Source organism: Furipterus horrens, unplaced genomic scaffold, assembly GCF_987537825.1.
Source record: "Furipterus horrens unplaced genomic scaffold, mFurHor1.1.pri manual_scaffold_8, whole genome shotgun sequence".
In the NCBI taxonomy this organism is placed as follows: Eukaryota; Metazoa; Chordata; class Mammalia; order Chiroptera; family Furipteridae; genus Furipterus; species Furipterus horrens.
The window spans coordinates 88,558,997-88,618,410 of record NW_028327178.1 but is presented as its reverse complement, the minus strand read 5'-3'; the positions used below and the strand labels follow the sequence as shown (position 1 = coordinate 88,618,410).

Below are 59,414 nucleotides of genomic sequence, written 5' to 3'. Positions count from 1 at the left end.
GTGATATAGTGAGGAGTGACTCCCTGCCAGCAAATACGCTCTGGGTCTCACTCAACCATCCAACAACTCGTTGACAGCATTTGAATGTCCACTGTGTGCCGGAGACCCTGGGCCAGTTTCAGCCATGCTGGTGCCTCTGCTTGGCACACACTTTCTCTACCTGGTGCTCTTTCAAGGCTCAGCTCGTGCTACTTCTCTGCTGTTTTTTCAGGTCATGGGAGCCTCTGCTAGTGGGCTGCGTCTTCTTTTATTCCTAACCCTGACTTGTACTGCCTCTATTGTCAAGCTATTTATCATAGTATATGATTGATATCTGGGTATTTTCTCATAAGAGACCCAGCCTCAGAAGGGCGAAGGGTTTGTCCCGTTCACCACCCTATGCCTCCCCACCAGCAGGTACAGTAAATGCTGGAAAAATCATCTGACTGAATAAATCAGTGGTTTTCCACAGACCAGAGTGGAAAGTTGCGTGGGCATTTCGGGATGTCACGAGACTGAGGGGACACTACTGGCCTTTAGGAAGCAGGGGGCAGAGATCTGGACCTCTTGTAATGCACAGAATAATTCACCACAACAAATTGTCCTCTGTCCTGCAGAACACCTGTTTATAATCTGCTTTACATACAAATACAATGAATTTCCCCAGCTTTAATATGGAATTTATCATCCAGAAATGCATATACCAGGTTAATCGAGAGAAGTTATGGTTTGATTTTTCACTATATCAGAGAGTCAAGTCAATCCTTCTCACCATAGGTTAGTCACCAGAACACATGTGTCTGCATTTATAGCTGTCACAGTGATTACATGCTGTTATACAAATGCATTTAGCCTTCGACTTAAGATGTCAGACAGAAACTTGGCAAGATTCATCTGAATATTGTGTTTTATTAAATCCAAACTTAATCAGTTGAAGTTAGATACAAGCATGATCGGGTGTAATCCAGGCTGAGCTTTTACATAGTGAAATGTATAGTCTCTAATTGTGAATCACTTTCACTGCCCTCATTTCCCTTTTGTCATTGTCATCTCATTAGATAGGACATCACATTGATTTTTTTTTTACCCAGAGGAAAAAGGCCGCTAAGGACGAACCCGCTGCCACCCTCAGCCTCAATTTCCGCTCTGTCGAATGTGAGCAGCCAAGCACAAACTCCATGCACTGGGGCACCAGAGAAAGCCCCAACCGTCCCTAGGGTCTGTTCTCCCCCTAGGCCTTAGTTTCCCAATTTGTCAAACCGTTCAATGATCTCCAGCAACTCGGACTCCCATCCACCCTTGAACCCCAACACCGCACGACGCCACCTCTCCCGGTTGCTACGGACTACGGCAGCTGCGCAGAGGCTCCGCCAGGCCGCTAGGGTGCGCTGCGGTGTCACAAGCGCATGCGTCTCGCCCCTGGCCCGCGCACGGCTACAGGCGACTCCCAGAATGCTCTGCGGTTGCGGGGTGGAAAAGCGGTGTTTTCTGACTGATTGGGTGTTTTACGTGGTGGGTTACTAGAATCCCCTTGAGCTCTCGTTTTCTTCAGGCGCCCGAAGTTGGCGCTGGCATCCACAAAAAGAGATCAGGTAAAGCAGCAGATTAAGGGACAGGAAGACTCGGCCAGGCTCCGCGTCCACTTTACCGGACTGGAGGCTACGCGAGTCAAATCGCGCTTTAAAGGGGCTAATGCCCCTTGGAGGGCTATTTATGGCTTCCGAAATAGGAGGGTGAAGTTGAGCCGCTCACTGCTGACGAGATTCTGTACTCAGGCAGCCGTGCGAGAGGAGGAGGGCAAAGTCGGCACGCCTGCATTCTACGCTGCCCGTTGCTCGAACTAAAAAGGAATCCTCCCCCTCGCTCCCTAGATTCTGAAGTGCCTTCGATCGACTATTTCCTACCCGTTGTGACGTCACTGGCCCTCCCACTCTCACGGGTTTCTTGCCTGGTCCTGGCTCCTGCAGCGGTGCCCCGCCGCGCTCCACACTGATTCACGCTGCAGGCTCAGCCGGGCGGCTGAGTGACGTGAGCCCCTGCTGCCAGGGTAGCGGACTTGCGCTTGGCCGCCCCATTGGAAAATTGGACCCACTGCTCATTCTAAGGGATTTAGGCCGTTGGGTCTATGGGGATGGGGCGCAGAAGGAAAGGCTAGGACAACAAGGAAAGCCTCTTGGAAGAAGTAAGGAGACCCTGAGAAGACTGAAGTACGGAGGATTCAGAGGGATGGCAGTGAAGTATCCTATTCCAGGGATAGGGAGGCCCAGGCCCTTAGACCAGCTAGCTGCCTTCCAGATCTTTACTATATCCTAAACTCATTTTCCCCCAGCTTTGCCGCCCGTGTACAGCAGCCCCATTAAATCCAACCCATGGTCTAAGCCGGAAATCGGGGTTATCCTCAGCTCCTGCTCTTGAAGCCATCCATACCCAGCTCTTACCCTTATGATAAATCTCACTTCAACCTTGTATTCAGATTTCCATGATCTGACTCCTGGTGCAGCTCCAGTCTCACCTCACTCTTCCCCACTAATCCTACATGTCAGACTGCCGATCCTAAAACACCCTGCTTGTCGTTCATGACTTGGTACTTTGTGGCTACTCTTCGCTTGGTCATGAGTGCCATTCACAGCTTCTCCCTTCCCCTTGTTCATCTGGGACCTCGCCAATTCTAAGTTTTCCTCAAAATGTCCACACCCATGGCCTCCCTTCTCTAGACCACAGAATCTCATATTCAGCTATTCATTAATTTGACTAATATTGGATACACACTGTTCTGTACTTGTTTGCCTGTCTTCCTCTCTAGCTCAAGAATGATGCTCATTTCTGAATCCTTTCAGCAGACGTCCAGTTCCCATTTCTTAAAGAAGTAGAAAAGCAGACACAGAGGGAAAAGAAAGCCCAAAAAACTCCTTTGAAGAAAAACCCTGGGCCTGGAAAGGGAGAAGAATCTGCCTAATGAGGCAGCTTGAAAGTCTGGCTCCTACATTGATCATGGAAGAATTTACTTAGTTCGGTACAGATGGGGTCCTGCAATTAATTAACCCCTCTGAAAGGAAAAGAGCCCATCTTGCCCATAGGAATTTTCTTTTCCCACTGCACTTTCCAGAATTTCCATCTAGAACTTCTTGATATGAGCAATAACAACACCCACAACAAATCAGCAGCCAGGTCCTCAGAGTTCCACAGGGCTGAAAAGGGGTCATCAGCCCCCATCTTTAGACTTGGAGTGACAACATTCCTCTGGAACACTTGGTTCCGAAATGCTGAAACTAGGGGCCTCCCACTTGTTCTGTGGACAACTCATCCATCCTTCAGAAGACAGCGTGCAGGAGGAAAGCGTGGGTTAGAGTGTCAGAGGGAGAGCTCTTGGGAGGCCAAATTAGCCCCGGGGTATTGTGAGTCGGAAAGGAAGAGGCTGTTGCTAGGCCACCAGCACACACCCCGCCCCCTCCTCCTCTCAAGGTATACACTGCCTGCCGGAGAGAAGCTGGGGGCTTCTTCAAAGAAGGCCTGTGCTCCCTAAACCAGGCCCAGGAGAGGCAGGGCAGGTACAAGGACCTTGGAGGCAGGCAGTACTGAGTTCAGATGGCTGCTTCTGTTTTGTAAGAACAAGAATGGACAAGTCCTCTTTGAATGGCTTCTTTTGTAATATGGATAACAATACTTGCGTCACCGAGTTATTGTGGAGATTAAAATTTTTCTTAAAAAGAGATAAGCTATATATGCAAAGCACTTAGCACAATGTCTAGCGCATAAAGGGTTCACAGTAATGGTTTGCTGTTGTTCGTTCCATACATTTACTGAGCACCTAAGTGCCAGTACTGTTCTAGGTACCGGTAACAAGGCAGTGAACAAAAGACGTCCGACCTTGAGGAGTGTTAACTTTCTAGCTGGGGATCATTAAGCACAGCACATACTCTGTTAGGTGGTGACATGGTCCCACTTTTATTTTAATAGGCCCCCTCTGGCTGATGTTTAGAGACTAGACTAGAGGAATAGGAGGACACAGAGAGCCCAGGTGAGAAATGATGGTGGTGTAAGAAGTGTTATTTGGGCCACTGTATGGAAAGCAGCCTTCAGCCTCGTTTTAAACCCATTTTCATTTTCTGTGTGGAGGGCACATACTGGCCTCTTAGGTCCGTAATCTCATTCACTTCTCTTGACTCTGTGGGAACATTTTGAGTCTCCAAATAAGGAAACCAGTTGTTAAGAGAGGTCAAGCCACTGGCCCAAGATGTTCCCTGCCGTGCTAGGGAGGTTGTTGACAGAACAGCTTCGGGCAGAGAAGTAAGGGACAAACTGATGCCTGCACTCTCAGCTCCTTGTGGAAATTGGCTTCCTTTGGTCTGGGCTTCCAAGGTCCCACTTCAAGGAACAGAATAGTCTCATCTCGAGCACCCCCATAGGCAGGCAGAGAACCCTGGCCCTCATCTACATAAAGAAGATCTCATAGCCCTGAAACCTGGCCTGGAGCTGGGGTCAGAAGAGCAAACCCTGTTTACACTTAGCTCCCAGAGTGAAGCCCCTTGAAAGAAAACTGCCTGGGAAAACCCAGAAGACTCAGGACAGGGTTAGAACAAATCTTATCTCAATCCCAGTCTATAGGGTGTGTGGGGTGGGAGGGTGCAGATCTTACCTGCAGGCCAGGAGCTGCTGCACGTCCTCCAGCCACTGCTGAGAATGTATCCTTCCCCTGGAGGGTGGTGGCCCTTGTCCTGGCTGGGTTCCTGCTCCTGGGAGGGCGGTGCCCACCCCCTGGTCAGCTGACTCACCCGGCCTGGGACTGGCCCAGGTAGTTCTTTGTAGCTGGGTAAACAAAAACGTCACCAGGCCCAGAGGAGGGCTTTGGCCTTAGTCTATATGTTGAGGAGGGGTTAGGGAAATACTCAGCTGCTACTTTTGAAAAGGGTTTGAACAAAGACTTCTTGGCCTTGAGGAATCAGATTTGGGTTGGACACCAATCCTGCTGAACGTGAGGGCAGTTTGATGGGTATCCAGGGTCTTAAAAACTTGTAACCCAGCATTTCCTCTTCTAGCAATTTGTTCAAAGTAAATAAATAAACAAGTAGGACCCATTGCCATGTTGCTTATCACAGGGAAATCTAGAAATCTCAAACGCCCATCACTGGGGTCTGGTTAAATAAGTCAGCGTCTATGGAAGATCACGCAAAGTCATTTAAGGAAGAAACCATGAGGAAATGGTCCTGAGGTACTGGAAAGATACTGAAAAATCAGTATTGTCATACTCCTCTTGTAATTTGTTTTTGTTTTTTTAAAAGCGGATATGCATTGAAAACAGTCTGGGAGGACGTATACTAAAATGCTGAAAATCTGGGTGGTGGGTGGGATTTCTGGTTTGTACTTTTGTGTGTATTCCAAGGTGGTCAGGTTTTGTTTTGTTTTGTTTTGAAGTTAGTTTTTGCTTTGAATGCTTATGATTTTTGCAAGGAAGAAGCAACTTAAATTTGTTTTAAAAAGGAATTTAGATTCATTGTCTCCAGGAAGGAGAACTAAGGGGCTGTGTGCTGGGGTAGGAGACGATTTTTTTATAGCACATTTTTTGTTGCCTTTTAAATTTTGAAACACTTTAATGTATTACATATCCCAACAATAATCATATAAAATTAAACAGGAAAGGGGGATGGATTTCATTTAGTTCCTGGTGGGTTCAGTTGTACAGAGGTGCCTGTCACACTTGATACCTGGGGAGGGACCAGAGACCTGTGTGGGGGGCAGTCCCCTATGTATGACGCAGGGCACCCACACAGGGTGGGGTGAGTATCAGGGCTGCTCATCAGGCCGGACAGGCCTACATCACAGTCCGCATGACAAGCCTGGGTGGAGCTGCACTGGCCTTGGGTGTCAGATCCTGACCAGGGGCCCAGCTGGTATTCGGCCCCAGGGAGGAGGCGACTGTTCCCATCTGAAGAGCTTATAGTCGGAGTCCCACACAGGAAACATGACAGGAACAACAGCAAGAAAAGCCATTGCAGCCCTGGCTGCTGTGGCTCAGTGGATTGAGCGTCGGCCTGCGAACCAAGTGTCACTGGTTCGATTCCCAGTCAGGGTACATAATTAGATTGCACGTCAGGTCCCCAGTTGGGGAGGCATGAGAGGCAATCACACAGTAAAAATAAATAAATAAATAAATAAAAATAAAAAAGAAAAGCCATTGCTATAGAGCACTGGGGACGAAAAAGGGGCCACATACTAAAACTGACAGGCTCAGGGGAGGCCTGCGTGGTGGGCCTCACAAACTCAGAGACCGAAGGTAACAGCATAAGATGGTCTGAACATAAAAATTTCTAGTAGTAGGTCTTGGAGGGATAGTCACATCCTAGGCCTGTAGATTCCTTGACAAAGGTCAATCTTTACCTTAAGTGAACCTGTCTGTTGCCTTTCTGCATTTAAGATAACAATATTTTTGAAATGTCAGCGTAATCTCCCTTTTCAGACCTTGACACCCACCACACGAGAGCGGAGACCACAGAACCCCCCTTGTTATCTTACTCCCTGAACACCATCTCTGTGTGCTATGAATGTTAATTATTAACTATCCTGCACCCACCAGTGTAAAAGAGGTATATGCCTCTTTGTTTTACTTTTTATCCAGTCCCAGAGACTTCTTCCATTTGCTTTCTCCCACCCCCTCAAACTACCCCAATGAGTTCCGTGTAACCGTCCCTATGTCTTCTCCTTTGATTCTAATGTATAAAGTGAGTTGCAAAACTGCCATTCTCTGGAGCATTTTCTTATTTTGTTCAGGTTTTGCTTCTCCTCAGTAATTGTCAGTTTGGTTCAAATAAACTCATAAAAATTCTCAACAGGTTGGGACGTCCCTTATGTCCTGCATGCAGAGGAGGAGATGCAGGCCAGGTGCTTGAAAGGCCTCATCTCAGCAGCTCCTTGCATCCCTGCAAAGCAGGTGTGAGAGGCCCAGACCCTTTCCAAGTTACACATCTGGAAAGTGGCTCCAAGGTCTCGTTTTCTCTTCTGCAAGAAAAGTGCTGCTTGAAGCTGAAGTGTGGACACACCCCAGGCTGTGCCACATGGTCATGAAGCGTGAAGTAAGCCATGAGTGATGGGCGTACCTGAGGCCAGGTCTTGAAGGCCAAAGAAAAGAAGGAAATAAAGATCCTGACCAAACCAAATGACAATCCCCCTACCCCTGGGCCACAACACGCACCTCATGATCTGAAAGGGCTTTAAGAGAAGATGGAGGAAAACCAGCCCAGAAGGGTAAGGGATTGCCTGTGGTCACATAACACCTCAGCATAGATTTAGGACTAGGACCTAGGTCCCCTAACCCCCACTTACACCTTGGGCCTGTCTTTTCTTTCCATGGTGTTCTAGCCATCTCCCATCTCTGACTTATCCCTATTCCAGCCACCAAGAAGTATCTTTCATTGGGCATGACCTTGATCAAAACCTCCAGTAGCCTCCTACTGAAGGGTCCAAGGAGGGTGGGTTACACTCAGGCCTAAACTCCCAGAGCTGACACTGAGGCTGCCATGGTCCGTCCTTCAACCCTATTACCTTTTCAACCTTGCCCCCTCAACACCTCTACCCCAGCCAGGCTGGAATCCTCTTCCATCCCTGCTTCAGACCTCTGTACCTTTGCCTGTGCTGCTGCTTCTGGAAGGCCTTCCCCTCCCCCGACTCCATGTGGCCAGATCCACTGAGCTCCTCTTCTGGGAAGCTTCCCTGATCACCCTCATCATGTGGCCTGTCCTACTCTGAGAGCTGGATCAGACTTTCCAGTTCATTTTTTGATAGTAATCATCTTCTATTCTTCCTCTGTGCTGTAGGCTACCAACCAGATCCTAAGTTCCTTGAGGGCAGGGCCTAGTTATTAGATCTACAATGGCTATTTTCAAAATAAAAATTGGAACATGTGCTCTGACCAGCTTTCTTATAACATTTGTATGCGCAACCTACAAAAGTAAAATGAGCATCTAATATACAGCATATGCTCAGAGACTCCCTAACGGCACCCTTGGCAGACCTGAGTAATTCCTGCTGAGCCCAGAATTGGCTTAGCATCCTCTCACAACAACGTCGCAGGCAGCTACTGCCACCTGGATTTGGTCCATGGGATGAAACCTCTGTGCCGCCTGACGGGTGCTCCGTGAGGGCAGGGCTGAGCACCTGCCAGGCAGAGTGGGCTCTCAGCCACTATTTATTGAATGAATAAAGGCCCCTTCTAGAAAAGTCAATCACAGTTATCAACTTAATGGCTCACTTACTTAAAAGATGGGATGATGCAGGGCTACATCATCAAATCTGAGTCCCAGAACTGTGACGTTGTCCAAGTGACTAACCCTCTCTGAGTTACAGTTTCCACATCTACGAATGGGAATATCGGACCTGCTTTACAGGCTTGTCTTGAAGATTAGTCATAGACAGTATCTAGGACCCAGCTGGCACTCAGTAAATGCCAGCGTCTAATTTCCTCATGGAATCGGTCTGGCTATAAGCTATAGAAATACAAGTTTTCAGGTTCAAGTAACAATGCTCTCACCTGAAGAGGGGGGACTGGTTGGTTGCTGGGCAGAGAGAAGTATTAGCTGTGCCCTCCTGCCCGCTGGGTGGTGCCGCAAAACCCTGATTATGTCACCATGGAATGATGGTAACAGGAAGAGGCCCGTTTGTTGGGTTCCTCCATGCTGGGTGCTCTGCTGGCCTGGGGCATAGCCTGACCTCCACTATTGTTCACAGCAGCCCCAGATGCAGAGAGTGAAGCACCTTGTCCAGGGCCACACAGCCCAAGTGGAAAGGCCAGGCCTTGACTGTGAACTGAATGGAGCTGCCTGGAGGGATGAGTTGAGCTGTTGAACCCAGATCTGTCAGACATCTGACCAAGGCTCCTGACCACCAAGACATATGTCATTGCTCTTCACTTCCTGTGACTGGGAGTACCCATTCAGCCAGACTGCGCACTGGCCTTTTCCTTCCTCCTGCAGCCTCTTCGCTCAGAGCAGGATGGCCCCTCGGCACCCCTGGGAGGGAGGCAGAGCTAGTATCATTGCCTCATTTTATAAATGGGGAACCTGTGTATGGGTTGGGGTGTGGGTTGTAATCTGGCTCACAGAGCAGTCAGTGCTGGGCTCGGGTCTCTCCCACTGGACTTGCCTTACTCTCTGCCCCACATCTTGGGGAGTCCTGGCTGCCCTCCTGAAGGCTTCTGGGAGAGCCACACAGGAAAACTCTCGCTCTTCCTACCTTTGCCTTGGTCACACTGCAGGAGGCTGTGGGTGGGGTGGGGAAGACTGTGGGGTGGGGGTGCACGGGCTCTGGGGAGACAGGCAGGAGAAGGAAGGCGAAGAGAACTCTAGAAATCTATGTTCAAAATCCTGTTTCTCCAGCTGTCTGAGTTGCTTTGCCCAAGAGTCACCCTGCTCCATGGCTGGGAAAATGTCCCCGGCCCCCTCAGCCCACCCAGACATCTCTCTTCTGAGCCGCTTCTGTGACTGACTTGGCACAGCAGGACTTCTCTAGCTGGGCGTCCTCCCCGAGAGTCCATTTTAGAGGAGGTTTTATGAAGCATTCATTATGTACTGAAACATCTCCCCAACCGTCACAGTTTTCACACTCGCTATGCACTATCTGCACCACCCAGTCTGGCTGCCGGGGCTGCAGACATGACAACTAACAACTACGTTCCAGGTAGCAGGAAGGAGGAAGAATAAAAAGTTCACCTCCCACTGAGTCGGCCTCCTCTAAGATGTCCACAAGGAAGTCCAGGGAGACTTCAACTTACATAGTCAGGTGGCATTAGCTGTGGGTACTGGAATACCAGCTAGTTAAGAACTACAAAGGGAACTATTTCCATTAAAGATCATTTAACAACCAATAATTAAAAAAAAAAAAAAAAAAAAGAACAGGTCCTGCATGCCATCTCTCAGCTCCCACGTTGGTTTCGCTTTCTGGAGATCTGGACTCGTCAAGGTAGGCTGGGTCATGCTGCAGAACAAACAACCCCAAATCTCAGTGGCCTCTAACAGGAAGTCATTTGTTACACACACCAGGTATCATTGGCAGGCTGGCAGGATTCTTCACAGCTTTTCACTCCAGGGCCCAGGGTGCTGTAGCAGCCACCATCTGTCTCAAAGCCCCCGTAGTGGGAGAGCCTCCGCTTGGCAATAAAACGCTCCAGGCCAAGGGGACAAATGTCACTTCTCTTACTTCCTTGGCCAGGGCTAGTCACATGACTCTACCCAACCACAAGGTCTCAGGGAACTACCATCCCACCCTATGACTGAGGGCAGAGCATGGGAAATAATATGGAGGATGATGTTGCTGACGACCTCAGGCCTCTGATCAGGGTGTCTGCCAGGTGGCTGTGATCACCTGTGCAGGGGCAGGGGGAGCAGCTGTGTCCTGGTGGTGGTGGTGGGGGGGTTGGGCCACAATGGAGCCCAGCTGGGACCTACCAGGGGCGTGAGAGTGCTGAAGGGAAGAAAAGACAGCTGACATTCCAGAGCCTGGGCAGGAGTGTCAGGTTCCGCTGCAGTGAAATCAGGACAGTATTTCCTGACCTGTGGAATTTGAGTGACAAGTCATTGAAATAGATGAGTAACATAGGGAAACCTGCCTTTATACTCCAAGCAGCCTTCCATAGAAGGCAGTACTTTGCGGTGGAAAAGCCTTGCCCTGCTGAGTCCGGTGATGAATTTGGGGGGCAAATTCAAAAGCAGGAGCCAGGCAAAGAGGGGCTTGGAAAATGCAGGCTGGAGGGGGCTTATACCAAGACCGTATGTGTTCACAGAGGCACAGTATATTGCTTTGGGGGCGACTTTATTTGGAATGGCTTTGAGGAAGTTGATGGAGATTATGGGAGCATTCAAGCCTCCCACACTTGCCCCCACCAAAACTGGGAACAGGTAAGACTGGGGAGCTATAAAGAGGGAAACGGGAAGGAGGGAAGCGTGATGGAGAGAGGCCTGCAGGTACGGTAACCTTCCCGGGGAAAGGCTCCTCCTGGGAGGGGTTCTGAGAGCAGGGTTAAGCTTTGAAGCTGTGATGTGAGGGAGAAGCCCCAGCTCCTCCTTCTGAAATCTTGAGGGAATTTGCTCTGTTGAGAGGAGGTCAGCTCCTGCACCGTGGGCACTCAACGTGCTGCCCTGTGTCGTCTGCGTCATGTCAAAGGCAGCCCGTGGACACACAGGTGCCCTCTGCTTCCTGAGGCTGGGGTGGGGAGATGGCACCTCAAACGCACGGGCCTGGGCCTGCCCAGCGCAGGAAGACATGCTGCTGAGGCTCGGATCTACTCTCCAGAAGCCTCAAGTGGTCTAATTCCTCTCCTGAGGTGAGAAATGGGGTAGAGGGCAACAGAAAGACAGGAGGAACATCTGGAGGTCAGGAGGAATCTTATTAACCTACGTGGGCATCCCATTTTGCAGGTGAAACAAACTGAGCCCTGGAGGGGTCAGCTTACCCATGGTAACCCAGCCAGTCAGTGACACAGCCGGGGGAGGAGTCACACCCGCCTTCCGAAGCCAGTGGAGGAAGGAAGCTGGGGCACAGAGCCGGAAGGCCATGCCCACAGTCACACAGCAATTCCGTAGCAGAGCCAGGATGCAAGGACTCCAGATCCTGTCTCTTCTGGCAGCCAGCCTGGAAAAGCTGCCCAGCCCTTTCACCTACTTGTTGTCTGGTGCTGGGGGAGGGGGGTTACAGGGAGAGGCAGCAGGATTTTCCAAGAAATCTATTTAGGCCCAGACACTAGGGAATGCCCCAGCTGGGAGCTGCATTCTGAGAGCTGATCTGAGACAACTCCTCTGAGGACAGAGGTGCTCACGGTGGAAAGCCAGGCATGATGCTCCGCCTCCTGCATGTGCGGTCTCATCAAGCCCTTATGTGTCCCTGTGAGTTGGGCATCTCTGCTGTTTTCTTTTCTCTTTTTTTAGAGAGGAAACTACGGTCCCAGGACTCACAGTCCAGTGCTCACACTCCCCAGGTGGGCACCGACGGCAGGAGGACCCTGGCTGACTGCCCATGAAGGAGGGAGAGGGGCTCCCAGCGTCTGGATGCTTTTCCTGCCTGGGCTGGAGCTGCTCCCGCAGGATTCTTGGAGCAGCCAGAGCAGGAAGGCAGGAACAATGGGCAGCCGGCAGCAGTGGGGTGCTTGGTTCCGGAGCCGGGCTGGAGGAGGCTGTGGGAATGAGGACCCTGCCCGGGAGACTAACAAGATTAACCACTAATATTGTGTGAGCACTCACTGTATTCCAGGACCTGAGTTAAACACCTTAGATGGATTATCTCAGGGAATCCTCACCTTATCCCTATTTTTAGCCCTATTTTACAGACAAAAATATTGAGACAAAGTTTAAGTAAAATGTCCAAGGTAAGTAAGAGGTGAAAGCCAGATATGAATCTAAGCAATCTGGCTCCAGATCCTAGGCTCTTAACCACTGTAAATTTTACACACACACACACACACACACTCTCTCTCTCTCTCTCTCTCTCTCTCATGCTATATATACCTTCTCACAATTTCCCTTTTTCATTTATCTGATTGACAGCTTTCTAAGTCATAAATATTGTCCTCAGTTATCATCCTTGTTGTTTTGAGAGAGGGGAAGGGAGGGAGAGAGGGAGAGAAACATCAATGTGTGGTTGCCTCTCACACACTCCTCAACCTGGCCTGCAACCCAGGCATGTGCCCTGACTGGGAATTGAACCGATGACCCTTTGGTTTGCAGGCCAGTGCTCAATCCACTGAGCCACACCAGCCAGGGCTGGGAAGCTCCTGTCCATGTATCATGGGAAAGGGACTGGGCTCTGAGCAGATCTGCCTCAGGCCAGCCTGTAATGTATGCGTTCTTTACTTCAGGCAGGAAGATGTCATGAGTCCCGGTGATTTTAAGAATACATTTATTAAAGCTGGGGACAATGAGATAAAGGAAGAGCTTAGGATAGAGAAACAACAGGCAAGAGCCTATGCGGTGCTCTGCATTGACTCTCCAGAAATGTTATAGGAAAGGCGTGAGCCAAGGCAGGGCTGTTGTTAGCTCACTGAAGTCAGAGAAAAGGGGGCCTTGGAGACAGGTCAGGGGGTCAGCCTGGGATGAGCTGCTGCTGCCCACTGCTCCCCTGGTTACAAGTCCAATAGGCACCCTTAGAGTTTAGGAGAAAGTTCCCATGCCCAAGAAAGAGGGAAGAAAGGTGTGGGCATATTCCAGAGAGAGCCCGCACTAACTTCCTCTTCCTTTTCTTTTCTTAATGCCAGTGGAGAGTGTGAATGCTGTCCCCCCATACAACAAATTATGCAGTCAAGTTTCCCACATTTGGGGAAATCACAGGGGTCAGCATATCCAGATTGCAAATCTGTTTTCTAAAGGTAGAGAATTTTAGGGGAGGTTGCAGGGGAGGATCTCAACAGACTAGCCATCAGCTTTCCAGGTGTGTTCTTTCAGGGTCATGGCGTCCACTGATTGTTCGGCACTAGGGTTGGTGTCCTGGGTAATTGCCTCAGGTCCTGGTGTCAGCCATGGCATCACTCCATCTGGTTTTGCTGCTTTTCTGGGCCTGGAGCTAAACACAACTGGGGCCTAAATGTTACCTCTAGTTTGACCAAAATTCTGTCTCCATGGTCAACAGACCACAGGCTTTGTTCCTATGATGATGTGATGCAGGTAAGAACTTCATTGTCCTGAGGGCCCAATGCTTGAGAGTGGTTGTGCAAGGGCTTGTATGGGAGTCCTGTGAGGCTCTTCTGTAGCCCCTTGTTCCTCCTCCAAAGGGGCCTAAAACCATATGAGTAATGATATGCTGGGGAGGAAAAGAAGGTAAGGGGAGGGTCTGAACTGCAGGGCCAGTGATATGAAAAACCAGGGGCTCCAAACCCCATGACCAGCGATATTCTAGGGGAAGAAAGGCCACCCCAGGGACAAGGTCCATGTTTTTCCAGTTTTGCCCATTGCTAGGCACCCAGGACTTTTTGCCCTGGTGATCTTCTCTACCTGGCCCATCATTCTTGTTCTGCTTATGTCTAACTATCACACATGCACGCCCACCCCCAACCCATCCATTTTTCCCACCAACTGAGGGGCCTGGATTTCTACCACTGGTGCTCTGTCACTGAATTAAGATATATATGTATGTATGTATGTATTTATGTGCTGCTTTATTTCTGTAAGGACACCTTGAAACATTAGATGACAATAGCTAACAACAAAATGCAGAAATGAGGCATCAGCTTCTCTAACCACTGCTACAATGCTACTACGTATTGTTATTACATGTTCACTTTTGATATCATGTCAATCTCCTATGTAATATAATAATGTAGCTAAAATACAGTAAGTCGGTTGTCCTGCATCTCAGGAAGCACTACAGGGAAATCCAGTTCTGTCTGTGAGGATGGCGGCCTTCCCAGTCCCCTAGAGATCCTGCTGAGCTCTTGAGGAACAGTCCTAAGGATCACAAGAGAAGGAATGGCATGGGTCTCTTGAACATGGACAAAAAGCAGACAACTACCATGTTACAAGGGACTCAACTCATCTCTGGAAATGTCACCTCCGTGTGACAGTCCTGGTGCCTGGTCAGCTACCCCTCTAGAGTTTTATGGTTACTCCCTGTGGGATGATTTCCAAATTGCAGAAACATTTGAAAGTAAAATAGTTTCATACAAGTTTCCAAACCCATACACTATGTTGCTATTAATTTAACTAACATTTTATTAATTAAAAGAAGAACAGCTGGGTCAGTTTTGTTAAGCTGCCAGAAGTATTCACTGTGACGATGTTCCTCTGAAACAGGCTCGTTCTCGCATCTGCCTGCATTTTCTAAACCACCTGCGTGGGCCATGCTTGAAAGTCCATAAAACACGGCACATGGGGAAGTCAATTATTAGTACAGAGAAAAGGTCAGTTTCGAATCACAGCTAAGTTTGAATGTTAGTTCTCTGGAGATCTGTATTAGTCCTTTGAAGGCACGAAAGAAGAGAAGGTTTTGGTGAGGAAGTGAAGTCATGCAATTTGATAGAGGCTCTTTCTGCTCACAGAAGAAGGTGAGCAGCGAGTTGGAGCGGCTGATGCAACCTGTGTGTTGTGTGAAGACATGATGGGTCCCGGCTGAGCCACGAAGGACATCTCAGTGGCGGCTTTATTCCCTCGGCTTCTTGCTTACATCGCTAAGCAGCTAAATGGTTAGCACTTTTCTGCTCTATGATAGCCATGCAGAAGAGTCCATCTAAGTGTTCACTTTTTAACTGCAGCCATTGCCTTTGCTGTGGAGTTGCTTTTTGCTAAATCCTAAAATGATCACTGTGTACCTTTATCTGAGTTAATACTGTAAAATGGGAGAAAAGACAGAGAGAACAACTTTGAAGAGGAGAAAGGGTGCTCTTTCCCTATGGATAGTTTCATGGCAGAGGGCGAGGACACAAAGAACAAGACTCAATTCCATTTTACAGGACAGGAGCCCCTGTCATTTTACAGCTTTTTGGCAGTCTGGACAACACACTTGTTCCTGAAGGAAAACAAAGTACTTGTTGGCCAGATTCACGGAACCCTTTTTGCAATGGAAGCAGCTGTGGTGCCAGGATTGCCCTGCACAGGACACCACACTGAAGCCTTGACCAACTCCTTGCTGCACTTCACGCAATGCTTGGCAAAGGCGGCCACATGGCAAGTCATGCAGTACAAGTGTTCCCCCTTACGGAAGAAGCTTCCAGTCCCAGTGACTTACATGCATCTTTGCGTCACAGTCTCCCTTTCCTCCACGTTCTAATCTTCTGTCACAATTGGGTTGAAGCAGCCCTCGCACTTGGAGAAGTCCTCCCTTGTGGCGCATTTGTTGCACCGGATCTTGTCCTTGGCCACAAAGGTCTCACCGGCCAAGGGGTGCAGGCAGCTGGCACAGTGGAAGCAGGTGTTGCACCAGGGCTGTTCTTACCGTGCACCTCCTCGGCGTCCTGACGGGCTTGTGGCATTCCATACAGCGGCTGGCGCACAGTCTCTCAGAGCACTCCAGGCAGGAGTGGTGGCCACCCCCACCCCCCACTTCTTCCTCTGTGGGGGATCCCTGTAGTAGAGGCAAATTTCTGAGCCATTGTGCCCACCTTGCACCTGGAGAGACCGCACACTTTGTATGGAGAATGGGAGGTATGATGCCTTCTATGGCATCATCAATTATAAGATGTTTTTGAAAGGAAAAAATATTTTACCTATTTAATAACTTGAGGATGAAAAAAGCATATCAGGGGAACCCCTTTAAAAAACAACACTGGACATTAGGGTGTTTTTCATTTATGAAGTTGTATATCAGAGTCTCCTTCGGTGATTTGATCAAAATTCTCCACAGTTAAGAGTCTAAACTTTCTTTGGCTGAATTTGGCAATTTCACTTCTAATTACATTGTCTGGCCAGTGATAGCCTTTTGTACACTTGATAACCTTTTATTTTGTCATCATTTTAGAAGACATTTTAAGTGAAACTTGGAATCTGGTAAAATTCCATCAGCTTTGATCACAGCCAGCCATCCAGGCAATTGGACAGCAGACAATGACTAAGTCACCCTTGGCCTGCTGGTTGGCATGTTCTTTCCGCATCAATTGTGGGGAATATCGTCATTCCAGAAACGTTAAGGTGTAGGGGAGGAGCTGGTGTGTCAGAACTAGTCATAATCATAGTTCCTTTTCCTGTGAGTCAAGCACTGAGCTAAACAGAACAGAGGTAAGGCATGGGGCAAGTAACATCACCACTCTGGGTCTCAACTGTCATATTTATAAATGACAGTAACAGCTTCATTGAGTTAGTTGTTGAGAAGATTTAATGAGAACTCTTATTCTCACAATTACCCTTTGAGGTCAATATGATGACCCTACTCTATGGTTTAGGATGCTGAGATTAAGGACAAGAAGTGGTATGTCCAAGGTCACTCATTTGGGAAGGAGGTGGTGGATCTGGGACTCCAAACCAGGTTTACATTTTTAACTATAATGCCATCTGGACTTCCAGCCAGGAGCTGGGCTCCTCCTTAGGGGTGCAGGGTGGGGTGAGCCAGGGGAACTTGGGGGTCCAGTTCTTAAGACAAAGGGCAGGGAAAATTCATCATCACCAGCCAAGGTCACTGCCCAGACCACTGTCTTAGCCTTATCTGTGGAATCTTGGACCTTTGAAAACTTCAGAGAGGGAACTCCATGGCCATATAGCCAGAAATGACAGGGCTCGAGCTGGAACCCCATTCCCTGACTCCTGACATGGTCCTCACGCTTCACTTCCTTCCCCTGTAGACACCCCTCCCAGAACCCCATTCCCCAAGAAGCCCTCCCTGACACCCTGGGTCCACGTCCCTGTGACTTGCTCAGGCTGGTTTTCAACACTTGCTGACATTTCAGACATACCCTTTGGAGTCAGGCTGACCTTGGGTTTGACTCCTCCTGCCACTTAATTGTGTAATCCTGGATTCATCCCTGCCCCTCACTGAGTCTTGGTTTCCTCACTTGTAAAATAGGTTACAAAAGCCCATCTCATGAGGTTGATATAAAGTTTTGGGTGAGGTCTGCCACACAGGGAGTTAGCCTTCAGGCGTCAGCTGCCTTCTGTCCCTCCCTATGCAACATAATCATTCTCATTAATAATAGCAAAATAAGTAATAATGGTCAGAAAAAAAGCAAATAGTGAAAAATTTCTTTTACTGGACTTCACATACATATAATTGTGGCAGTGAAAAATAATGAACTAAACAAATACAATTTTATAGAACAAAAAGGAAAATTGTAATGAATACTTTGTCATATTAGTATCTTTTTTTGCAAAAAGGAAAAATGACACATTAAGAAGCACTTGCAAAAGAGGGAGTCCACGAGGTTCAGAATGTGACCTGCATACGGAATGGCAGCCTGAGATCACTGGAGCTCTGCTTCTGCCTCTCACATCCGCAGGGCTGCACTGCTTACTTCACATCTGCTCTTTAAATGCAGGGCTGTGTGGAACCCACCACCTGTCTCTGAGGTGGAGTTGAACTGCTCCAAATTGTTACCAAACTTGAAACAAATGCCTGTAGTTGCCAGGAGCCAAGGGTATAAAGAAATTCTCTGGATTAACTGGAACGCAGTGTTTATTACAAGAAAAGTAGTTTTAAAATGTGCTGATATCATATTCTTAACAGTAACCCTAATAATTACTTAAATATATTTATTGATTTTGGAGAGAGAGGAAGGGAAAGAGAGAGAAACATCAATCGGTTGCCTCCCATATATGTCCTTACCAGGAATCGAACCCACAAACTTTTGATGTATGAAACCAAGCTTCAACTGAGCCCCACTGGCCAGGGCCCCAGTGATTGTTTAGAACTTACGACTGACAAAAGATTTCTATCTGGAGGAGTAATTACCTGCCTGGAACTTCTGCTCTTGTCACACTTTTATTTTTATTTTTATTTTTAAAGATTTTATTTGTTTTTAGAAGGGAAGAGAGGGAGAAAGTGAGGGAGAGAAACATCAATCGGTTGCCTCTTGCATGCCCCCAGTCAAGGACCTGGCCTGAAACCCAGGCAGGTGCCCTGACCAGGAATCAAAATGGTAACCTTTTGGTTTGCAGGATGACACCCACTCCACTGAGCCACACCAGTCAGGATTCTCTTCTCACTTTTAATCAAATGGCTGTGGGACCCACGGCAGGACTGTGGGGACACCAGATTGCCAAATGGAAACAGTTTCACATTGATTTAGCCAAGGGTACAGATCTAATGGAAGCAACGTGGCAACAGGGCAAGAGCAGATGCAGCAGGTTGTGGCCTGGCTTCTCCTTTCCCCCCAGGTTCCCTCTGGGACCTCCCAGTTGCTACTTTCTCTGAGCATGCAAGATCCTTCCAGAGCAGAGAAAAAGGCTGAGTTATTGCTATGACACAGTCTTTATTTATTTTAAAATTGAGATATAATTGGTATATATTTAAAAAGTTGTCTTTATAGTTAAAGTGGGTTTCGTGCAGACAACATACAGTTGAGTCTTGTATTTTTAAGTATTTTTATCCAGTCTGACATTAAGTGCACAACATAACGATTCAATATTGTGAAATGATCACCCCTAGTTAACATCTATCACAATACTTACAATTTTTTTTTACTGTGACGAGAACTTTTAAGATCTAGTAACTTTCAAATATACAATATAGCATTATAAACTATAGTCACCATGCTGTACATTGCAGCCCAGGACTTATTTTATAGCTGAAAGCTGATCATTTTTAACCTTCTTCATCCACTTAGCATCCCCCTCCCCTCCGCCTACCACCAATCTGTTCTCTGTATCTGTAAGCTTGGTTTTTGTTTTTAAGAGTCCACATATGTGAGATCATATATCTGCCTTTCTCTTTTATTTCACTTAGCATAATGTTATCAAGGTCCATTTATTATGCTGTCACAAATGAAAAGATTTCATTCTTTTTTTATGGCTGAATAATATTTGTGTTTCTATCATATTTTCTTTATCCATTTTTCATTGATGGACACTTAAGTTGCTGCCATATCTTAGTTATTCTAAGTAATGCTGCAACGAACACGAGGATGCATGTACCTTTTCAAATTAGTGTTTTTGTTTTCTTCAGATAAATACCCAGAAGTGGAATTGCTGGACCATATGTAAACCTACTTTTAATTTTTTGAGGCACCTCCATACTATTCTCCATAGCGACTATATCAATTTACATTCCCACCACCCCTGTACAAGGGTTTCCTTTTCTCAGCATCCTCTGCAAACACTTGTTATTTCTTGTCTTTTTGATGACAGCCAATTCTAACAGGTGTGAGATGATACCACATTGTGGTTTTGATTTGCATTTCCCTGATGATTAGAGGTATTGAGTATCTTTTCATGTACCTGTTGGCCATCTGTATGTCTTCTCGGGAAAAATGTTCCTTCAGATCCTCTGCCCACTTTTTAATCTGATTGTTTGGTTACTTTGCTATGAGCTTTGTAAGTTCTTTATGTATTTCAGACATTAACTCCTTATCTGATAAATGATTTGCAAATATTTTCTCACATTTGGTAGGTTGCCTTTTCATTTTGCTAATGGTTTCCTTTGTGCAGAAGCTTTTTAGTTCAATACAGTCCCACTTGTTTACTTTTGCTTTTGTTGTCAAATTTAAAAAAAATCATCACCAAGACCAATGGCAAGCATCTTACTGCTGTATTTTCTTCTGGGAGTTTTATGGTTTCAGGTCTTATGTTCAAATCTTTAATCAATTTTAAGTTAATTTTTGTGTGTGGTATAAGAGAGGGCCATTTTCCCAACACCATTTATTGAATAGACTGTTCTTTTCCCATTGTACATCTTGGCTCCTTCTGTCTTTTCTGAAATATCTATTTAGGCTACAAATTTCCCTCTAAGCACTGCTTTTGCCAGCTCCCACAAATTTTGATAAGTTATACTTTCATTTTCATTTAGCTAAAATTTTAAAAAATTTTCTGAGACTTGATTCATGTGTAATTTAGAAATGTGTTATTTAATCTCCAAATATTTTGAGATTTTTCCAATTATCTTTCTTTTATTAATTTCTAGTTCAGTTCCATTGTGGTGTAAGAGCAAGCTTTGTATGATTTATATTCTTTCAATTTTGTTCAGGTGAGTTTATGGCCTATCTTGGTGAATGTCCCATACTCCTCTTTACCTGTGATAATTTTCCTGGTTCTGAAGTCTGCTTTGTCTGAAATCAATACAGCTAACTCCAGATTTCCTGTAAAGGTATACCCCTTTACTTTTTATGTGTGTCTTTATATTTAAAGTGGGTTTCTTGCAGATAACTTACAGTTGGGTCTTGTGTTTATAAATTTTTTAAAAATCCAGTCTGACAATGGATTTTAAATGGTCTTTAATTGGTGTATTTAGACCATTCACACTTAAAGTAATTATTGAGATAGCTGGATTAATATCGACCATGTTTGTTTGTAACTGTTTTGTATTTATGTCACTTAAATGTCTTTTTTTAAATCTTTCCCTCTTTTTGACTTATCTGGTTTTAATTTTAAATGATTAAATTTTTTCTCCTCTCAGCATATTAATTACTTCTTTTTTTAAACAGTTACTGTTTTCCCTAATATGCAGTATATGTTTACAATTAATCTAAGTCCACTATCAAATAATACTATTCCAATTAATGGGCAGTGCAGGTGCATTATAGGAGTATTACCAATTACTCCCTTCCATTCTTTATAATATTGCTGCCATTCATTTCACTTATCCATATGCTGTAATGATCCAGTTCATTTTTGCTATTGTTACTTTAGATATAGTTACCTATATGATTAGGTAGGTATACAAATGACAAAGTTTTTATTTTACTTTCATTTCTTCCTTCTCTGATATTCTTCTTTTCTTTATGTACAATAGATCTGTTTCCAACCTATTTCATTTTTCTTCCATCTGAAGAACTTTTAACATTTCTTGCAAGACAGGTCTACTGGCCACCAATTCCTTCAGTTTTTGTTTAACAGAGAAAGACTTTATTTCTCTACTTTTGAATGATAATTTTACTGGATGCAAAATTCTAGGCTACTGAGTTTTTTTCTTTCAACATTTAAAATATTTCACTCCATTCTCTTCTTGTTTCCATGTTTTCTGATGCAAAATCCAGTGTAATTTTCATCCTTGTTCCTCTGAAGGTGTTTTCCCTCCCCTCGCCCCCACCTTTGGCTTCCCTCAATATTTTCTTTTGTCTTTGGTTTCCTGAGTTTGAATGTGATATGCTTAAATGTATATTTTTTGGTGTTTATCTTGCTTGGTATTTTCAGAGCTTCCTGGATTTGTGGTCTGGTGTCTATCATAAATTTTGGAAAATTGTCAGCCATTAATATTTCAAATATTTCTTCCGCTTCTTTTTTTCTTCTTCTGGTTTTCTCAATATGTATATGCTACACCTTCTGTATACATCTCACAGTTCACAGGTATGCTATTCTAGTTTATTTCATTTTATTTTTTTCCAGCTTTATTGATATAATTGACATAACATTTAAGATTTACTTTCTTAGTGGCTTTCAAGTACAGCATACAGTTTGTTACCTATAGTCACACGCTGTATATTAGAACCCCAAAGCGAATTCACCTTATAATTGGAAGTTTGTACCCTTTGACCAGTATTTCCTAATTTCCTCCACCCAGCCCCCAGAAGCTACCATTCTGTTTCTATGAGTTTGTCTTTTAGTGTGTACTACTTTAGAATTTTAACGTCTTCTTGAGATTCGCACAGCTTCTTAAATCTGTAGGTTTGTCTTCGGCTAAATTTGGGATGTATTCAGGTATTAGTTCTTTAGTGTATTTTCTGCACTCTACTCTTTCTTATCTCCTTCTGGCACTCTAATGACAAAAATGCATTTTGGTACTGTCCCACAGGCCCTGGCATTCTATTTGTTTGTATAAACCGTTTCCCTGTTTAAGCTGCATAAATTTTGTTGGCCTATCTTCAAGTTCACTGCTTCTTTTCTGTCATATCCATTCTGCACCAGTGCCCACTCAGTAAGCTTTTTATTTGTTACTGTATTTTTTAGTTCTAAAACTTCCATTTTTTTAATCTTTTATTTATTGACCAAAACTTCCTATTTTTCTGTTTCAAGAGTGTTTATAGTGGCTTGTTAAAGTCTGCCTTCTTTTACTCAGTGTATCTGTGAGATTCATTGGTATTACAGGGTATATTGACAGTTCATTTCTTTATATTGCTGAGTAGTATTCCATTACATTTTTGTCTGTGCTTTCATTTGAATTGTCACCACCCTCTGTTCTTGCCAGACAGACACCAAAAGCCAATGGACTACAGCTGCTCTTGCCATGACCCTTGCTAAGGTCCTGCTCTCAAAGTTTCTGTTCTTTGGTCCAAAGGAGGAAAAATTTGGTAGTACTTATTTCAAGGCATGGGTAGGATAAGATTTCAGAATAAAAGGATGGTTTCTTTTCTGGATTCATGAATTGATAGGCTCCATCATATACTTACTAATAGCCTGTTCAGAACAAAGTACATAAAAAAGTCATCCTCTTGCAAGAGAATTTTAGGGGTTTGTAGCCTTGGTCTTATATTACTGTCTATGTTCTATGAGTTAATAACAGGAATATCGACACCTTCTTCATCATATTCAAGAGTAACTACCTGATTGCAGTCCTACAGAATTATCACCATCCTTTCATGTTGAATACCTGGTGGCTTGTGAAGAGTTGAGTACCTCACTAAAGAGTCTTGTCCACATCCTTGAGTTCTTTAAGGTTTGTCTTCTGTCCAAATCATGCACTCAAATCCCTGATGGAAGAAGTTTGTTACTCTGGGCAGCTGATTAACTTTTTGATGGCAACTGTCAGATCAGGTAGGGGTTCTCTGACCTTGTAGATTCTCTGTTGGCTAGTTATATTTACCTGGTGGATGCATGATTTCTCTGACTGCTCTCTTCACAAAAGTACACATTCAGACTTTAAAATGAAGTGATAAGTAGTGTTTATACTGGGAGGCAAAGTCAGTTTTAGTTGCTACCAATACAAGGTTGGATATATTCTTTTCAAAAAGATGACTATTTCCCATTTAGCCAAGTCTTAAGATAAATAGTTGGTTGCCAGGTTTCTAGTTATACTGGTTTCTGTACTATCTGTTCAGACACAAGCTCTTTTTAAAATGTGCCTAGTTGGAATTTCTTCATATACTTGAACCAAAACAACACATTGCAACAGATGAAATGCAGAAGTAGAAGTGAGAATTGTCTTAAATACAGCTATCAATTAAATAAATAAGAATTCCAAACTGAAAAACATTATTTCCAGACTGACTTTCCAAATGTTCAGTAAATGAAACACAGGAGAAAAAGATAAATGAAAAGAAAAAATGACCCACACAAGGCCACATTACGAAATTTCATAAAACTATAGATAAGCAGAAGATCTGAGAGATTTCAGAGGAATAAGAGATCACATGTAAAGGAACAGAAAACAAAATGACATCACCCTTCTGAACACTGGAAAGTACAAAACAATGCAGCAATGCCTTCTTTCTTAGGGAAAATAATAACCAATCTAGAATGATAGCCCCAACCAAACTATCAATCATTTGTGAGGGTAGAAGACATTTTTACAGTATGTACTCTACCTAGTGTTATAATGGTCCCCAAAGAACCATGCCTCCCTGTAGCCACACTACCCTGCGATATAACTTTCTTGGTCCTTCGAGTAAGAGAGGTATTTGTTTATTTACTCCCTTGAATCTGGGATGGCCTTGTGATTTGTTCTGACCAACAGAATGTGGCAGAAGTGACACTGTGAGTTCTGCAGCCAAGGCTTTAGAGAGACTTTGAAGCATTGCCTCTCACCTTCTTGGAAGTGAGACCCCCATGCTGTGAAGAAGCCTAGGTATGTCTACCAGAGGATGAGAAGCCACATGGGAAAATGTTGAAAAGTGAAACATCAAGATGCAGAATATAATGTAAAATTCTTAGAGCAGCTTAATGCTTTTTTTCCCATTAGATTGTCTTATTTAGAATTGTATAATTATTTAGGATATAAAAATTTTGTTATATTTTGCAAATATTTTCTCTCCATTATGGCTCACTTTTTAACTTTATGTTATCATTTACTTTTTTTTAATTTTAATTTTTCATTGGCCACATCTATGATAATTTTCTTTAGGTCTTTGAGGTTTTTTTTTCTTGATTAAATCTCTTTCCACACAAAAGTTTACTTTAACATTATTTTCTCTCTTAAACAAAACAGAACACAACAGTATAAGCAATTGGTGCTATATGGTGGCAAGAAAATGCTGCTTTTCTGTAATGACTCGTTCCCTCATTTCAGCCTGAAGTCACACTGATCAAGTGTACTCTGAATCTGAGGACTCGCTACCCTCACTTCTACCAGTCTGGTCAAGGCCTCCATCATCTCTTGCCTGAAAGACCCCAAAGGCCAGCTCACTGGTGTCCTGCCTCCTCCCCTGCCCATTTCAGTTATCCATTGCTATGAAATCAACCACCTCAAAACCAGTTTATTAAATCTCACAATCCTGTGGGTTTTCTTAAGCTGGGGGTATTCCTCTAATTCACAGGATATTGCTGGGCAGAATGCCCACATAGGTGGCTCACTCAACCTGGCTGGTAGTTGGTGCTGGCAGCTGGCTGGGTCCTCAGCTGGGGCTGTGGGCCTCGATTCTCCTCTGTGTAGCTTGGGCTCAAGAGCTAGTGTTCCAAGAGTAAGGCAGTGGAAGTGGGTAGTCTTCTAAGACCTGGGCTTGGAAGTCCCAGAACATCCCTTCCACTGCCTGCTAATGGTCAAAGCAGTCACGCAGCCAGCCAGGCAAGGGGAGTGCAGGAATCATAGAGAGCCTCTTTGGAGACAAGCTATCATGACCCACTTCAGGCAATTTTAGTTTTCAGAGACATCTTTTAAAAACAAATAGACATCACCCCTTGCTGAAATCCACCAACAGCATCCTTTCACTCCATACCTGTAATGTAATGCCCTGCTTTACTTGGCCCCTGCCCAAGTCTGTCCTTCATGCCTCTGCTCCCTCATCGTGGTCTCAGTGTGTTCCCAGCATCTCTAACTCCCCACCCCTCTGTGGGCTGGAAAGCTTTTGCACCTGCTGTTCCATAACCTAGAACAGTTTTCCTCCAAGCCTTCGCTTGGCTACTTCACTCTCCTCACTGTTTTCACGCTCTCGATAGCTGACATTATTTATTTCTTCATATTTTAAATCTCTGCTAGAATGTAAGGTCCTTGCAGACAGTGCCTTTCTCCGTCCTATCCTGATTCACTGCTAGCATCAAGAACAGCACTGATCACAGGGATGGCATACCATAAGTACGTTCTATAGGTAACTGAATTTATTTCCCTAAATCTTGGGCATGTACTGCACTGAGAAATATATGAACTAATTCCAAAGCGGAAAAACTACAGTGGTAATTAGTAGACAGATCCAATAATATCCTAGTCCTACATACCTACCAGCAAGTATTTCTACCTTCCTAATAAAAGCTGACAGCTGTTTTCCTGTGTGTCCTGCAGCAAACCCAGCCTCTGATGGGGCCATAACCTATCTGCCCCGCGCATGCATGGAACTCAGGGAACTTGGAAAACTCATCAGACTCCCTCTGGGCAGAAGCGAGGGGAGTGCTGCCTTTGACATTTTAATCCATTTTTGGTGTCAGCTGTCCCTCATTAACTCAATTTAATTAGAGGGCTGAGGAGAATCTCTAAACTATGGTTTCTCGGTGGTTCCCAAGAAGCCAGTGCAGTCCCAGGTTGTCAACCAAAGTGAACCCAAACTCGCATTTGTGCAGGGAGCAGGTGCGTAAGGGCAGAATTATTAGATGCATATTCCACGTGTCAAAGATAAATCTAAGTCCAAGACAAAATTAATGACACCTGTTCATAATAAACTTGCAGCTAACAAACCCTTCTGCTGGTACCTTTGTTTCAGCAGGGGTTCAGACACAAGAGTGGAAGGAGAAAAAAAACTGAAGTCTGATTTATCAGGTTTGTAGGATCCTGGAGATTTTTTAAAAATTCTGATTCGTTGTTATTGTTACACATTAAAACTAAGAAGGGAATGCCCCTGTATTAGTTTCCTATTGTCACAGTAACAAGTTACCACAAACTTAGTGGCTTAAAACAACAGCTATTTGTCATCTTATAGTTCTGGAGGTCAGATTCCAAAATGAGTCTCACTGGGCTAAAACCAAAGCGTGGGTAGGGTTGGTTTCTTCTGATGGCCCTAGAACTCAATTTTTTTTTTTTTTTTTTTTTTTTTTTTTGGTGCCTCTTCTGGTTTCAAGGGGCCACTAGCATTCCTAGGCTCACAGTTTCTTCCTCCACCGTCAAAGCCAGCAGCATGGCATCTTCAGATGGCTTTCCTTACTTATTTCCCTGATTCATTTAAGGACCCTCGTGATTACGATGAACCTACCCACATATAATCCATGATAACCTCGCCACCCCAGGGCCCTTAACGTAATCACATCTGCAAATTCCCTTTTGCCATGCAATGTAACATATTCACAGGTTATAAAAATTAGGATGTGGGCATCTTTGAGGGCCATGGTTCTGCCTATCACAGACACTGTTCCTGATCCAGAGGATTTCTATGACCTTTAAATTCAATGAGAACAGCTTCCCTATGTGTCTGAATGAATGTACCATACTGAGTGCTAAGTGTAACAAGATACAGTATAGAATCTCATTTAAATTGAATTCTGTAACAGGCAATATTATGGCAGAAAAACATTAAAACAATTGTTGCCTCCAGAGGTGGGCAGGGACTGACTGGGAAAGAGCATAAGAAAACTTTTGAGATGGTGATATTCTACCTTTGTAGGGTTTTAGGGTACAAAAGTATAAACAAATACTGAATTTTAATGATATATATTTAGGGGGTACTGTATTAACATCTGCCACTTATTTTGAAATGTAATATAAAAAGATGGATAGAGAGATGGATAAAGATGTGATAGAATGTTTATGGTAAAAGCTAGGTGGCAGGTGTGTGTTCACTGTAAAAATCACATTGTTTAACAATTTTTATAAAAGAATTTTTTGGAAAGATACAACCCTGAAATATTGCTCTGGCGACTTAAATTAATAAAGGGATGGATTTGGAAAATCATTAAGCAAGTTCTTGAACAACCTATTTAAAATCAAAGGCTCTTCTCTTCATTAGGGCAACTTTGGAAAAGCCTATACAGGTGTGGGAGCATTTCTGGTGGTCTCTGTAATGAGGGAGGACAGGAGCGTACACAGAGTAGGGGTCAGGAGGTACTGCAACTGCCCAGCCTGTGCAAATGACAAAACCTCCACACCAAATGTTACTAAGGGTCACCAATTCAAAATTCCATCTTCCCTGCTCTGGCCAGGTGGCTCAGTTGGTTGGAGCATTGTCCCACACACCAAAAGGTTGTGGGTTTGACCCTTAGTCGGGGCACATACCTAACTAAGTTGCAGGTTTGATCCCCAGCCGGGGTGCATATGTGAGGCAACTGATCGGTTTCTCTCTGACAATGATGTCTTTCTTCCTTTCTCGCTCTGTAAAATCAATAAAGATAACCTCGGGTATCTTAAAAAATAATAATAGAAATAATAAAACCAATCTTCCCCTTATAATTCTTCATTAATTTACTGGTAGCACATCTTCAACTTGTTGGTAACCCTGCAGATAACCTAGCATACCCAGAACATGTATTTAATAAACATCTGATGATGGGTGAGAAGGTGCTCCCTGACGACCCCAGCCTAACTTCCAGGTAGCTCCCTCCATGGGTGAAGATGTAAACCTACTCCCCACCCCGTGCCCCCCAGAGATCAATGGGAAAGGATGTCCCTGCTGCAGTTTGGCCAGTACACAGCCTCCAACACCACATTCCCTTGGTCACACCTCTAACCCCATCCTCCTGCACCAAAAGGCAGGGGGAAGCACCTGAAAGTAACCACCATCACACCAAGCTGAGAAAAGCCAGCGTAAAGCACTTTTATTGCAATAATAAAACTTGAAACTCATATGTAGTGCAGAAGAGGAGGGTGGGGGCAGGCAGCAGTAATTTCTCTCACCAAATCACTACACAGGACAGCAAAGGAGTGAGATGAGGGGAAAGAAAAGCCAGGAAACTTTCTGAGATCAGCAGGGGAAGGAGAGCATCAAAACACAGGAGATGCTGAAGCTGTGATGACCAGCATCATTTTCTTAAGACAACACGCAAGGATTTGTCATGATGGCTGGGCTTTCATTGTGTTTTAAGTGTCTACAAACAGCACCTTCAATTTAAACTTTCGACTGAAGTTCTTAAAATTTAGGAAGTGGAGCCTGGATAGCTATGAGATTATAAAAGTCCTGAATATCTATTAGAAAAAAACCACAGGATGGGGGAGGGGGGGAGCCAGGCCATGAAGAAGGCTTCAGAGGTCCCTGCTGGCCCGGGGACAGATACCTGTAGTGTCCAACATCGCAGTGAAAACGATTTGCTTTTAAAAGGCAGAGGGTTTAAGGGGAAAGTGGGATGGAGCAGTAGAGGCAAGGGCTCCCCCCACCCCACTTCAGTTTTGGGTAGAGCTCTTAATTCAACCCAAAGACATCTCTCAACTTGGAGATAACTTGGCCCTCAACAGCGCCTCAAATCTGCTATGGCTTTGCAGCGCAGCAGCAATGTTTAATATATAATAGATAAAAATTTCATCCAAAAAATAAAATAAAATAAAGATTCTTGCATCCCCCCCACACCAATTCCTAGTCTAAAGTTAACCCATTACTTGTGCTGTTAATACTTGACTAATACTCAATTGGAAACCTAGATCCAAAAGGCTGAAACTGAATCTTCACCTCAAAATGAAAACAAAATAAAGAGTAACTTGAGGTTTATGGCATGTAGTTCAGGCCAACACACATACGAGGAAAGGGGGAAGAGCAAAGCTGGGTGACAGAACACATTCAGTCGGGCAGATGTTTATACAAAGTGTAGTGGAACGTCAGGAAAAGCTCCGTACGGATTCGCGTGTGCACGCCGGGGGCGTCAGATCCCTCCATGGCACATCTGTTGGGGACAGAAAATGTGTGAGTTCCAGCGACTCAGTGCTCTGTATGTGCAGTGGGGACAGCCACAAGGCTGGCTGCCATATCAAGTTCCTTCCCCAACAGCTGTGAGGTCTTACTTGGACCAAGCCACTTCTGCTCCAGGTGGGGAGAGCCAGCTGGGCATGGGCTTAATTCCCAGATGAGCAACCCCTTCCCGCTTAAATTGGTGGGTTTTTGTTTTTGTTTTTGTTTTAAATCTAAGGTTATCTTGCCAAGGACAGGAGGGACAGTCCAACAAGGCCACTAACAATGCTGGCCCCTATTATCACTGGCTGCATATAGGAATTACCTGGGGGCTTTAAAAATTCTTAATGCTTTGGTCTCCCACCCAGTGATTGTGGTTAACTGTGGCCTGGGTACCAGAAGAATCTTAAAAGCTTCCTAAGTGACTTTAATGTGCAAAGCCCTGAGGTGATAGTTCCCACATTGAATATACTTAGAATATGTCTACAGTCTTCATTCATTCACCCAAACCTGTAACTTTTTGCTCTTGGGCTTTCCCTCAACACCCTTGCAAGAAGCTCTGAGATGATCTCTGGCAGTGCATGAGGAAGCTCAGACTAAGGTAACTCACAGCCCTTCATTTCCCTCTCCTTTCTTTCCATCCTCCATCCTACCAGATTTACAGAAAGTCTGTTCCCAAATCAGAATAACTCCAAGGCTCCCTCAAGTACATTTATATTCAAAGGACTTAGCTTTCAAAGAACAGGAAAGCAAGGTTGGACTAGGTGCAAATCTTTGGGCAGAGGGAGGCTCTCAAAAGTGTCATGAGTCCCCTCCTGGTAGGAATGACAAATGGAGAAGCCAGAGTCATCAAACCTGACCAGGACTGTATGACCCAGGTGTGCAGGGCTCAAACCGCTGAGAGAGAAAATAACTTTTAATAAAAAATACAATAAAATAAAAAAGGCCCCTCTACTTAAAGAAGTCCACAACAGGACAAGGTCACACCATAACAGACAGCTCAGCTGGCAGCCACTTACTGTAGCTTTCAAACAAAAGCATTCTTCCCAGGCACTGGCTTTGGCCCTCTGGTTCTAGGGGCAGGAGGGGAGCAAACAGTGAGATCTGGGGCCAACTGGAAAGAAGATACTAGCCTTCATGTGTTTTATGATTCTAATACCCACATGAAAAGTTATGTCATTAGGATATGAAGTTTGGTTTCCTAGAAATGAAGGTAACGGGAAGGAAAGAAGTCCAGGAAAGAAAAGCATGAAAGGGGTTCTAGTCATAGTTTACCACTGACTGAACATGATCGTGTAAGGCCTTTTTCTCTGGGCCTCAGTTTCCCTACCTATTGCACAGGAAGGCTGACTCAGGTCCCTAAAGATTCCTTCCTAGGACTGAGAGCACCTTTTACACTTCAGTAACGTCCTCTGGTCTCCCTTTCAGGGATAATACTTGGCCCTCCAGCCTGAGCTGTCCAAGGCTTGCTGCCCAACGCAGGTGGCCCAAGTGGTAGTGCCTCTCTTACATCATCTAATAGGCAGCAACCACAAACTATGGATGAGAGAGGCGCATAAGCCAGGACAGGATAAGCAGTCATCAACAATCTCCTAAAGAACTAAAATACTGGCACTAAAAATTTAGCCTGTATTTCCAGTTCCCAACTGAGGTTTCATTTATAAGCTATAAAAACAAATAAACAAACAAAAAAACCTTTATTTAAACAGCTACCATCAGCTACCCCATCCCTGTGAGTACATTTGAGAACATATGCCGTCCTTTTCCATAGGGTGAGCAACCTTTACATTCAAGGTGCACATTGATAACTAAAACTGAAAGGATACCCAATAGAGGAAGAATGTGTGTGTGGGGGGGAAGCCTGTGGAATTTTTGGTTCTCCCTACTACCCTCAAATACTGAACATAACACAGGAGGAGCAAAGGTAACAGTTAAAGGTCCTTCAGCATTAAGTTCCTTACCCAAGAACAGGGAGCTCAGGGAGTAGGCCATTCCTGTCATTCCAGTTTTAGAAGCTCCACATCAAAGACCAGAGTGGCGTTTGGTGGGATGATGCCCGGGTGTCCAGTGGCACCGTAGGCATAGTCTGGGGAGATAGTCAGTTTGGCTCTCTGACCCACACTCATCTGTGAAAAGAACAGGAAAAGATCATCAGCTAGACGTACTCAGTTGTCTCCGTAAGAAGCTTGGGTGTCCTTTGTCCAGAACGGTGTGAGTAGGACATTCCAGCAACTGTGCAGCTGCCTGGGCACCGGGCAACGCCCCCTATGCAGGACGTGGGTGCTGGCAGTCAGGTGGATATCCAAAGGGCGCAGCAGCAGATAAAAAAAGCTCTCTGATTTCCCAAAACGGTCAGGCCCTCAGCCTTTCTGCCCAAGTGTTACTGACCTGACTCTAGGCAGCCAACACTCTGGAAGTGTCACCACCTTAGTCCTCCAGTGGCCTGTCAAAGGACATATTAAGTGGCATCTATGCTCTTGAAAAAGGAGTACTTTGATCAAAACTTTGCTTAAAACACACACACACAGAAAGTAATATCTAGGGGTAGTCTACTTTTATGCTATATACACAAACACACATATATAAAAATATATATACATACATACTCATACTTCAGAAATGTAGAAAAACTTTAAAGACAGCATAATTTTCTGGAGTACAAAGTAGCATGGTATAATATCTACCACTTGTGTGAAAAAGAGAAAAAATATTTACATATTTGTACCCATCTATATAAACCACCATTTTTCTATGAGGAGAAGAGAGTATAGTGGCCAGGGTGGGAGAAAAAATTTTCACTTCAAAAGCTATACTTATATTCTTTTAATTTTCTAATCAAATACACACATAAGTTTAAATATCTATTTTCTGAAGAGTGAGCAGATTCTCTGCTATATTTCCATTAACTATCTCTTTTAAGTCTCCATGTGTGCATTCCTGGCTCTCTGGCCCAGCCCAGGAGTGACCGAGGAGGAAGCGGCAGGCTGCCATGAAGTTTCCGAGGCAACTCAGAAGCCTGGCTTCCTACAGCTCCCTTCAGAAACAGGAACACGTCAGGCCAAGGTGGTAAATGAGGGCACTTAAAGAACATATGGCTTAATCTAATAAAATTTAAAATTATCATATCCTTTTACCCATCAATTCTACTTCCAGAAACTTCTGCTAACAACCCAAATGCCCATTATAAGGGAAGACATGTCAAAGGCACATCTCACTAAGGATTAGCCACCAGGAAGAATACAGTGGCCTTAAATATACTAACATGGAAAGGTGCCCAAAATACATCGTTGACTGAACTTTTTTGGCACGCTGCCAAGACAGTACTTGTGGCAGGACCAAAGCGATATCAAAAGATGGGGAAAGGGGCACAATACAACCCTCCACCTTTCTGTGCTTTTAATTCACTTGCTGAAGAAATATTCCGTGGAGGAGTTTAAAAGAAGATGCCCTACGGAGGTCTCAGAGCACCCAGACTTCTCACAAGTGAGAGCTGTGACTGACCCCAAAGTACACTGGATCCAGGGGAGACTGGGCATCTCCCCAACAATGCATCATGCTTTGCCAAGCCCGGAACGTGAAACAGGCTGATAACACTTATCTTGGTGGCAGTTACGGCTTTTGGAACACACAACACAATTATTGTTCCAGCGCTAGAATAGCCACAGAAGATGAGTTGTAGTGTGAACAATGGTTGGCATGGGAGGTGGGGGATGGGCTACAGCCCAAGAGCTGGCCAGACGTGGGAGGTGGGGGACAGGATGAGACAGAAAAGTACAGTTGGCAGGTTTCCCAAAGGGAAGTAAAGCACAAAGATCCTCTCCTTCTTATACTGCTAGCCCTCTGCCCTGCAAGAACAGAAATCTGGATACGTAGGAGTGAGATGGCTTAAAGTTTCTGAAAGTTAAGCAATTTATTTGGTGGTAAATCAGTGTTATTTTATAGAGGAAGTGGAGCAATGTCTATTCTAGAAAAGAGAAAGAGAAATCTTTCTCTTCACTTTGGTTAAATTTCCAGTTCTCTTCGGGGAGAGGGAAATAGACTGATTACCGTCATGCGGGGCCTAATTATAAAGCCCATTGTGTCTCAGGCCACTGAAATCATCCCTTTACCTGGTAGGGTGAAGAATAAAAATCCCCAGGCTCCTGGGAAAGATAGAATCCAACTGAAATCTGCCTACCCTGGGTCCCCTATTGTCTACTGGGAATACTGTATGTTGGCGGAACAAAAGCTGTTTACACAATGGGGAGGGGAGAGGTGAAGAAACAGACTCAAGACAAACAAAATGACTTAATCCATGAATATGACCTCCCAGAAGTGGTCTGACACAACCAGGTGGGTCCATAATAAAACAAACACAAATTAAAACTACCCGCCAAGATAACATTTGTCACTCTTGTATTTCCCTGAAGCTAGAAGTCTAACAATACACTGCTGGGGGTGGGGAGGCGGAGAGGAAACTGGCAGCTTCAGAGCCGCTGGTGACAGTTCACACACAGTGTGGGCCCTATGGATGGCAGCTCGGCAACGTCAGGGACAGTGCACACAGCCACCGAGGCCCTCACTGCTCTGCTGAGAATCTGCCGATGGCCACACTCAACAGATGTAACACACACTCCCTGATTAGTCCCTGATTAGTCACTGCAGCACGCTTTACAACAGCAAAACACTGGAAACGACCCAAATGGCCACCCGGAGGGTACTGGTCAAATAAGTTAAGAGTACACCCACCTAAGGAGACACTATGCAGCTGTAAGAGAGCTTGTTTTTTGTTTCTTTCCCCTGGTATATAAAGATAGATTAGTGAAAATACAAAGTGCAGAGAACAGTATGTGTATGTATCTAAAGGAAAGTATTAAAAGGCATATGGCTTTTGTATATGCTTAAAGAAACTCTACAAAAAATATTAATAACAAGTTACCTGGGGGGAAGGACTGGAATGATAGGGTGGGATGGGAGTCAACTTTTTCACTTGTACCTTTTTGATTTTTGAACCATATGAATGTCCTATCCATAAACAAAGTTTAAAAGGTAGACACTCAGAAACAAAACAAAACAAATGAGAGCATACCTGGGCAACCCCTTCTTCCCAGCCTCGGATCACCTCTTGCTTGCCTAGCATAAACTTAAAGGGCTTGTTTCTGTCCCGGGAGGAATCAAATTTCTTTCCATCTTCAAGCATCCCTGTGAAAAAGTGCAGTTGTAACATGAGCAACAAGGAGTAATGACAGGAGGCAAGTCAGAAGCCATCAGCTGAGTGCAAATCCCAGATGCTAGCACCGAAGAGCCTGGTAGGGTGTCCTAGGCCTGAGAAGGAACTTCTGCAACCAGGGAGGATTTCCTGTATCCTCAGCAGGTCTCTAAGGAGGTGGGGTAGTCCCTCTGTCCCAGGCTTGTGAATGCTCTTCCCGGACTCAAAGCAGTAAGCTGATCACCAGAGGAAGGCAGCAGTCTAGTCTGGTCTGGAGAATAGGGAAGTATACACTCTACTTGCATGAATTTCCAGTACCCTGTAGATTTCCTCCCAGACTAACTGTGGGCCCTTCGGACAACACACAACAGCTGAAAGTCACATACAGTGTAAGCAGCAATATTCCCTCCTTAATTCACCCTTCACCCTTTACAAAAAATGTGGGTAGTGAGTGTGAAAACTGAACTGAGTTGTAGGACACCAGCTGGTGTCAGAGAATCAGGGTGGCATTGGAAAAGACACAGAAAATCTCTCACCAGTGAACGACTAACAACTCCAGCTGCACTGTGGGCAGTGCTTCCACCCCCGCTCAGGGACTGAGCTAGGCACTTTCCATGTAGAAACTTACTCAATGCCCCCACCACACTGTCCCCATTTCCCAGGTGCAGGAACATCAGAGAGAAGTTAAGTACCTTGCTGAAGTAGTAAAGCTAGACTATAAATCCAAAATCGTGTTCATTTTACTATTCCAGTTTACTGGAAGCCAAACCACTCGGCACCCTCCACTAAAAGGGGGAATTCCAGGGATGGAGATGCCAGAGGGGCCTGTCCTGAGAAACGAGCAACAGAGTTCTGCAATTCCTCGTACAAAACAGACTGTCAGCATTGGTTTCTTCAGAAGCCAGTGTAAGCCAATTGTGGCAAGTGTCACTCAGATTCTGAAAACCAGGATCCCAGACTGGAAGGGGTCAGCCAGCTGTTGCCACAGAGTTAACATAAAGCTGATTCCATTGGAGGCTGAGGGTAGGCACCTGCCATGGTTCTAAACATCACTCAGAAGACTCAGTAAATATAGAATTTCGTTGTGCTTGTATTTTTGAGAGGAAGAGGAAATCCCAACAAAATCCCAACCTAGAAATGTCAACACTTTTAAGTGTGATGGGGAAGCAGAGATCAAGTGAGAGCTTTATCAGAGATACCAGACTATCTGTACTTTGACAAAATAGGAAACGGGGAGGGAGAAGGGAGGGGAGCTGCTGTCCTCACAGGGCAGGAGGGGAGATGGACGTCCTGGGGCCAGAGTGCCTGCTGACACCGCCTAAAGCCTGGGGCTGGCAGCTAAGGACTGAGAGCGAGGTAGGAGGACTGGATCTACCCCAGCTAAGTCAGTGCAGAGCCAGGAACTGGTACCCCAGAACTAGCAAGTTGGGCTGTACATGAAGCTTCTCTTTTTGCTAGAACACAATCACTACCTGAGAAAAGAAATGACAAATGGCAGGACTTAACAGTTTTCTATAAATGAGTAACTTGGAGGAGAACAGCTCTCCACTCTCCACACTGCTCACTGCAGCATCCCCTTCAGGCCACTTCGGGCTCCGCTTCATACACTGAACCCAGCCCAACTGAACTCAGCACTAAGGGTGAGGTAGGCGACGAGCAGCTAGGATTCTCTGATTCTTTCCCTGGCCAGGCAGAGAGCCTTTCCACCCACTCTCCTGAGATTGCTTGTAGCAGAAGGGAATGAACTCCCAGGCTCATCAACCTGCTCAGGCCAGAGCCAGTGAGCAGTAGGGTCTGGCTTTAGCAGCAAGACTTTACTTACCCGACGGGGACTGTGAGCTACAAAGGAGACTGAAGACCAGGAATGGCCTCTTCTGGGTCTGCATTCCTTACAGAACAGAACTTGAGCGGAGCCCTGGGACTTCCTGAGCAGCCACAGTGGGTAAGTCACTAGGTGAGGGACCCCTCTGGGAAAGAGCCAAGGATGGAAGAGTGGTCCCTGGCCCCTGACTGTCTGCAAAGCCTAGCTGGACAAAATCCACAAGAAAAAACCTGCCCAGAGAGGCACCTGGAAGTCAGGCTGCGGCACATTCCAGACTCAGCCCGCCCCATAACTGAATATCAACTTTCCAGAAGCAGCAGCAGCCTGGTCCAGTTGATGAACTGGAATCAGTCTAAACCTTTCTCCTACACCAGGGTTGGGTGGGTGGGGCACATGGTCCAGTTTGGGTACTCAGATGAACTGTGGGCTACTGGAACCCTGCAGGAAAAGACCTGCCTCATTGGTAAAAAAGAAAAACACACTCAGAAAAAAAGCTCCCATTTTCCCTTCCTGTTGAATGCTATTGTGTGAGGATGTGATGTCTGGAACATGGCAGCCATCTTGTGATCATGAAAAAGATCAGGAGCACCACACGGTAGTCATTCCATTGATCTGAACCAGACCCAAACCATCTTCCTCAAGACTTCTGCTCTAAGGTGATTAGAAGTCTGCTTCGCCTTAAGTCAGGTTTTCAGTTACTTGCAGCTAAAAGTAACCTAATTGGTATGAGATATCTCTTTGACATTTACTTAGCATACCCCACTATAGTGCTGCCAAGAGAGGAGTAACAGAGAAATTAAACTCCAGAACCCGCACCATGAAGAGCTACACTAATTGTTATGACAGACCAGTGTGTTATGTCAGGAGCCAGCACACACATAAACATGTATAAATAAAACTTTACATGTAATAGTTGCCACATGGGACACACTTCTCATTGTTAAAGAGAATGCTGATTGTAACCCCTAAATTTATTTCATGATACATTAATGGATCACAACTCAGTTTTAAAAATATAGTACACCTTTGAAAGAATTATCCTATTTCCTGCCAAATTTGAACATGTCCCAAACCAGGGCAATATCGCATTTGATTGGAATGAAAAACCACAGGGCAGAGACAAACTCCCTACACTTTTCCATTTATTCCTGACCAAACGCATTGCCAAGCAATCTCCAGATGCTATGCACACCCATCCCACTTTGCCTAAAGGGAGGTGCTTCAATGTCTGACTATCCAGACTGGTTTTTAAGACACTGGCCATTGCAATGAAGGAGAGTGATTCCTGAGGGATGGGAGACTAATAAGGTGAACCCTATGTCTGCTCTAGCTTATATCCTTAAGTTTCCAGGGAGAGAGAACTGGGATGCAGCCCAAGGCAGCTCGAGTCCACAAGGACATGTACCAGGGAGAAGAGAGCTGTACAGAAATCTCCAGAGATTCGCAGAGGGTCCCATTAAGTATTCAGAGAGGAATAATCAATGCATATATCTGAGGAAACTACTCAAGGCAAAGAACCATCCAAACCGTTTAGAAGGATCAGTGCCGTCCCTACTAGCCAGACAGGAGAAAGCCATGGTTCATGAGGTACTGAGTAGGGTGCTCAGGAAGATCTGAGGTAAGGTCTTGGAAATCTTTTTTCAAGTAACTTAAGTGCTTCCCAATACAAAGCTCAGGGTGATTTATCAAAATGAAAATATCCAGTACCCCAAAAGGTAAAATTCATGTCTATCATCTAAAGATTACCAAGCATGTAAAAAGGAAGGAAAACATGACCCACAATGCAAAGACTAATCAAACAATTGAAACAAACCCATAACTGATACAGATGTTAGTAGAGAAGGACAGTAAGATTCAAATAAAACTTCCAGAGGTGAAAATTACAACACCTGAGATGAAAAGTACACATTGGGCTGGAACAACTGGATATGCACAGGCAAAATGTAAAAATCTGGATCTGCACTGCACAGCATAATCAATATCAACTCAAAATGGGTAACAGATCTAAATATAAACAAGAAACCTATACAACTTCTGGAAGAAAATAGAAAAATAATCATGATGGTGGCTTAAGGCAAAGATTTCTTAGATATGAAGACAAAAAGCATAATCTATAAAAGGATAAACTGAATTTCATCAAAATTAAAAACGTCTGTACTTTAAAAGATACTTTTAAGAAAATGCAAAGTTAAGTCACAGATGGGGAAAAATCTCTTTGCAAAGAACATATCTCATAAAAAACTTATGTCCAGAATATATAAAAAGCTCTCAAAACTCAACAATAAGAAAACAAACAATTAAAAACAGGCAAAAAATTTGAACAGACACTTCACTGAAAAAGATACACAACTGGCAAGTAAGCACACGAAAAGATGCTCAACGTGATTAGTCACTACAAAAATGCAAACACCACTAGGAGGCATGACTATTACCAATTAGAATGAGTACAACCAGAAAGACTGATCTTACCACGTATTGGTAAGGATGTAGAGGAACTGGAATTCTCATACATTGATGATGGGAATAGATAATGGAATAAACACTGTGGAAAGAGCTTGGTAGTTTAAGTGAAACATACACCTCGCATATGACCCAGCCATTCTACTCCTGGATATTTATACAAGAGAAATGACAGCCTAATCCACACAAAAAGACATATACAAATGTTCATAGCAGACTTATTAGCCAAAAACTGGAACTACCCAATCATCTGCCAATTGGTGAATAGATAAGCAAGTACATCCATACAACAGAAAACTATTCAGTAATAAAAAATGGACTATTAATACATGGAATAACACAATAATCTCAAAATAATCTTGCTAAGTAAAAAAAGCCAGACAAAAAGAGTATATAATGGCACCTGAAACTAGTATTATAATAATGTCAACTGTAAGTGAAAAAGAAAGAGTACATACTGTACGATTCCATTTATATCAAGGTTTAAAAACTGCAAATTAATCTATGCTGACAGAAAAGCATATCAATGATTGTTAGAAATGGGAAGAAGGGTGAAGTTCCAAAGAAACACATCAAAACTTATGAAACTGTACATGGCAATTATGCCTTTATAAAACTGTTTCTTTTTTTAAAAGGGAAAGAAAACATGAGATTTACTAAAATCCCACACATGTTTACCTACTACACCCAGCCTGGCAGTAGATGGCATGCTGCTTCCTCAGTTTAGGGGAAGGAGCAGGTAAAGTGGGCGGCAAGTCAAGTCTCAGCAGCTGCTCCCACTTTAATTCTGGACATCTCTGTGCCAGGATCTAGAGCCCTTCAACAGTGAAACCTCCTGCCAAGTTAGTGCCATAATTTCCTAGAGAAAGTACGCTCTGCTGAGCAAAGGAACTGAACTTACAGTTCAGACATGATACCTGATACTCTTCTAGCTCCAAGGCCACTCTTAGGGAAAATCATTTCCAGAATGATCTTCTATCTCCAGAAATGGCCAATTTCATTTCTGACTACACACAAACTTATATACCTTATGACCCAGAATCTGCCTGTGACAGCTCCATATTCTCAATTTCAAGAACTGTCTTGATGTCACAGACCTGGACTCAGAGTCCTATGTCCCTGTGGCACTCAGCTCAACTCCTGGCACTCATGAGCACTTTAGGATTTGCTTCCCTTGCATGATTTTTAAGAACCAGCAGGACAAGCACAAGGCTTCCATATTTAGACCTCTTCCCTATATGGTAGTAAGAATCTGAGGGGCAATCCCAGAATGGTAATTTTTACTTTCAGCACTTTAAATTACTGATCAGTGAGAAAAATGTGAAAACTTGGGGATCTCCAGTTAAAATCATAAGACCATGAAAGGAGTGAAAGCTACCACTGGCCCTGGCCAAGGGGCTCAGTTGGAACGTTGTCTCATTCACCAAAAGGTTGTGGGTTCGATCCCCAGTCAGGGTGTGTACAGGAGGAAACCCATCGATGTTTCTCGCTCTCCCTCCCCCCTTCCATTCTCTCTAAAATCAATAAACATATCTTCGGGTGAGAATTAAAAAAAACAAAACAAAAAAAAAAGAGCTATACTGTTCTCTGGCTGCAAGGCAGTTGATGTCACTTTCATCTGGGTCTCCTCCCAAACTGTTTAGCTGTTCTTTGGGGAGAGAACCAGATGCAAATCCTTGGAGAGGGAGCAGGAGGGATTTAACAACAAAAGGGCTTGGGGAAGAGTCCTGAGTTCATCTCCCTCTCGGCACTGCTCTTTCCTGCTGCTCCTGTGTTTGAGGCTGCTCTTGCTCCGAAGGAACCAGAAGAGGCAGACTTGACCAGCAGCTCCTGAGCAAAGTGCCTCAGGACTGTGTTCCTGGTACTTGGCCCAAGTCACAGAAGCAATGGTTAAGATCCAAGGCTAGGATTTAGAGATTCAAGAGGACCACTGGATTATTATTTTGCTAATAACCTAAACAGAAATGAAGTCACTTCCAGTGTATTCTGCTTTGTGGAAGGCAGTCACAATATACACTCAACCAGATAGGGGAAGATGTCTGAAGAAGGCATCTGTAGTTACAGCTTTAGCACTTGTAGTTACAGCTCACGACTTGCAATGTGGTTTTCAGTTGTTGATAAATCTTTGCAGGTGGTTTTCATAGCAGCATTTTACAGGGTGCAAGTATGGAAAGTTTTAAGATTAAAAAACAAAACACTCATACCTAAGTTCCCCAATGGCAACAAGAGAACTTCCCAAACCCCAAACTTTCACAACAAAATAAAGTTCTTGCCATTTACAGCTGGGAGAGGGAGAAAAGATTGCTATTTCTAACTCAGTAGGTAATTTCCTAAGTACAAAAAGTGCAATAGTTCAATGGAGGTGTAGGAACCAAATTCAAAGCTGGCAATTTTTCTGTAGATTTGCACTTGAAGCCACCTGGAACATTTCTCATATAAATGGATAGACTGACTCGGGTACAAGTAGGTATACTGACTTGGGCTTATCTGTTTCCCTTCCTTCTTATTACGTACAAAAGCTCTCTCAAATACTTTTTACCTAGCTGTCTCACCAGAGACTCTGTAAGAACAACAGCCTGCACAGCCCCAGCCTGGGGAAAGCTCCTTTTTGCCCCAGTCTCTAGCTCATCCTCATTCCTTCTTTCCCATGTGAGTTCTATGCTTATCAAGGGTCAGTTAACTATGTTATTCCCAATCAATTTATGTCAGTTTTACTTACTGAGTATTAATAACACAATTAAATAGTGTGAATAAATGATAGATAAGTGTGAAGAGAAAAAAAGTGGTTCTAGATGACTGCTTAGACTCAAAAAACACAAATCACTAAAAAATATTGCTGGTGAGTAAGTGTATGTAGGTGAGACCAATGTGTGTTTAGAGAAAGAAATCTTAAAAAATCTAGAAAGATCTGGCATTTAAATAACCTTACAGCACCCTTTGCTCTACTTTAAAAGAAGCCAAAACTAGGTTTTGCAAGAACCATGATAGTAAACCACGAGAAGAGCCATCCTAAAAGAAAAAGTCATTTAGACAATGATTTATGTTTGGATTTGAAATGTTTACAGAAGCCATGTCACTTTTATGATTAATGTATCAACCATCCACTTGTCCCAGCCACGATGGGTGAAAAGCGATTCTACACACTGAGGAAGCTAAGAGGTGTTAATTCAAAATTCATGTCTGTCCTGTTCCCAAGTCTCTGAGGTTGCATTCACAGGGCAACCTTCCTGAACTGGAGTTCTGGGGACCCACTCATGGTATGATCTAAGGTCAAATGCCTATCCAGAGGCAGAACCAGATTCTTTCTCTCCATCACACAAACTGAGTGCTAAAATACTTCCCATCTGGAAATGCTTCTAACCTTTGGCTAAATCCCTCTAGATTCTATGCCTAAAAGTGTTTTCAGAGGAGAGCCCATGAGGGAAAGAACACCAGGATCCCAGAACACAGACTCGAATGCATGTCCATGTGGGCATGCCTTTCCGTTTTCCACTTCATCACAGGATACGTGAGACTGCCACATTATGTCTCATGGGGTTGGGGGATGCACAGAAGGAAACATACTGGAAATGGCAGAAATATGCAAGACTTTTAGTTTTCTCTTCTGTTTTCAGTTTCCCAGAAAACACAGAGGCAAGAGGCTGTAGGGTGCAAAGCTTGGCTCCAGATTATTACAGTAATTCCTTCCCTGGTCTCCCTGCTTCTCTGCCCTTGCTCTCCTACAGTTTAAACTTGACACAGCAGTCAGAGGAACATTTTTAAAAAATACAGGTCAGACCCTATCACTCCTCTGCTCAAAGCCCTCCCATGGCTCTCTATCTCATTCAGAATAGAAGCCAAAGTCCTTAATATGACCTGCAAGGCCATGTAAGAGCTGCCACCCAACACGGCCACCTCTCTGACTTCACCTGGTTATGCTCATACTTCTCTACTCCAAGAAAACTGTTTCCTTCTGTTCTGTATACACAACAGGGTTATGTCCACCCTGGGGACTGTGTCCTTGCTGTTCCCTCTGCTTAAAATACTATCACCCTGATAGTCCCACAGATTACCTCCTTCAGGTCTTTGTTAAAATGTCACTTTCTCATTGAGGCCTTCACTGGTCTAAAATTTCAACCTTCTACTGTCTTCTCCTTAGCACTTACTGGCTAATATACAATGTATTTTTGCTTATTAATCATTTTTGTCATTTGTCTCTCCCACTACATTGTAAGTCTATGATGGCAGAGACTGTCTTCTTCACTCCCGTATTCTTGGTATACAAGATCAGTACCTTGTAGAAAAACCAGAAGCATCTTTACCCGACACGAGGCCTTTGCACACAGTTACACCCTTTCTTCCTGCCTGACTGAGCCATACACATCCAAGACCGCATGGCACTTAGAGCCCCAGGTGTCTGCTGCTCCAGGTACCTCTCCAACGGTAAGCACAAGGGAAGGCATCTCCAACAAGGTAAGTATCTCGAAGGCAAGACTGAGGCTTTCCCTTAATTTCTAACACATTTATTGAATGACTGAGAGAAGGGTTTGGTGTGCTGACCTGTGTGCAGTGGGTGTGAAAGGAAGAAGTGGTCACAATTTTATTATTGTAGACATTTTCTTTCTTATTCTAACTTAAAGGAAATAGGGATATTATACCAATCATTACAGGAATGTGGGCTTTTCACACTATGGCTAGAGTCTATGACAGATCATCCTAATTGACCACTCATTCCAACAATTAGAGTACCTATTCCACACTAGGCACGGATGGGGAGGCCCTAGAGAACATCACCTGTGTGGACCTGGCCTCCGGGAGCCTGCAGTCTACTGGGGAAAGAGTGTTAACTACACACAGCCTGGCTGCGAGGCAGGCTAAGAAGGCAATGGACGGGTGCCTTGCTGGAGAATCAGAGAAGTGTGTGTGTGCACGCGCACGTGCGTGTGTGAAAGACCACTTTAGGGGTAGAGACCTTCCTGGAGAGGGAGGCTTGGTGTTTGAGGAAATGAATGCAGGCCAGCATGGCCTGTGCTCCTGGGAGGGAAGTGTAAAGGCAATGAGATCAGAGACAGCAGCATCCAGGAGCTGATTATATCACCGGTGCTGTTCCTTTCCTCCTGCTTCTTCTTGAACTGCTAGAATATACAGTATCTGGCTCAAGTTAAAGGGGGTGGGGGAAGGAATGCAGAGACCCAGTTCAGTTCCTTAGTAGGTTAAAACAAAACAAAACAGGACAGGAAAAATAGAAATAAAAACAAGCAAACATTACCAGGAGCACCAAAGGGAGAACTGAATAGTAGATGCTGAAGTTATCCAAAATATTCCCGGCCTTTTTTCCATGGGAAATAGTGGGTGACAATACTACTTTTAGAGAAAACCCCAAGGCAAACAAATGATTCCTCAGTTAGTGAATACAGTGAGCCCATTAGCACTTCACAAAAAAAATCAGTTTTTAACCAATAAAAACGTTTCAGTTAAAAGGCCTATGGGTAAATTGGTGAATTTTATGGCACATAAATTATACGCAATAAAGCTGTTAATGAAAACAAAAGCCTACAGACCCACCAAAAGGAACCAGAGCTCTTTAGAGACATGATTGCTGCCGAGGCCAGTGCAGTGAAACCAAGGTCGTGATTAAGGAAAAGGGAGAGCACGTCAGAAAGGTCTGAAGGGACTCCTATTGGCAAAATTTGGGCCATGCATCAAAAAGAATAATGAATATCAATGATTTTAAGGCCCTGAGTAAAATTTATGAGTTCTCAGTAGAGTAAAAACAAACTGATAGAGGAGGGAAGTCACTTGGTACCACTGGGGATGACTATAAAACCAACTCCTCACTTTAAAAATTCGTAATTAAAGGAAAAGAATGAAGCTTTACCCTACTTTATAAAATGGCAACTAACAAATGTAGAAGGTATGAAAGAACTTTAAAACTGCCACTTTGTAAATGCCAATGAAATAATTTCTTCGAGTACAAATTATCATTGGAGGGAGAAGGCTGATGAGGAGAAGGGTGCTTGTGGGATGTGCAGATACCCCACAGATTGCCTGCTCCTTGCAAAGTGGAAAAGTTACCTTTACAGAAAAGATCACATTTAGCATCACAAATAGTAATGTCTCCCACAGGGTGCTGAGTATGAAGTACACAGCATCATGTATGACGTCTTCACACTCAAATGTTGAACCAGAAACCATTCAGACATTCAGATTCCAGTGCACAGGAAATCAAGGCAGTGGAAGTTAGACAAAACCAGGAAAAAACAATGAGACAGACATGGGGTATTTGATAAGATAATGAGTCTGCTGTCTTTGAAACAACAGGGTCATTAAAAGAAAATCAATGAGAGGACTCTTCTAGGCTGATACTACAGACAACAATATCCAACTGCAACAAGTAAACCTGAACTGGATTCTGGTTTTTTAAAAAGTTATTAAAAACACTTTGAGGACAACTGGGGCACTTTCAACATGAACTTGCTTTTAGATACTATTGAATCCTTTTAATTTTTCTTAGGTGCAACCACTAGGAAGACAAGGAGAATATTCTCACTCTTAGCGCATGCTCAAGTATTTTGAAGTGTCATGATGTCTACAACTTGAATGGCTCATCAAAACAAAACAAAAAACCCCATAGAATATAGCTCTATATAACCTGTAAACAGACAGAAATGGCCAATATGACAAAATGTCAGCCTTCATGGAAGCTAGGTGATGACCACACGGGTATCTACAGTTCTACTTTGATTTTTGTGTGTCTGAAAACTTCACAAATAAAGAGTTGCACATACACACAACAATGCTGTGGGGACCTTTGGTTCATTTAAGACAAGCAAGCCTCCTGTTCTCATTTGTGAGGAAGAGAACAGCTATCATCTGTGGGATTCTGTATTTTAGTGATTACAATCCCAAAGGAAAGAAAATAATGCGTCCGTAGCAAGGTCTATTTTCAAAGTGTTAAAATCTCATAATATTAAGGAAACTTGGGGAGAAAAAGGACTGGTATCTTAAGTTGCCCACACAGTAAGCTGGGATAGCCCAACTCTGTCCCTTTCATACCCACAGGAAACTAATACCCTCCTTCGATCCTCAAATGTAAGAGAATCGCTACAGCTTTCTTAGCCATTATATTCTGTAAGTTACATGTGGGACTGTTTTATGGTGAATCCTAGCTCAGATTCATCTCTTTTAATAGGTGCCTATTTCCCCATCAGTAAAACAAAAGGAGAGTGAGGTCTCAGCCCATCTACTTCCAAGACCCTAAACTGCATGTACATTTGGGCCACTCCAGGAGTGGCAGTGCTAGGACCAGGGCTCTTCCTTTCTCCCACTCTAGCTAGATGTCACAGGTCATGCTAGCTGGATGAAAGATGGGGGGTACACTGCCCAGTGCCTGGACACAGGAAGTCTTAATGACAGTATGTGCAACAACAGCATCACTGTTGCCACTGCTCCTCCCAGAATGCACCTGCCCCAGCAACTCCTGACACCAGGTGTTATCACTCACTTTTTACAGATGGCACACAGAAACTGAGAAAACTGGGACAATTTCCCACATGGCAGAGGCAAGATGTAAAGCCAATGAAGGACCCACAACCCCTTGGAAATCACATCCACTTGGCACCACCACTGAGCACTTCCCCAGGCTGGCCAGAATGCACGCAGGGCCCTGTTTCTGCCCTTGCCCCCAATTAGTTCAATGTCCACACAGTGGCCAGAAGGCAGTGGGCCTATTAAAACCAAGTCAGCTCATGACCCTCCAACAATCCCACCTTACTCAGAGAGAAAGCCAGTGTTCCTAAAACAATCTACAAGGCTTTGCCATCACCTCATCTTTACCACTTACGCCCTTACACAATCCATGCCAGCCACAGTGGTCTCCTTGCTGTTCCCCGAATACACCAAGCACGCTCCAGCCTCAGACTCGGACCTTGCTCTTCCCTCTGCCTAGGATACTCTTCCCCTACACAGTCATGCCGTTCACGCCCCAACTTCCTTTTGGTAAAGATTAACATGTGATTTTGTCAGAGGTCTTTTCCAACCACGCTCACTAAAAGCAGCAAGTCCGTTCCCCAAGCCCTCACCCTGCTAATCTCTACACAGTGCTTCTCGCTACTTCATGTCTCACCTTCATGCTATTGGTCTTGTCACCCAGGTAAGCCCCCAAGATCATGTCTTTGTCTAGTTAGTCCACTGGCCACATCTCTACTGCCTAGCTTGTTGCTTTTGCTCATTAAACATCTGCTGTAGGAAGGAAGGCAGCGTCCTGCTGCAGCCCAGCCCCGTTACAGCCTGTCTACCTGAAGAAAGCCTGGGAAGCCACCTGAGGCCTCGCCGCATGGAGCGTCCCTTCCTCCAGACAGCAGATCATCAGCCAAGACACACCCAGTGGGGAAGTGGGAATGAAGCAGAGAGGAGAGGAGAGACAGAGGCTAAAGGAAAGAAAGGGACTGGAGAGCTCAGCTGCCCTCCAAGTGAACCTCCTGAGGAGATGGGGCTGAAGGATGCTTGGCTTTTCTGCCAGAAGCCAGGCTACTGACGAACCTGACTCCAAGGGCAAGATGTCAACTACTATTTAAGAGGATAAAAAAAGAATGCCTTCACAATCCACTTGAGGTTGCTCTGACAATGGCAGGCACGCGGCCTGCTGATGGCAGTGAAAGGGATGTAAGCCTAGCTCTGTGTCAGGACAAGCTCAACAATCAAGATGATGACGAAGCTACTAGGAGCGAGGAAGAAGCCGTGAGAATTCACTTGATCCTCAAGGCACATGTGTGGCAGGCTATCTTTCCACCCCCTCCCTCCCACCTCAATGCCTGTCATGCTATTAGGACATGTCAAGTTTTCATTTCCCCTTCTGGCACCACAAAAAGGTGACACAGGCCTTCCTCTGAGGCCATGCTCATGCTACGCTCAGCAGGAGCCTTGAGAGTGACGTCAAGCCTACTACTGGCAGCCACCAGTAGTTCTGAAAACGACCCTGTGGGAAAAATCAGCCTGTGCTATGCTTGTCTCCAGTGGCTGAGGCGATATTTTGGCAAGTACCTCTCTGGAGCTGCCCCCAAATCACTGTTGTTTCTCTGGAGCTGCCCCCAAATCAGCAGTAGTGAACACCTGGCCAGAGTGGACTGGACCAAGAGTGTTCACCGGCCCCGAATCTGGGTCATGCAGGTTCTTCCTCCTGAAACTGTAATCCCTGGAGTCACACAGCCAAGCAATCTGGGATAGCTACTCAAAAGGAGACACACAAACTGAGCAAGGGATTGGGGTGTGTGTGGCGAGCGGGGCCTCAATGGGGACTTTCATCACCCACGACTTGAGAACAGAAAAACGAATCAGTAACAGGAAACTACTGACGCAGCCAGGCAGAGAAAAGCAGAGATGAAAACTAGGGCTGTGATGAGAATTTCTTCTCCCTTCTCAAAGCCCAGTGGGCTTCCTGCATTTGAAGACTCAGATCTGTACGATACTCTCACTGCCCCCCCTACCCCGCCTATCATGTTCCCTCAAGTTGGATTCTGTTCCCAGTGGCTTACAAGCCTTAACTACTACTGATGAAATCTCAAAGCATCTACCCATTCCTCTCACACCCCCACAGGTCTTAAACAGGTTCTTCCTGGAAGGCTGGTGGCAAAGACTCACAGGAACAAAGCCACCTGCCTGAGAACAACCTATTCTGTGAGTATGAGGCAGAGCTGACGTCTCACTAAGGCATCTTTGTAGGGCTTATCAAAAATGAAATAAAAAAGAAAGCTTTTGTCCTATGCATGCCAGGGTCCTGCTGCTGTTCTGGGAACGTATGGGTGGGTGCTACTGTCAAGGAAAAACACAGACTTGGAAAAGAGGCACTGGGAGCCCTGATGGTGTTCTGGGTCCTACGACCATCTGCTCTCTTAGAGAAAGGCTCCCGACATGCTGTGTGGGGACAATTCAACAAGAGGCAGTGAAATGTGTTCTGCCTGCATGCCGGTGTGCAGTCCTGCCAGCAGCACCAGAAGACGGGTAAGCCAAGGACAAGGGGCACAGACTTGGGAGTGGGACTGATGTGCAACAGCAGTCAATTATCTGAGTGTGGCTACTCACAAATTGGAGGGCAGAAAGGGGGCGCAGAAGTCACTTAATCACCTGAGTTCCAGTGTCTGTTGACTTGGCTGTGGAACTGAATGAACTGCCCTCTCACCCCAGCACTGTGAAAGGCAATGGTTACTCTTCTCAGCTCTCTGATCAAAACCAACCTAACTGACAAGCTTTCCTCCACTAGACGCCCTAGGTTCAGGTGCTGACCGTGGTTTACAAAGACAGTCATTTAAAATGTCAAAACCACTTTCCAGTTTCATTCACAGGCATGAGGCTGTTCCCTACCGAGATGGGTTTCAATACCTCCTCCTTCAGTAGCCTTTTAAAAGGAGCTAGTCCTTAACTCCCTCCACCCCCTACCTCCATTTCTACCCATAGAAAAAGGCCAGAGAAATAAAAGAACCAGAAAAATAAAAGGGCACTAGAGGGGGATTTTAGCAGCCTCCCCGCCCCGCCCCCCGTCCCCCTTCCTAATGAAAGCCATTCCCTCAACAGAAGGCTCCCGACCATGGTCTGGGAGAGAAGGGTAAAGCTTAGAAGGGCAGACCTGAGCAGCTCAGTCAGAACTGCCTACAGCCTACTACCCCGGAGGAGGAAGAGAAGCAGGAGAAAGGAGAGAAGAAACAGAGGAAGGAGGAGGAGGAACCGAAGAAAGGGTTGGAAGGGGGAGAAAGGGGAAGGAGGAGGGGGAAGGAAAGTGATTCATATCAGCGACTGTGGCTACACCAATGCCCCCCTCCCTCCACCCACAGCCACGGAGTCTCGCCAGCTCCGTCTCCCCACTCCCCTCCCCAGTGCAACCCAGGACCTTGTAAGGGCATGGGATAAAAGATGGTCTCGAGGCATTCGCCTCTGATGTCTGAATTCTGGCTGAGGGTCTACGATCTCCTTTGGCTTACGTTACTTGTTTGTTTCCTCAGTTTCCTTATCTTTAAAATGGAGATGAGAAAAGTCTACTCCTAGAAGGGCTGGGGGACGCAGTGACACGTTCTGTCAGCCTGGCCCATCACTGCCACTGGATGTGTAAGCGTCTCAAAAGCAGAGGTAAAGACCATGCAGATCTAGTCTCTCCGCGGCCAGGCTGGGTCAGAGCAATGACTTAGGAACTGGGGCGGTTCTCCACCCGCTCCACCCGCCCGACTTCCCCGGGGGGAGAGGCAGCTCCGCAGATTGCTAAGTACCTCGCCCTTCTTATCTCCATCGAAGGGAGGGTCAGAACGGGCGGGGGTGGGGAGAGCAGGGTGTCAAACAGGATACAGAAACGGTACAAATCCTTTCTGATGGTCCCTGGCCGGGGCTCTGCCAACTCCTCAGCGTGACCTTGGGCAAGTGATTTCGCCTCCCCAAGCCTCAGTTTCCTCGTCTGTGTAGTGGGCATAAGGGCCGCATCTGAAGCACAAAATTGCTAATGAAGGGCGAGATAACACCGGGTCCGAGGTCTGCGCTCACAAGCGCTGGCTCAGACGGTGGCGGGTTCCGCAGGCCTGAGGCTGCCCCCTCGGGGGCGCTGCCACCGCCCAGGCCTGAGCCTCGGGCCACGCGGGCCTCGCCGCCGCCAAGTCCCGGGCCTCTGCCCCCAGGCCGCGCCCGGGCCGGGGGAGGAGCCCACCCCGTGGGCCCACAGACTCACCCGTGTAGTGCACCACGCAGGTCTGGCCGCGCTTCGGGAAGGTGCGCCCTGAGGAGACAGACAGACGGCAGCGGTGAGTGGATGCGCACGGCAGCGGGGGCCCCAGCGCTGTCGAAGGCACCTACTCACCGTCTCCTGGGGAGATGGTCTCCACCTGCACTCCCATGGCGGCGGCGGCGGCAGCGGACGCGGGACGAGCGGGCGGCGTGAGGGGCGGTGTGGACCAACACCAGACCTGGCGGTGGTTCCTCTGCTGTGCCTCGTCCCTCGGAGCGACGCCTGCGCACTCGCGCGCCCCCGCACGCCCCGCCCTGCGTGCGCGCCCCAGACGGCGCGCACGTCCCGGAGCTGCGGCCTTGGAGCCCGGGAACCGGAAGCCCGGAACACCAGAGGTTTGCGGGTGCTGCTGTTTCGTGGCAGTTTTTCCTCCGCCACCCTTCCTTTCTCTTAGCGTCCAGCCAGGCTGGCATCTCTTTAACCAAGTTTCCGCATCTGAAAAATGGGAAGAATATTTGGGAGTCCGCAGGGACTGACTGGGTGACTTTCAGCAGGTTCACACTTCTAAGTACACACATTCTGTAAAAGGGGTTGTGAGGGGTCAGCACAGATGTTCGTTCAAGTTCGCATTCAATAAATGATTCAAGATTATGAGCTCATCTTTGTATTCCAAAAAGTGGAAAGGCGGAATGTGTTTTTCTGTCTTGGACCTAGATTCATTCATTCACGCATTCATTCGTAGCATACATACATTCTTATTGAGCATCTGTCATATGCCATACACTGTGCTAGGTGCTAGGGAAACAGCAGTGAAGGAGACAGGCTCAGTCTCTGACCTCTCAGAACTTACATTCTGGTGAGAGAGACTTCAAATCTATTAAGTATTGTGAAGGAGATCCATGGCGTTATGCTCTGAAAGACATAACAGAGATGCCTAACTTAGCCTGGAGTGTAGTGAAATGTTTCCCTGACATAGCCATGTTTAGCCAAGGTCTGAAGGAGTTGACGTGCTGTATGTGTTGGGGTGGGGGAGGCATTGAGGTGGGAAGGAGCATTGTGACAGTCTAGGATCTAAGGGAGGCACATGTGAACTAAACCTCTGGGTCTCCCTGAATGTGCTCCTCAGATTGTTTTGCTTTCTTTTGTTTTTTAAATATGTTTTATTGATTTTGCTGTTACATTTGTCCCAATTTCCCTTCCCTCTGCTCCCCTCCACCCGGTGGCCTCCCTCCCTCCAGTTGTCCCCCCCTTTTAGTCCATGTCTATTGGTTGTGCATAGTTCTTCTCAACCTCTTCCTGTCTGTTCTGTTCCCTCCTAGTATGCTTAACTCCTGTACCATCTCCCTCCGTCTCCCCCTTCCCCCTCCCTGCTGATCTCCCCCCAGTATGCACCCCATACCTATAGTTCTTTTTCCACTCTCGTTGCCTACTTAGTTTGCCCTTGTTTTGGTTCCCTAGCTTCTGTTGTTGCTTCTTGTGGTGCAATTTTCATTTTAATGTTCCTAGTTTTGATCCTCCTTCTTCTAAACCAGTCCCTTTAACATCTCATATAATAGTGGTTTGGATCTAATGAACTCCTTCAGTTTTACTTTGTCCTGGAAGCACTTGCTCTGCCCTTCTATCCTGAATGACAGTTTTGCTGGATAGAGTAATCGTGGTTGTAGGTTTTTGATTTTCATTACTTAGAATATTTCTTGCCAGTCCCTTCTTGCCTGCAGGGTCTCCCTTGAGAAATCAGCTGATAGTCTAATTGGGACCCCTTTGTACATGATTCTTTTCTTCTCTCTTGCTGATTTTAAGATTCTCTCTTTATCTTTAATTTCTGGCATTTTGATTATAATGTGTCTTGGAGTGGTTCTCCCTGGGTCCAGTTTTTCTGGAACTCTCTGTGCTTTCTGGACCTGTAAGTCTATATCCTTCCCCAAGTTCGGGAAGTTCTGCTTCATTATTTTTTCACATATTTTTTCAATTTCTAGTTCTTCTTCACCTTCTGGCAAACCTATAATACTAATGTTTGTTTACTTACAGCTGTCCCCGAGCTTTCTGATCCTCTCCTCACTTTCCTCACTTTTTGTTTCCTCTTTCTGCACTGGCTGACTGTTTGTTCCTTCCCTATGTTCCGATTTGTTGATTTGATCTCTGGTTTTCGTTTCCTCGTCACTTGTCTCATATGTGTTTTTGTTTGTTTTAGTATGAGTGGCTTTCATTCCTTCCCTGTCTTGTTACAAATCTTTTGTTAATTCTGTAAGCCACCTTACAACTATAGCTCTGAACTGAGCCTCTGAAAGGTTTTCTATTTGTTCGTCTGTCAGGTTCCTCATCTGTTGCCTGGTGAGCTACCTCACCGGGATTTCAATCGTTGTCTGCTTCATTTTGACAGATTGCTTTGCTTCCTGGGCAGGCTGTAGGGGACAGAGCCCTGTGTACTCGTCACTACCCCGTGGTTCGCAACCTTTCTCGCTGCACTGTGGCACTTTGTGTGGGGGCAGGGGTCCAAGATGGATTCCTGCCGTTATTCTCCACTGGGAGACCGTGGAGACCATCCCCCCGCCCTCTGGGCCTCTCCCTCGGAGGCAATGTGGGGGCTGCCTTTCCCAGCGTTGGGTCGCGAGCTGCCAGGACTTGACTGCAGCCGGGATTGCTCCCCCTGCTGCTATCCCCGCTGCTGCCACAAACAGCGCCACCCTACCTTTCTGTTCCAGTTCCGATTTCACCCCTCCTACCCATCCAGACGAGCACCGCTGGTTTATAACTTCATACATTGGGCTTCCATGTAGTTTTTTTCTTCTGGAATTTCTGGTTATCTTTCGTTTTGAGGTAGTTGTATTCCTTTCTAGTTGTAGAGAGAGACCGAGCATGTCTGTCTAAGCCTCCATCTTGGCTGGAAGTTCCTCAAATGTTTTAAACGTGACTTCAAAGTTCTTTGACACTGTTCCCATCATTTGTGTCCCCTGCCCTAGAATCTCTGGGGCCCTGTGACTGAAGTTATTGTCTCTCTCTTTAACAGTCCAGAGGCAGGTAGGACAGCTTGGCATCACAGGCTCTCGAGAAACTCATGTTCCTTATACTTGTGCCTCTCCACCCTTAGGATCCTATCCTCCTCTGCATGGTCCAAGCTGACTCCAACATATTTGCTTCCAAACAGTGGAAAGGAGGAATGTGAGAGTGTAGCCAACCCCTTTATGTGCATGACCTAGAAGTTGCATACATCTCTTCTTCTCATGCTTTATTGGCTACAACCTATTTGTATGGTTAAATTTAGCTGCATGGGAGGCTGGGAGACGTAATCTTCATTCTGGGTGGCCGTGTGTCCAATGGGGGGAAAAAAAAGTTCTGTGCCTACAGAAGAAAGAAAGAGTAGATATTAATAGCATCCTCCCAAAAAGGAGCGCCCAGCAGTTGATAGGACACTGCCCCCCACCTCCCCGCACACACATACACCACTGCCACCACCACCTACACAAAGTCAGACTGCAGAGAGTTCCTGGGTCCAGTCTTCCCTGAAGCCCAACTGATTTGACTTCCCTCTCTTTCATTCTGTAATCTGGTGGCTCTCATGGTTCTGAATTGGGCATCAGTTCAAAACACAGACCTGCCTTTGAGACAGCGTTCATCCGATTCTACAGATAAGACTTCAGTTATATTTTCTTATGGGGGTTCATGAAGAACCTCATGTTTGCACTGCCTCTTCTTCACTGCTTTGAGAGAAGAAAATATGTGACTATCATTTCAGCTACCAGTGGTGATATGTAGCCCAGGCCTAAGATGAACAGAACCCGAGGACTGATGTGTGCTGTACAACACAAGGGACGTTCATTAAACATGTTAGATTTTTTAAAAAGTAACTGAGAGGGTTCCTTTCCAAGTTGGTTTTGATTCTATCTTCATATATAGCCTAGTTATTAATTTTTCAAAAAAAAGATTTATTTTCTTATCAGACTTAATTTATTTTAAGTCTAGATACTAATTAATTTAAAATGTTAAATGTTCAAATCTTATAAAATTACCATTTAGCAACCAAAAGAACTTAAAACAAATAATGAGTGACTCTAAGAGGTGGGACTGAGAGAAAGGGCAGTAGATTTAACTTTTTATATAATATCATTATGATTTATATTATTTTTACTCTGTGTATTATTTTTATGGATTATAAAGGAGACAAAATCATTTGTGTCTCAAGGTATAAGAATCCCTTATGACAGGGGAAATGATTCCTTCCTTGGAGTTCTGGAATCTGAAAAATAGAGCTTAAGGACTTCCAGCCAAGATGGAGGCTTAGACTGACACGCTCTGCCTTCCTCCACAATTAAGAAGGAATACAACTATCCTCAAAACCAAAAATAACCAGAAATTCCAGAAAATAAAACTGCATGGAAGTCAAACGTATGAAGTTATAAACCAATGGTGCTCATCGGGATGGCTAGGAGGGGCGAAACCAGGGCGGAGAGGTCGGGCTGTGCTGTTGATGGCAGCAGTGGGGATAGCGGCGGGACTGCAAGAAACACCGGGGGAGCAGTCCTGGCAGTCGAGATGCATCAGCTCACGATTCTAATGCTGGGGAAGGCAGACCCCCATTGCCTCGGACTGTGAGGCCCAGAGGGCATGGGGACGGAGGAATAGGCTCCCGGTCTCTCAGCAGAGAGTAGCGGCAGGAATCCATCTTGGACCCCTGCCCCCCCACAAAGTGCCACAGTGTGGTGAAAAGGGTTGCCAGGTTGTGACGAGTGCTCAGGGTGCTGCACCCCATAGTGTAGGAGGTGTGACAGCCCCGCCCAAGAAGGAAAGATAAATGAAAACGGTCACAATAACAGGAATAATGATCGAAATATCAGTCATGAAGCTAATCAAACAGCAAATAAAGGAATTAGCCAATGAACAAATAGGAAAACTTTATGAGGCTCAGTTCAGAGCTATAGTCTTAAGGCAGCTTACAGAATTAACAAAAGATATTGAACATGATGGGGAAGGAACGAAGGCTAGTCATGCTGAAATGAACAAAAACACATATGAGACAAGTGACGAGGAAACGAAAACCAGAGATCAAATCAACAAATCGGAACATAGGGAAGGAACAAACAGTCAGCCAGTGCAGAAAGAGGAAACAAAAAGTGAGGAAAGTGAGGAGAGGATCAGAAAGCTCGGGGACAGCTGTAAGCAAACAAACATTAGTATTATAGGTTTGCCAGAAGGTGAAGAAGAACTAGAAATTGAAAAAATATGTGAAAAAATAATGAAGCAGAACTTCCCGAACTTGGGGAAGGATATAGACTTACAGGTCCAGAAAGCACAGAGAGTTCCAGAAAAACTGGACCCAGGGAGAACCACTCCAAGACACATTATAATCAAAATGCCAAAAATTAAAGATAAAGAGAGAATCTTAAAATCAGCAAGAGAGAAGAAAAGAATCATGTACAAAGGGGTCCCAATTAGACTATCAGCTGATTTCTCAAGGGAGACCCTGCAGGCAAGAAGGGACTGGCAAGAAATATTCTAAGTAATGAAAATCAAAAACCTACACCCACGAATACTCTATCCAGCAAAACTGTCATTCAGGATAGAAGGGCAGAGAAAGTGTTTCCAGGACAAAGTAAAACTGAAGGAGTTCATTAGATCCAAACCACTATTATATGAGATGTTAAAGGGACTGGTTTAGAAGAAGGAGGATCAAAACTAGGAACATTAAAATGAAAATTGCACCACAAGAAGCAACAACAGAAGCTAGGGAACCAAAACAAGGGCAAACTAAGTAGGCAACGAGAGTGGAAAAAGAACTATAGGTATGGGGAACATATTGGGGGGAGGTCAGCGGAGAGGGGGAAGGGGGAAAAGGGAGGAGATGATGCAGGAATTAAGAAGCATAGTAGGAGGGAATGGAATAGACAGGAAGAGGTTGAGAAGAACTGTATGCACAACCAATGGGCATGAACTAAAAGGCGGGGGACAACTGGAGGGAGGGGGAGTCACTGGGTGGAGGGGAGCAGAGGGAAAAGAAATTGGGACAACTGTAAAAGCATAATCAATGAAACATATTTAAAAAAAAATAGAGCTTAGATTTCTTTAGTTTTATCCTGTTTGTGGTTCATTCAGTTCCCTGCACATGTAGGTTTATATATTTCACCAAATATGGGAAGTATTCAGCCATCAATTACAAAGCTTTTGAAACAAAGGAAAAAGAGAATATCTCAATGATGAAATAGACATCATTAAAAAAGACTTTGGTAAGAATTCATTTAACTTAATATACATACAGATGGTTACATATAGAAATATTTATGGACAGGTGTGGGACTTCCGGCCAAGATGGAGGCCTAGATAGACATGCCACATCTCCCTGCACAACTAAGAAGGAATACAACTATCTCGAAATCAGAGACAACCAGAAGTTCCAGAAAATCAAGCTGCATGGTAGTCCAACAAATAAAGATATAAAGAAGAAATACTCATCCAGACAGGTAGGAGGGGCGGAGCTGGGGCAGAGAGGATGCGGTGTGATGGCGGCGGTGACAGCAGCGGCAGTGGCAGTGGCAGGCCATTGGGAAGTACAGTCACACATTATAAAAGTAGGGAGGGACACCTGGGAAGCGCTCCCAGCATCAGACCAGACCATGCAGCTCACAGCTCAAGGGCCAGGGGAAAATAAAGCCTCATTGCTTCTGATTGTGAAAACTAGTGGGGGTTGGGGCAGAGGAAAAAATTGCTGGTCTCTCAGAAGAGTCCATTTCTTTAGAGGGTCCCCCATGTTCCTAGAATGTACACAGACCCACCCACTCTGGAAACAATGTCCAGGGCAACAGCTAGAGGGGTGCCAGTTCCATATGGAAGTGGGAGAAGTGCCTGGAAAAGGGGCAAGTGCTGAGAAAGCGGCATTGTTCCCTCTCAGACCCCCTCCCCACACACATACAGCACCACAACGTGGTGAAATAGGTCACCCTGTACTGGCAAATACCTAAGGCTCCGCCCCTTACAATGTAACAGGTGTGACAGTTCTACCTAAGACACAAAGGCAAACAAACACAGGAACCTGTCAAGATGAGGAGACAGAGAAATATGGCCCAAAAGAGGGAATGGATCAAGGTTCCAGTGGGAGAACTAAGTGACAAGGAGAGAGCCAACCTAATAGACATAGAGTTCCAAACACTGGTGATAAAGATGCTCACAGACTTGACAGATATGCTTAAGTACAGCAAACGCAGACAGGAAGAAGTGAAGGCTGCGGTAAATGAAATGAAGAAAAATCCACATAAAACAAATGGTGAAGGGAAGGAAATGGGTTCAAATCAATGATTTGGAACATAAGGAAGAAAAAAACAGTCAACCAGTACAGAATAAGGAAACAAGAATTGAAAAAAATGAGGAGAGGCTTAGGAACTTCTGGGACAACTTTAAATGTGCCAACATCTGACTCACAGGGGTGCCAGAAGAAGAGGAAGAGCAAGAAATTGAAAGCTTATATGAGAAAATAACGAAGGAAAACTTCCCAAATGTGGTGGAGGAAATAGACATACAAGTCCAGGAAGCACAGAGAGTCCCAAACAAGCCGAATCCAAAGAGGACCACACCAAGACACATCATAATTAAAATGCTAAAGGTTAAAGATAAAGAGAGAATCTTAAAAGCAGCAAGAGAACAGCAGAGAGTTACCTACAAAGGGGTGCCTATAAGACTATCAGCTGATTTCTCAAAAAGAAACTTTGCAGGCAAGAAGGGACTTGGCAAGAAGTATTCAATGTGATGAAAAGCAAGGACCTACAACCAAGATTACTCTATCCAGCAAAGCTATCATTTAGAATGGAAGGGCAGATAAAGTGCCTCCCAGATAAGGTAAAGCTAAAGGAGTTCATCATTACCAAGCCATTATTGTATGAAATATTAAAGGGACTAAAGAAAAAGGAGATCAAAACTATGAACATTAAGATGACAAACTCACAACTATCAACAACTGAATCTAGAAAATAAAAACAAAAATCCAACAAAGCAAACCAGAATAGAACAGAATCATAGGTATGGGGATCATTTGGAGGGTTATCAGGTGGGAGGGGGGAGGGGGAGAAATGGGGAAATGGTGCAGTGACTAAGACACATAATTGGTTGATACAAAATAGACAGGGGGAAGTTAAGAATAATATAGGAAAGGATGAAGCCAAAGAACTTACATGCACGACCCATGGACATGAACTAAGGGGGATAGTATTGCTGGAGGAAAGGGGGTACTGGGCAGAGGGGATCAAAGGGAAAAGAAATTAAGACAACTGCAACAACATAATCAATAAAACATACTAAAAATTAAAAGTTATCCCCCCCCAAAAATTATTTATGGAATAATGTATATTTTGGGCTAGTATATGGGCATATATGAGTACTTCTTTGTTAGCTAAAATGGCCTAAAAGAAAGATACCTGAAGAGCAATGAGCTTACCTAGTGGCCAGATCTTGGTTTCTTATACAACTCTCCAATAAAAGAAAACAGGGCTCCGTGTTAAAATGGTTGATTTTTGAACTGGAGTAGGAAACATACAAGATGAGTCTGGAGCATCAGGTTGTGATAGAAAATAATAAAGTGCTCGAAAACAAACAAACAATCAAACAAAAAAATAAGGACCTGGCAAAAGAAGCTGGGAGGGGGCAGGTGAGTGAGACTGAAGTGTCCTGAAAGAAGATGGTGGAGATTGTGGAGATGGTGGTGGTGGATGTGGAGATGGAGGTACTGGTAATTGTGAGGATGGTGGTAAAGGTGATGGTGGTGGAGTGGATGCTAGGGGAGGATGTGGTGGAAGATGGCAGAGATGGTGGAGGAGGA

The 59,414-nt window shown here is 45.0% G+C and overlaps 1 protein-coding gene, 1 long non-coding RNA gene and 1 pseudogene across 2 annotated transcripts; all 3 read right to left on the bottom strand.

Moving 5' to 3' along the window:
- Positions 1-14,691: 14,691 nt before the first annotated feature.
- LOC150003352 (four and a half LIM domains protein 1 pseudogene) lies at positions 14,692-16,042 on the bottom strand (annotated as a pseudogene).
- A 1,595-nt stretch (positions 16,043-17,637) lies between these two features.
- LOC150003351 (uncharacterized) lies at positions 17,638-23,378 on the bottom strand. Its single transcript, XR_016512660.1, has 3 exons — positions 23,323-23,378; positions 23,110-23,209; positions 17,638-17,985 (listed from the first exon to the last, which is right to left on the bottom strand). It is a non-coding gene; the product is annotated as an uncharacterized LOC150003351 (long non-coding RNA).
- A 5,003-nt stretch (positions 23,379-28,381) lies between these two features.
- FKBP1A (FKBP prolyl isomerase 1A) lies at positions 28,382-50,925 on the bottom strand. Its single transcript, XM_090286154.1, has 5 exons — positions 50,750-50,925; positions 50,621-50,668; positions 34,536-34,648; positions 31,429-31,593; positions 28,382-29,462 (listed from the first exon to the last, which is right to left on the bottom strand). Exons 1-4 carry the CDS (start codon positions 50,784-50,786, stop codon positions 31,465-31,467), a joined length of 327 nt encoding a protein of 108 aa, XP_090142280.1. The 5' UTR covers positions 50,787-50,925; the 3' UTR covers positions 28,382-29,462; positions 31,429-31,464.
- Between the last annotated feature and the right edge of the window lie 8,489 nt (positions 50,926-59,414).

Excerpts from the sequence above, each read along its gene's own strand:
- FKBP1A (XM_090286154.1), bottom strand. The coding sequence starts at position 50,786 with ATGGGAGTGCAGGTGGAGACCATCTCCCCAGGAGACG. Across the intron at positions 50,669-50,749 it reads GACCATCTCCCCAGGAGACG|GGCGCACCTTCCCGAAGCGC; the intron begins GTGAGTAGGTGC and ends CTGTCTCCTCAG. Across the intron at positions 34,649-50,620 it reads CTGCGTGGTGCACTACACGG|GGATGCTTGAAGATGGAAAG; the intron begins GTGAGTCTGTGG and ends ACTTTTTCACAG.